We start from the raw sequence: 72,089 nt of genomic DNA, 5'->3' as shown, positions 1-72,089 counted from the left end.
AGCTGCAGCAGTGACCATGTTCTGGGTGAGGATCTGTGTGAAGTTGTGGACAGGACTGTCTTCTTGGGACATCTTTTTGTTACACTCGTTACTTCATTATGGTAGGACGGTACAGATGCTAATAGTTTATTAGTGAAAAAAAAAATTACCGTGAGAGAAAAAAATGTGTAAAGGGACAAGGAAAAAAAGATACATTCAGGTATTCACATTCTTGTTCAATGCTGGTTGCAACCATAAGTAGAAGACATAATGGCCTTTTACTTCTGCTAATTTAAACTTTGCGTATTTTGACACAGATCACATTTTCTAGCATTGTCAAGTGCACAATGTCCTCATCATAATTGCAAGTGGCGTGTATGATTCTTAAGAGATCTGCCTTGACCAAAGTCCTTCCTTAACTGCAGTATTTCTACTATTTTATCTTGTTGCAGCAGTGGGAAGCATATGATTTAAGGCATCTCCTAAGACAAATGTGGAATGCATTTGTTGTTTAATAAATTCCATTTTTTTTCAAAGATAAAATTAAGGGGTTTTTTTGTTCAGAGTTTAGTTGTGTACTGGCTTCAGGCTAATGGTAACTGTCCGTGTTTCAGACGCTGTTATGCATAAAGTATGTAATTTTATTGGATTCTGAGCTCAAGAAGAATGAGGCAGTGTGAAGTTTTCTCTGTAAGTGTAAGACACTGAGCAAAGTGTCTTACTACATTTCAGTATGCATTAGTCCATTAAGAGGTTGATGACTTCAAGCACAATAATTTTCATGCATACTTTAAAGTAATTTCTTGTTTTCTCTTAGAGATACTGAAATTCTGATATTTTTGTTTTATCCTTTGATAAAAGGAAATAATAATTTCATTCAAACCTAATCATCATTTAATTATCCATAATCACCAACGGATTATTCATTTAGTAAAGTTAATGTTGTGTCTTCAAGGGCAGTCATCATCTTTTGTACGTTTGATTTAAAGTGGATTTTTTTTTTATGGACAGAGAACCTTTTTTTTTACATTATTACGCAGTTTAAAAATTGCTTTTCCTCTTGTGCATCAAAGAACTTTTTGGGGATAGTTGCTGCTATTAATATATATAATACAGTGTTTCTTCAACCTTTCAGATCAACAATTCATTACTTGAAGGAGAAAAAAATTAGTGATCCCTTTGTATCACGGAATCATTGTGGTTGGAAGGGATCTCTGGAGATCGCCTAGGCCAACAAAGATCATATTCACTGAGGGCTGCTAAAAATATGAGTATTATAATAGTGATAATTTTCTGTTTTCTGTGTGTATGTTTATCAAGCCTGAACTAAAGACAATATTACGCAAAAACTGTTGTAGGTAAGGTTTTCTTTGTTATGCAGTAAATCTTTCAGCCTTTCATCGTGTTTGTGTTGTTCTAGGAAAGTGGTAAGATGATCTAGTTTACGATGTTAGTTGTTTGCTTTTGGTTTTGGAAGAGAAGGAACATGATGTATATATGAGTCCAGGGATTATTTTTCAATTTCCATGAAAATCTGATCATCTTTGGCTAAACTGTGAATTTCTGAGAACACCAGAGTGAGCAAACAGCTGTTGAGCCAAAAAGGAAGTGGTGGAGAACCGAACAGGTCTCAGGAGTGAAGCCAGGATGTTGAGCTAAGGGGAGAAGTAAGGATGGAAATGCCTGGAATGTAAGTGTTTGATGGGTGAATAATCTTTGTAATAAGTAAGAGTATAAAGATGATATTTCCTTAATAGTAGTAGGTTCAAGAATGCTATAGAATTTCCCAGCTTCTTCTGTCTGCTGCTCCATTCCCTCTTTGTGAGGTTTGACAGTCACAGCATTCAAAGTAAATGTTAAAAGGATTTAGAAATAAGCTATAAGAATGATTTGGAGCCTGAGAAGTATGAATTATGATGTGAGGTTCAGATGGATTTTGTCTACAGAAGAGAAGATGGAAGGAAACATGATAGCAGTTTGCAAAAAATTAAGAAGAAATGTGGAATAAACTCATATTCATGTCCTTGATGAGTGAAACAAGAAGTAACAGGCTCAGAGTGCAGTTCAGGAAATTCAGATGAAGCACAAGAAAAACCTTTTTTGGCAGTGAGAATAGTGAAGCACTAGAATACGTTGCATCTGAAGGTTCTGGAATCACCATCTGTTGTAATAGGAGACTAAACAAGTATTTCCAGGAATTTCATCAGTAGAGTTGATGCTGTTTTGGGCTAAAGTGTGAACTAGTCGGCTTTAGGACACCACTTCCAATGCCATTTTTTAAAATATAATTATAGAACTACAAGTAGAAAATGTTTTTCATAAACAAAGGCTTCTTTAATCCTCCAGGAAAAGCTGTAATAGGTTCTGTAGTTGCTATGAGAGCTACATAAATTCAAGATATGAAGAAGACATGCATTTTAAGACCAGCTAATCACTGAAAAAAATCCCCAAAGGACATGGTAGATTCTACATAGCTTGAAACCAAAAGTATTGTAGCCTATCTATAATTTATGGTCATGACTCAGATGTAACTGTTTGAAATTACTGTATTTAGTCTGTATTTTACGGGATGTGAAACTTGGTGATCTTAATCCTATTTAACTTTATTGTGTGAGAATTTTCCTGGAATATCATATTCTACGTGACTGCATAAGCAAGACATTCAAGTAATACAGTCCACTCTTTTAGACTCCTTCATGTCCAAAACCTGCTGTAAAAGCCACAAAAATACATTCACAGAACAATGTACACTGAGCACAGTCTTTGCTGTGATTCTCTGGAAATGGTGTGCCTGTAGCTGCCTTGTGCTGCTGGACTAAGCCCTGAAAAGTTGCAGAATATCATCCGGAATAAAGCTGTGATTCTAGACGGCAGTCAGGCGGATCCCCAGATGTTCTGGTTTGTTGTTTTTTTTTTCCCCACTGTTTACAATGAGGGAATATTTGTAGAAATCTAAGGAAAATACTGCAAATGAGTTTACAACCGCTCTGGTTTTGACTGCTGGATGAGGCGTTAGTTTCTCCACTGGCACAGAGGAGTGAGAGTGAGTTCCTTGAGTCACTAAGGCAGTTGGCATGTCCGAGTGTCTGTCACAACCGGGCCATGTATGAGCAAAGGGCTCTGCAGATACGGTAGCAAAACAGTGACTACACATACATTCTTAATGACTGCCATTTAGTGTAAGTAGGAGATATGGAACCAGTGTGATGGCAAAGAAGCAAAGAAAGAAGCTAAATTTTCAAGCCATTTTGATAAATCGGATACCCCAGCTAGCTAGAGAGGAGGGACAGGCAGAGCTGAAATCCAGGAGGCTTTGGAGAAAGGAGATGAATTATTATTTCATCATTAACTTTGTTTTAAATTTGCTTCCTTGCATTAATCTAACTATTAAATACTGTATTCTAGTTCACTGGCATGTATGGTTGGTTGGTTGGTTTGTTTTTAGTTTGTAAAGCTGTTTGGTATTACATAATTTTTACGAGTTGCATTCTTGACATGTTGAAGTTTAGACTTTAATCTTACAGGGAGCTACAGTAAGAAATAGGTTTGAAACCAAATGGCTCAGTCTTTGCTAGTGCTCTTGCGTTTGTCACTTCATGGTTGTGTTTGGAGCCATGCAATAAAAGGTGAGACTTCAAGAATAAATTGTTAGCATGATTGCATCAGCAATGCTGGAAACCTTTCAGAGGTTGTAGTAGCAATGTTTTGCATGCTCTTAGCATCTTACTTTTGAGAAATATAAAATGCTTCAAAGATACTGTTTTTCAGAATACTAAGAAGAAACAGATGGAATAACTTGAACTTCAGGCACTGAGCTAATTTTCAGACTTATTCATTAGGTCATTAGGCAGAAAGCTACTTTGTGTACCAATGCGTTTAATGTGTACTTCCCATAAAAGCTATTTCCTGTTATTCTGTAAAGCCAATTAGCTATTTACCAAATAGCAAATTTCACGTCTGTGTGACTTCTTATTTCATCGTGCAGCATGAAAAAAGGGAAATGGCAATCATATAAATTATTATCTCGATAAATACATCATGTACTTTACACTATTAGATTCTCTTCCAAGAGGGATTGGGCCACACCTTTAGCTTATCTCAGAGATACTTATTAGCCAGAACCCCTCATTTTTTCTGTGACAGGCTCCTGCCTTTAGCTATTTTGTATAATATAATAGTTTCTCTGTGTGTGTGTGTGTGTTGGTTTTGGTTTTATTGTGTATGTAATACTTAGTTATTCTGCATTCCAAGTAAAGCAAAGAAGATGTATTTCCCTACTACTTTTCTTTTTGCCTGCTGTCCCATATTACTCTTGTTCCGGGGATATAATATTTTGTAAGAGACATTCCTGGAATCTCATCTAGGTCTTGAAATGAAGGAGAGTCCCGAAGCTTCTGGCCAGCAGCTGAATTAATTCAGCCCGTGATGGATGCATTTGAGTTTGCATCGCAATAAATGTGTGTGCATTATTTAGAGAGAGCTCTTAATGTGATATGTCAGAGGTTACAGTATTTCTCAAATTGTGGGCATGACTTTCTCCCTGTCTGCCAGTTTAGGTTACAGGCAGGAGGGAGGATCGCAAATTCTCTGAAGTCGCAGCTGTAGTAAACAGAAATCTCTGCAAATAATTTTCATTGCAAGTGTATCCAATGAAATGCTTGAATTACCAAGGAGTATGAAATTTTATTGCTGACCAATGAACTGCCTCCATTACATAAACTTGTAAGAAATATCATTTATGAGCTGTAAGCATCAGGGTTAATAACTGTTACACTGCTCCAAATATGTGTTATAAAGAAATATTGTCCTATGAAAATCTGCTATAAATTCTCAAACTGTGTACGTATGTATATAGAGCTAGGTGGGGATTAGAAAACGAAGGGCTGATGTAATCAAACACTAATGATTTTGAGTATTTGAGAAGGCCAGAAGTGTTCACAAGTTGTTTTGGTACTTAATCGTCCATCCTGTTAAATACTTATGCCCCTTTTTTGGTCCACATTTGACTTTTGTTTGTTGGATTGAAGAGCCATCCACTATTAAAGCTCTGATTCATCTGTAAGTCCTTATGATGTGATCAAGTCAGGACTCCGCTTCTTGTTTGGATGACCGAGTACTGTGGGAACCATCGCTGAATTCGCTGACTGCTTTATCCTGTGCCACATTTTTCAAAGATATTTATCTGAAGGACATAACCAAGATGGTTTCAATTAGCTTGTTTTCCTTTTAAACACACAAGCTTGTTTCCCCAAAAGACTCTATAAAGATCTATACACAGAATGGGAAGTGTCTTAATTTTTTGCTCTATTTGGCATCAGTGCCTTGACAAATGCAGTCATCAGGGGGACCATATTTGTGCAGTTACATCTGTGTGTTCCGTGTTGCTGTTGTGTGGCTGTCCTGCAAAAGGTCAGCTGAAGAGCCATTGCACCAAAAGCTGAACGACTTTCCCAGGCACTGATCAGTGATAATTCTGCTGCGAGCAGAGGCAAGGAAACCATGTTGTTCGTGCTCTGAAAATTTGTGTATAGCACTGTTGGCAGATTTGAGGGCTTAAGAGAAAATCAGATTCTTAACGTAGAAAAACTAGGATTTTCTACTGAGAAATTCTGTCTGTCATGATATCACTCATGCAGGTTTACCAAATTTCAGAACATTGCATTTATGAGGAGGAACTGTTTATTTTTGACTCTAAAGTTACTTGGAAAACTTTTTTCATTGCATGTGGAAGGGAGGCAAAAATAACAGCTGATTTCTGTTAATATCAGCTTTTTGCTATGATTGTGATTTGTGTTTATTTTTATTATGTCCAAAAGAGACATCCTCTATTCCTGTGGTGTTGCTGTCTTTAAAGAATCTAAAAATATACCATGCCTGTGCTCCATCTGACATGATTTCTATTCCCTGCTCTCCAGAGATGGAGATTTTGCCTTCAGGAGAGTATTTTGATGTCTGTGTGTTCACACCTATTTGCTGTTACATGCACAGTTGAATTTTCTGTGTTTTGTGGGGGTTTCTGTGTGAAACAGTGGTTTGCGTTTGCTGATGCTAATGGAGGATCGTCGGCATCACTGTGTTTGTCTCAGAATCACTTGTGGTCAGTGTCAGCTAATGGGCGCCAGAAGGTGCAATAAGCTCCGTAATTAGCAGTCGTGATTTGTCTCTGTAAGAATCTTAACCTAAATTAAAACAATTAAAAGATACTTTATATCAAATTCAATAGCGTTCTTCATCAGTGGTTGCCACGATCTAGTTAATGTATTGTATGACTTTGTTTTGCAGGCTCCATTTCTTGAAAATATGGAACGTCTTTCTCAGGCTCGAGTAGTTTTCCTTCCAGCTATTATGGTTGAAGTTACTAGATTTTTTCAGCGTGTAAGTAAAGTAATGTTGACTTTTTCCATTGAGTTTTTGATAAATGTGTTTGTTTTCTCTCTGTAAAACACTTTTTTACTCTTTTTGTCTTAGACAAAAGACAAAGACAGAACTTTCTGTCCATGAGTGTCGTATGACTAATAGTGAGGCTGTTGAATAGGTCAGTGTACAAATTGCAGAGTTAGATTTACACATACATCAGCTGACGATAGTGACTTATTTGAAATTTAAGTTCCATTCCCTCTTGTATCTGTCTGGTATCTTGTGTCCATCTTGTAATTTTAGCCATTTATAGACATAGTATCTTAAAGATACAGACGTATCTTAAAGGGAGATGTATTAGAAGGATTAGGTTTTCAATGATCTGAATTTCAGACTTCTCACGTATAGTAGGGGGTCCTTGGTCAGTGAGCTATTGAGGGAAGGTCCCAATCAGATAGGAAAAGGAGGGGAATCGTGCTGAATTTGTTAGGAACTTAAATAGCAGTCTCCTTCCTATAAATGGGAAAAACGGGAAGAGAAACCTTTTACGAACCCTTTTGCCTCTAAGATGGAGGCACATATTGTGTGTCTATTATCCCACTGAATATAGGAGGCACAGATTTCTAGGATTATACCACAGAGTATTTCTCAGTAGATAGAAGCTAGCAGACGAGGCAGCTGGATAGAATTTGAGGATAAGAGGGTCATGCAGTGTGCGTGAACTGTCAAATGCTTTGATATCTTTAATGACCGTATTTGTCTGATCGGTAATTTAAAGCAGCATTTAGTGTTTAGAGTTATGGCACAGTCACAAGGTACATTTAATTATGCAAAAATCTGTTTTTTCAGCTCTTGACATCTGCACACTCTTAGTCATTAGACTAATGGTGGTGTACTAATGCTACCAAGAAAAAAATACTTTTCTTGTGCTCTGGCAATAAAAAGGAAAGAGAAGAGTGCTGTACTTTGCAGTTAATGGAAGAGACAGGTCCATGTCAAGAACATGGTAACTAAATTAAGTAGAGTTAGTCATTTCTATAATGAACATTATCTTTTTGTTGTTAAACTTCAGCTTTTTTTTTTCTTTTTTTTTGTTATACTGAGGAATAATGAATGAAACTGGGAAGAAAACAATGTTCTTACTATGAAGCTAGTTTTCTGCCTCTTCCCCCTCCCTTTAAGAAACTGCCTTCCTAATAGGAGAAAGTAAATTTCACATAGTAACACAAGCAAAGTTACTTGTCTGAAAATTTTGCTCTTAGCTGCAAGTCCTAAGGCTATCTTTTAACAGCTACAGATAAAAATCTTGTTGTTTTCCATGCCTTCCTCTTTTCTGATTGTCGATATTACAGCATGCAAAAAGGGCAGAAGGAGTGCAACTCTTTACGCTCCTTTGAGTTCCGTCTTTACTCCCTGTGCCCCATTTTTCACAGGGACAGATTGATGAAGAAGATACGGCAGAAAAAATACGTCCAGGTAAGGATCTTTTAGTGATACTAGCTGGTACAGCATTATAAACGTGGCCTCTTTCTGACTGTAACAGATATACTGCCACTATAGAATGATGCTTTACTGGTCTTTAAAATTCTGCTCGCTTAATTGAACTTGTCTTGAGAACATGCTATTGCTTTCTGGAAAAATAACTTACACTGGAACATAAAATGGCTTGTTCTTGTTTGCATCACAGAACACTTAGCGTCTTTATTTCTTCAAAACCATCTTTAGTTGTTTCCTTTGCTGATGATACCTATCAAGCAAAGTGTTTGTTTTTCTGTTTGCGTGCATTAGGGCTGTCTAGCTTTTAAGGACAGAGTAGTTCCTTCAGTAGAATTCTTCCTGCAAAACCCATAGTAACTCTTATCGTCAGGAAAGGTGAAAGGAAAGATTTAGAAACAATCCAAGAAAGAGTAAAAAAATTTTTGGACAGTAATGGGTTCTGTTGATGTAACTGTAAGAGAAATAACTGTACTTAGCAATAGGGCTTACCATTAATTTATACCTCTTACTGTCCAATATCTGTTGCTAGGAGGCTTTATACATAACTTTTATTTAAATAAATATAAGCGATTTCAGATTTGAGGATAAATGTTGTGGTTTTTATTTTGCTCAAACAAGGTTTGTATGTTTTAACAGAAGTTATGGCATAATGTGATACTGAATGTATTTTGGGCTCTGATCTTGTATGTATGAGATAGTATATTTCACTTTGAGATTTTGTCTTTATAAGGTACAATGAACATACATCATAGCCTGGGAATAATAAAAAATAGAGATTAAGGACTGAAAAAACAGTAATATGTAACTCGAATTTCTAACCAAAACCTTTTAATGAAGGGCAAAATTTGTGCCGATATTTAACGTATGCTGGAAAATTCATCTGGTTAAAACCTCAGAATGAAATGTGAAACAGGACAGCTTTTGCTTTCATAGATTTTTACATGTATATTTCTGATTGAACAAAAAAACCTCTTTGCTTTTAAAAAATATAACTATGATTTCAGCAGAAAGAAAATAATTGATTAATATTTAAGTGATTATTCTTCAAAAGTATCACCCTCATACTTTTTCCTTTTTTACAGTGTTTCCAGTGAGATCACAAGATTTCATTTATTGCTGTTAGAAGAGCAACCAAGCTCCTCCCTCCGTTCCTCCCCCAGGCATCCCAATACAAAAGAGAACTTTCTGCATGGGAGCTAGCTAGGTACATAGGATGTTCTTTTGAACGGAATGGTGAAGGTGAGAAAATGCAGACTTTCTGCCTCTTTGAAGATACAAGCTAGCCGAAATTAGCTTAAGAAATCAGTGTGAAGGTTTTTTATTTTGAAAGGGATGTTGTAAGTATTTTGGTTTTGCTAAATATTTGTATGCTGTGAGAAATTTCAATTGCTAATTTTCTTAATTTAGATCTATGTATGTTTGATCAAAATATTCAAGCATATATGTTTACATGTGTGTATATATATGTAAAAAATATGTGCACACATGCTTTTAAGTCTTAGGTGTGGTTTTATTTTAGGTACAGGTAGAACGTACATAAGAAAATGTGCCTTTAATGTAGAATTACTATATTGCTGTAAACATGCAGCTCTTCCGTTAGTTTACATGTGGCAGTGTAACATTTTACTAAACATTAAAATATTTTTCATATTAATTACTGACTACTTTTTGTCTTGTTGGTTTGTTATATTGGCTTATGCACGGTAGTCCTCAAACTGGCTTCAGTTCTATCTAATCTGAGCTGTTCTTATCGTGAGACAGTGGAATTTCTTTACCTACACAAATCTGGAATGTTTTTCTCACAAAAATGCTGGTGAGGGATTTTTTTCAGGATGTTTAAGTAACGCACAGTCTAGCCTGTTGCATACATTTCTGATTTTGGAGGCAATGAATGAAAAGTTTTTATTATATTATATTGATATTGTGAATAGCTTTTTATATTACATCTGGTTTAAGAAAAAAACACCGGCAGATATTTATCCAAACACAAAGCTTTTGTTGGCAGGGGCGGCAGGGAGTTGGGGGACAAAGTGCTAGGTGGAAGAAATGGCCATGTATTTTAGAGACAGGAGTAGTCCAATAAAATTTCCAAGTTTGATTTTAGAAAGGACTAAAATAAATCTGTTAAATCTGTTAATTAATATTGGTAGTTAAATAGAAGAAAATGGTGATCAGAGAGCAGAAGTGTTTTCTCTTTATTGAAACTGAGTAGGTGATAGCTTTTTACAAGGTGGTGTACAACACAGAAAAGAGAATTCCTAGCCTATTTCATAAAGTGAAGCTGTGAGCTGCTTTCTCATTTTTTCTTTTTCCAGATGAACAGCGGTTCACCTGTTTCGAAAATATTTGAGCTACATATAAAAAATAGTGGTTTTATTCCTTTTTTTAATCATCTTTTTTGTGGAATATAAGTTGTTTTTAATAATGGGGATTCATTACAGTATACATATCTAGTGCATCCATGGTGATGATGAACTTGGAGATGCCTATAATACTCAGAGTTTTCAGATCTGTGTTTCCTGTTGTATATGGTGAACTGATTGAATGTAAAGTTTGAAATCTGAAATAGCTAATGCAGACCATTGTTTTTGCTCACATCTGGTTCTGCTCTTGTGGGTCATATAGGAACGTGACTCTAGAGTGCTAGAGGTCTCTGCTTAGCATCAAGGGAAGTTTTGGCAGCTATGGAATGATTCAGTGCAAGATCGATACCTATATTTAGGTGTCTAAATGCAGCTCCCTGTCTGTGATCTAGATGTTTAAACTCCCATTACAGTCAGTGGAGATTTAGTTAATGTTGTCACTGGAGTTTTAGATGTTTTTAAAGTATCTGTCTCCCTTTGGTCATTTGAATATCTCTACAGCCTTGATTGACTACACGTATCACTAGATACCCACTGACTGTAATGGGAGTTAGGATGACTTGTTCACATGCAGGACCTCAACAAAGATGTCTTTATCTACAGACTGCATCCATCCATAACATCTTTGTGTTTCTGTATATCTGGCCTATGTGTTAATATGAATTTGTAGATTTTTAAGATACTGAAAAGGCTATTAATTTTACTGATACAGCTTGAAAAGGCCACCTGGTTCCATGAACCAAAATTGAATGTGATGTATGCACTTAAGTGTGGTTAAGTACTCCTTCATGAACTACTTGGAAGTATCTGGTTCTGGATGTTTTGTTATTATCATTGTCTGAACTGCGTATAAGATGTATTAAAATTTGATTTTGCAAATGTCCGCTTAAAATGAGTTTTCACAAATACACAGATTGGTCAGAACAAGCTTTCTGGAAATACTGTGGATAAGTACTGCAAAAGGAACAGGGCTCTGACTAGAGGGACATAGTTTAGTGGGCATGGTGGTGTTGGGTTGACGGTTGGACTCGATGATCTTAGAGGTCTCTTCCAACCTTAATGATTCTGTGATTCTAGAGCATAGATTTTAATAATTCCAGTCCTGTGGTGGTGAATCTCATGGTAAGTATTGCTACATGTGGGTTTGTTTTTTTTTTTACTTATTCATTTTAAGATACTTCTTGACCTATGTTAAGCATATAGTTATTTGATTTTGTGCTTTCAAACAAAATCCTACCGCGGGGACACATTTTTATTCTTTATTCCCATGTGAAAGAGTCTACTAAATACATACTAAAACCAAACTAAACGGATAGTTTACCCTTTATTTTTTCAGATCCAGGTGCACACAGGAAATATTCAGTGGGTGGCTATTGACAAGGGAGCAGATAGAAATAATTTGAGACTCAGAATTGATTATTATACATGCTAGAACTAGATTGAAACACAAATAAGGACATCTTTCTATTTATGTTCCTACTAGTTCTCCTATCTTATACCTGGGAAACTCCTCAAAAAACGCCCCTTCCTGACTTTGATAGTGTTTTGCTGAGCAGTTCTATTAGTTTAAATTCCTCTCTTACGGACTGCTGAATATCTTACGGTCAATAGTTTGATTGTTGTTACCTTGCTGCATATAAAAGGAACTCTACGTGCTTTTAGGGAGCTGAAAGGAGTTCTGAAACTCATATAAATGGAACCAAATTAAGGAGTTGTGATAGGCCTTAAATTTATATTTTGTTTTTCATTCTGAAAGTCTAAATCTGTTAGTTATCATCTCTAGTGATTAGTCATTACCCCAGTGAGCGTTTTGTAATTTGTGTCTGTGAAACGTTGTGTTAACGGACTCATTTTTTGGCAGTACTTTGCTATTCTGGAAAAAACTGTCTTAAAGGATAGCTTTTCTCTTAAGAAATTTTTATAGATAATTGTACTGTAGTAGTGCCCATGTGTCCATTTCATTTCATGACTTGTTGTTCATCTCTTTCTAATACTTTGCAGATCACTTGTTCAGTAAATTTCGTCAGTATATCTGGAATTCCTTCGGTTGTGGCATAAAAAGATTCAGTGTCATTTCCACAGTACCCAGAGTCAGCCTTAAGCCAGTTAGACTAACCGAAAACTGTGGCTAACTGTATACACTGAATTCAGTCCATCTCAAGATGAGAAAAATAAGTAATTTCCATTTTAATTTAAAAAAGAAAAGGTGAATTTGGAGACATACTTTTGTATCCCTGATCCTGTAGAGAGAGGTCCTTTAGTAACTGAAGGTCCCACCAGTGCATTTGTGTGTGTTACTGTCCTGGTTTCAGCAGGGATAGAGTTAATTTCCTTCCTAGTAGCTGGTACAGTGCTGTGTTTTGGATTTAGGGTGAGAACAATGTTGATAACGCACCGATGTTTTAGTTGTTGCTAGGTAGTGTTTACACTAGCCAAGGACTTTTCAGCTTCCCCTGCTCTACCGACTGAGAAGGCTGGAGGGGCACAAGAAGCTGGGAGGGGGCACAGCCGGGACAGCTGACCCCAACTGGCCAAAGGGACATTCCACACCATATGACGTCATGCTCAGCATATAAAGCTGGGGGAAGAAGAAGGAAGGGGGGGACGTTTGGAGTGATGGTGTTCGTCTTCCCAAGTCACCGTCACACGTGATGGAGCCCTGCTGTCCTGGGGATGGCTGAACACCTGCCTGCCCATGGGAAGGAGTGAATGAATGCCTTGTTTTGCTTTGCTTGTGTGTGCAGCTTTTGCTTTCCCTATTAAACTGTTTTTATCTCAACCCACGAGTTTTCTCACTTTTGCCCTTCCGATTCTCTCCCCCATCCCACCGGGGGGGAGTGAGCGAGCGGCTGCGTGGTGCTCAGTTGCCAACTGAGGTTAAACCACGACAGTTACTGATGGACTGCTCTCTACTATAGGGCCAGAGATATCAAAACCTGTTGTAAGATTTGCAATTCTTAATTTAGTTTAAATCTAAATTTCTTACATAGCCTGTATTGGAAATTAACAGATCTGGACTCTAGCCTTGTATTTGCCTTCAGCAGCATGCTTTAGGTAGTGTATTGTCAGAATTTTCCCAGACTAACTTGTATTTACACACCCAAGTTTGTTCTCCCAGGTTCTAGAAGAAATCCCATTCAGGGATTAAGTGCTTTAGCTTACTTCTGGGAACACTTGTTCTGTAGCTTCCCTCCCAGAATCATTTACTAGGGAGACTTTTCTATCCAATGCAAAGACTGAAATTATTTCTAAGGGTAACACTTTACTTTAGTGTCTTGACTTAAAAATTCCGCTAGTTCAGCAGCATATGATGAGGTGGTTGAGTTCAGCTGAGCTGAAAGAATTTCAAGTAGTTACTGTCTTTTCAAAATTTTTTAGTCATCTGTATCACAAGGATTTTTTCAGTCACATCTTCTTAGCTTCCTTCTTCCTAACCTAAGTCACAATCTATAAATGCTTGGCGGTTGATGAAAGGCCAAAAAGTCTGTTGTTCCGTGTGAGCCCAAGCACACTGCTGGTACAGGTCTTCCGAAGCAATCCTCTCACGTTGTCCATGAATATTTGTTCAATTATGACTTCTAGTCACTGCTGCTGAAGGGAATGCGTGGGGTTTTCTTTGCTCTTGACCACTGCTTTTGACAGATTCAGCCTTCATTTTTTTTTAAATTCCGAAATCCTTAATACTAAAACAATGTTTGTATTAACTAAAACCATTTTCTTTGCTTTGTTTATTACAGTCAATGTAGTTACCTAAAAGCTCAGTCTCTCTATCCTTAAAGCCGCTTTGAAGGTAAAATTGATCTTCTTAGAATTATCAAAAATAGAAAAAAAGAGCATGTTGATTTTCACTTTATCTTTTGACCTTTCCATTGGAAGTGGGTCTGTGTGGTTTTGCAAAGTAACAGTTCTTTGATTATATTCTTTCAGTTTGTTACCATGGTAAATTTGGATCTCTGAGTTGTGGTCCCTGATCAGATCGGAACTTGCTTGTAAAGTCCCAGAGGAGGAAAAAAAAAACCCAACCCAAATCCCCTAAACCAAAACAAAATCATTGCACAATCATTCTGGCTACAGGCAGTTGCATATTCTTTTTAAAGAAATATATCTATGCATTTAAAGAAGAGAGCTGTAATTAGAAGAGAGTATTGATTCTCTGTCATGGTCCACATGCGAGCTCACAAAACTGAAACAGCACAGCTGGACCTCAGGCAATCAAAAATGCAGAGTGTTCTAAAGACTAGTTGGTGACCAAAAGTGTTTATTAGATGGGAGCAATTGGTTTTGACATGAGTCACAACGGGCGAGTCATCCTGTAATGGGTCAAAATTTTCTTCATCTTTTGTGGATGAGAACTGCAGTCATGTAAATTGCTGTCATCTACAAGTAACGTGGTAAATTCGGGCCAGAAGTCATTAGTAACTGATTACTTACAGTGATTTGCCTTAAGTCACTTCAGTGCTGTTCACTACCTTGCCACCCTTCCCCTTTGTCAGTGATTTAAGCTCAAGCAGAATAATTGAAAATAAATTCTTGAAGGTACTCTGCTAATCCCCAGAAGAATTGCAATATTTGTGACTATGTCAGAAGGTGCATTTGCTTCCTCCTGTTTACCTTTCCCCAGGCTGGTATGGGAGGCAGAATTGACCCCTACCTGTCAGCATGAATAAACAAGGCAATGACTCGGATCAAAATCCGAGTAGTTAATAGTAATTAAATTTGTTTCCTCTGATGTGTGTGAAAGAGTAGTTATTAAACAAATAGACATAACCAAGATCTCCAGAAACAGCAGACACTCTAGTGCAGAGCTACACAGCATTAAGGCACCTGTAAAATTCTGGGAGAGTCTAATCTTCCTATTGACATGCAGTTGTGAGGAGGGTAATACCAGATTTACTTGATTATTTGGTTGGTAGTAGTCCTTGATGGTGTCTTTAGATTGTTTAAATCCTGCGTAGCAGTCAGTGGGTATGGAGCTTCATGAGCGTTGATCAGTGGTCAAATCACCTCCTAGTGAAGTTTGTTTTGAGGAAGTGCAGGTCCCTGGCTTTTCTAAGCACATAGAACAGGGCTGGTCACAAGCAGAATTAAGCATGGCAGCTCTCCCAGTTCTGCCACTGGTGTTACTGCAATTTTTTGAGAACTGCTTACTAAACGATTCTTAATTACCAAGTCTTGGTGTGAAAGTATGCAGGAGTCACTGTCAGCAAAGTTAGTGAAATAATATCAAGCAGCACACTATGCTTTGTAGTGTGATGCATCATACCTTTTGTACGCTTGTGGTAAGTCATGTCAAGGTAAATTAATTTCAACAAATATCTTATAAAAACTTCAGGAAATCTGGAGGTATATTGGAAACTCACATGTTTCCCAGATACTGCATCTTGGTTTTAGCCTAGGTTTATAAAAGTTTATAATACAGTTTGTTATTTAATGGCAATGCAAATATTCTTTCATCAAACCACATATGGTAAAGCCTTGGTTGTGGCCACATTCTTAGTTTGCTACTCAACAAAATTAGAAAAAAGCCTCATGAGCAGAGCTTCTCAGCCATAAATAAATGGCATGAGGTAAAGAGTTCGGAGTCTGAAGAACCGGACGAGCAAAGCACAAACGTGACTAACAAATCAGCAGAAGCAGAGGAGAGCAAAGCTCAAGACCAGTAAGGTAAAACCTGCCATTTCTTGTGTTGTGTTTACTATAAGCCATAAATATCCCCTTGGATGTACTCAGAGCTCAACTGGACAAAGCCTTGAGCCAAATTCAATGCTGGTCTTGCTTTGAGCAGGGGATGGATCTGATGAGCTTCAGGGTCCTTTCCAATTAGACCATTTTGTGATCCCATGTAAGCAGCAGGGGTGGTAGGGATGGAACTGACTTGTTTTGCAAGAAGTACAGAGGTACAGTAACTAAGGTGCAAGGCTGCTGATGCTATAAGCTGCTACAGAGATAAACAATTAGGTGATTGTCAGAGTTCTGACAGAGATGTGATTTTGTCACTTCCTAGCTGGAAAGACAAAGGAAAAAATTCTCTCTTCTGCAAACGGAATTATACAGGGTGGATCCAGAATCAATTGTTGATCTTTGTTGGTTTTGTTTTACATTACCCTTTCTTCTAAATGAATGTGCTTCTACTTGGTTTGCTTTATATCCTGGGGTGCATCAAACACCATATAACCAGCTGGTCAAAAGAGGTGATTATCCTGCTGTATTCAGCGTTGGTGTGGCCTCACCTGGAGTACTGCGTGCAGTTCTGGGCCCCACAGTTTAAGAAGGATGCGAAGGTCCTTGAATGCATCCAGAGGAGGGCAACAAAGCTGGTGAAAGGGCTGGAAGGCATGTCCTATGAGGAGAGGCTAAGGACTTTGGCCTTGTCTAGTTTGGAGAAGAGGAGGCTGAGGGGCGACCTCGTTGCTCTCCACAGCTTCCTGAGGAGGGGACATGGAGAGGGAGGTGCTGAGCTCTTCTCCTTGGTATCCAGCGACAGGATGCGTGGGAATGGTTCAGAGCTGTGCCAGAGGGGGTTTAGAGTGGACAGTAGGAAGCATTTCTTTACCAAGAGGGTGGTCAAACACTGGAACAGGCCTCCTAGAGAGGTGGTCGATGCCCCAAGCCTGTCAGTGTTCAAGAGGCATTTGGACAGTGCCTTAATAACGTGCTTTAACTTTTGGTCAGCCCCGAATTGGTCAGGCAGTTGGACTAGGTGATCGTTGCAGGTCCCTTCCAACTGAAATAGTCCTACTCTATTCTATGCTACGCTATTCTATTCTATTCTAGTTTCGTATGGGGTTTCACAGAAGGAAGAAATAATTTGTCTAATGGGTATTAGTTTTAAGCTGTGTATTATTTCTGTTATTTTCTAATTGTCAATAGCTTTCTCTTTTAAGTTACTTCTAGCACTGGAAACAAACATATAGAAGGAAAAATGGATCCCTTTTGGCCATCAGAAACTAACAGCTTTCGACGTTTCACCCCTGAGTCCTTGGCAGCAATTGAGGAAAGAATTGCTAAGAAAAAAAAGCAGCAAGCCAAAGTTAACCGGGAGAATAAGGACAAAGGAGTTGAAGAACATAAACTTACTCCTCAGCTTGATCTGAAAGTCTGCAAAAAACTGCCGTCTCTGTATGGGGATCTTCCTGTGGAGCTCATTGGGGAACCCCTAGAAGATATTGATCCGTACTACAGTGATCACAAGGTTAAAACTTTCAAAAGCATTTTTTTATTTAGTTTTGTCTGCTGAACTCTTAAGAGATAGTAAAAGCTCTATTCAGGAGGTGCTGGGTTTTGATTGTTCTGTAGACAGATCTTCGAACATTACTAGCATTTTTTGGGGCAGGAGTGCTAAGGTATGCTCCACATTATGTAATGAAAAGGTATTTTAAGTTCCAGTCAGCAATTAATTAATTATGAAAACATGATACACTTGATAGATAAACTTTGGTAGGAAATACATTCTGGGATAATTGATGCTTTGTTTTCCAGAGCAGTTTCTATGATGTCTGTGGGGCTGAACTCACTGTTGTATAAACAGTGCCTGTCAAATAGTAGATCATGCTGGAATTGTTGACTTACTGCAGATGTTTTTGCTGAATTACAAATACTATACAAATAAGGGGAGAGATATTTGAGAGATTTCCAGTGCTCTGTGTAGCAAACCCATATATTTTCGTCACAGTAAATTAATCTTCTGTTGTTTTATGTCTCATCAGCTTTGTTTATTGTAACATATTTAAATTGCATATGCTCCATGCTATTGCAAAGTGTTTTGTGTTGTTGCCGATAGGAGTGTGTAAAGTAGATGCTCTAGGAATCCCTTCCAAATGAAACGTTTATTGTGTGATTGCTTACTGTTGAGGGGGACTTGACCTGAAGAGCAGAAGGTTCCATCCAGTCCTATGCGGCTGTCTTTTATGTATACCAGCAAGTCACTGGAATATAATAATTTAATCAGAGAACATGCAGAAAGCTTTGTTCCTCTAGAGATTTTTCTTCTCAAAGTAATCAAAGTGATATTCTTGATGAAGAGAAACTAAGGCTGATTCAGTTGAAGAAATTTAGATAAAAGTTAATGAACTGTGGTTTTGATTTAAGAGATTTCATTTTTACTTCATGTGGCAAAAGTACTGAGCTGCACCGACCTTAAGGTAGCTTAGAGGGAATTTACAGTGTTACTTGATAATTTAGAGATATTCCAAAATTAAAATTTTTGCTTTGACTGGACTGGATTCTGGCAGTCCTACACAGTATGTGTTTTGTAAATAATCTTTTGTAGCCTATAAAACTATCCAAGAGTAAGGTACTTTTGAGTATGATTAACACCATTGTTGCAGTCCCAGAATAGTATCCTTTAATTACTCTGGCCAAGTGAATATGATCACTTGCTGTTCAAATTCACTCTCGTTACTATTTCTTCCTCACAGGCAATAATGAATTTTTATGTAGCTGGTGTCTTTCTTTCAAAGTGTAGTACCATCAGGTCACAGCTCCAAGTAAGAATACAGGAAAGCTTTACTCATAATTGCATTTAGATATAGTTCTAGATGCAAAATTGAAAACCTAAACATTTAATTTTTGGGGAAAATTTTGCTTCATTAAAACATTTCATATACTATGAATCTTTTTTTTGGTAGACTTTTATGGTGATAAATAATAGGAAGACTATTTTCCGGTTTGCTGCCACGCCTGCCTTGTTTATAGTTGGTCCTTTTAATCCAGTCAGAAAAGCAGCAATTAAAATTCTGATCCATTCATATCCTTTTATTGGTTTCCCTTATTTCAGTTTTAAAATATACGGTACCATTTTCTGTCGTTCTGTTCCTCTATTCATATTAATGTAAATGTAAGCTCATGTGGCTGCGATAGAGATTTTTTTTAAAAAGTTACACTGAATCTTGTTTTACAACAGCCAAGATATTTACATGGTGTTGGTACGAGTAAAAATGTCAGAAAGCGCGTATTTCAAGTCAGATTTGCAGATACTGTTATGAAACAACATTTAGAGGCTACTGTATGATATTTTAGCCCTTTTCCAGAACTACTTCTAAATCTCTATTGTGGTCACAAGCTTAAATTTAAAAAAGAAACCAAAACAGTGACTCTCTAGTTATTGAAACATGAAGGATGTGATTTACAGCAATGCTTTGCTGAAAGAGTCTGATGTTATCCTAAGAAATGTATTTCACACTCAAGTTTAGAAAGTTCTGAAGAGCGACCGTTTTTTATATTTTTGCAAAAATATAAACATAGTTTGAAGAATGTAAAAATGTGAAGGATCGCAGGTGCAAAACCATAGGTTGAGTAGTTTCTGCTCTTTCTGCCAAACATCTGTTTTCATTTGGAATTACTAATTTGTAAAAATAGGTCCTTTTATGGGAACTTATGGCTGACTTTGAATGCGTATTCATGCTATTAGAAATTACTAAATTTGCTGTTCGGTTTCAAATAAACCCTAAATTTAAGGCCAATGTTTGTTTTAAAAAAAACCCCACTTTTATTAGGTGACAAGTGAACTTTCATGAAAGGATGTTTTTTCTTATGTATGTTTTCATTGCCTGCCACATAAAATGAGAAAGTTTCCTGAACTCATGGCAGAGCATAGGTGTCTCTTATAAGAGTGTATATATGAACTCCCAGTTTCAAAGAACACTGGTTATTGATAATTAAGCTTTTTCATCTGTTTTTCCTAGGCTTAAAACCCCTAATTATTATGGGGTTGTGGCCCATTTCTCTTTATTCCATGCTCCTGCTGGGAAGAAATGTAGGTTTCTAAAGTTTTACGTAACAGTAGACAGCAGAGGACTCAGGTTTTTTTTCATTTATTTATGTTCCTCATCTCTCCTGTCAAACATATTATGTCCCACTAATGTCCTAACTTCCAAAACTATTTCCACGTGCAGATAATTCATTGTTATTTTTAAATCATGAAGTTTAACCAGCTGAGCGGAAGTTTGATCTGACATCAGTTTCTTTGGAAAACAGATGAAAAGTCTTAAGCATATTCAAAACCAAAGTAATTATTTGAATATCTGTATGGTTTTTTTGTGTGTAAATCAGCAACTTTTCTGAACGTCATTGTTTTATAATATAGCACTTTTTCCTTAATTTATTATTCACATTATTTGTTGGCTTTATTACATGTACTGTGGCACTCAATTGTGCTTCCATGGCTGTAACTAAGCTTTCAGAAGCACCCAGCTGGACTGAGTAAGTATCTCGGTTGCCATTTGTTCACTCTTTTTCGAAGGATACTAACATGCTAGACTGAAAAATTTAAATAATGTAGTGATGTAATTCTGGGGCTTGAAAATTCTCAGACAGACCTCTGAGGAAGATTTAGGATTATTATTATTATATCACACAGTCTTCTGTGGAGCTTCAGTGCCTTTTCTTAGGGGCTTACACCATATGCCCTTTTCTCTACATTGGTTAATTTTGCCATCTGGTGTAACATAGAAGGTTGCCCCATTCTTCCTTTTAAGGATTAAGCCTTTTAGAGAGACCGTGCAGCAGGATTCTAACTTAATAGCTGTCATTCTAAGGCAATAACCTGAATGTCTGTTATGGCCGTCTCATGCAAAAAGTATAAAGGGATGAATATTCATTCCATTCTTTCTTGCTGTTTCCTGGGGACAGCCCTAGTTCCATTGTTCACATTAGGAGGCCATCTATTTATAATGTCTTGTTACCTTTTGTAATTGTGGACTGTATCCAGTGTAACTTGAGTTAATGTTCTGGAATTAAGTCTTGAAAATGTGCCTGAGGCCTCAGAGGTTCTATAATTTTAATTCCTCTTATTTTGGGGTAAGCATGGTGATAATGATAGCTTAATTTTATGTAGGATTTCTTTCAATTATAGAGTATTTGTCAGAATAAATGTATAAAATGTGCAAACTTCACAGGCTAAAATAAGTCTTTGCTGTTATTGTTCTGCCAAAATGTTCAGGCTTTGAAATTTTCCAGCCTGCTTTAGAACATAAACACATTCTTAAAAAATTTTTGTAAGGAAATGTGAGCTATCCTTCATGCAGAAATAGTATGGTACGCTTATGTGAACATTTGTGATTATAGATCTACGTAGAAATCTTACTAAAATTCAGGAAGGCATCTTCTTATACCCATGATGTTTCTGAAAGTAACGTAACCTGTCTTATTTTACTTCACATTTTCTACCTTAATCTCCATCCAGTGACTAAATCATAGAAAAGGTAGAAATGTGCCTGAATGTATCTCAATCTCATTAATATTTTTACTTCTATAACTTTAATATACACTTTCCTTCTCAGATATCTTTTTACTGTCATATATACTGGTGAAATACTGATAAAAATATTAGCAAGAGGATTTGTTTGGGATGAATTTACCTTTCTTCGAGATCCATGGAACTGTTTGGATCTTGTTGTTATTATCATAATGTAAGTAAAACTCAGTTGTTCTTTTACACTCGAGGGACAAACACAGAGATAAAATGCTGTTTGATATGGCTAAAGTTCTTTAGAGTGATTGGCATCCTACCTGCTTAAGAGTTAACTGTGGTTGAATCACCCTTTGCATATCTGCAAAAAGAAAAATAGTTATAGACGTTAAAGCAAGACCTAAATGCAAAGCTCATCTTAGAAGTGTTTGATTGTTCTCAATTTAATACGTATTTAAATTTTGTTAAGAGGCGATTGCATACACAGCCAAAACCAAGCATGCCTCTTTATATTGTCTTAGTTGTACTCTGGATCAGATGAAACTCATTTGAGAAGGATCCAAAGTGGATCACAAGGTGTTGAATGACATGGTGATAAGTAGCAGATGAAATCCCAAGAATGTAAAGTGATGCTCAAGGAAAAACAGACCTAGCTTTACATACACAGTTATGGGCTCTGAAATAGCTTTCACTTGTTGGGAAGACGATGTTGGAGTTAAAATAGACAGTCTTGTGAAAACACCACTCCAGTGTGCAATCATGGTCAGAGAAGGAAATAGAAAATGAGGACATTACGGGTAAGAAATAAAGAAAGAAGCAGAACACATAGTTATTTCACTGTGCGGCCTGTATTTTTCTTCAGGACTATATGTAGTTTTGCTCCTGACATCTCAAAAGATGACAGAATTAAAAAAGATACAGAAAATATGTATATCTTGTATTCCACATAATAAGAAAATACATAGAGTAGAACTCATGAAAAAAAAAAAACAGAGCAGGAACATGGTTGAAGTCTGTGGCACAGAGCCAAAAAGAGAATACATAATTTATTTTTTTCTCCTACGACGAGAGCTAAAGGCACCAAATGAAGTTGTCAGATGGCAGAATAAAAAAAGAAGGGAGTAGTTTTTCACACTACTTGTAGGCATATTCCCATAGGAGGCTGTGGATGCAAAAAACTTAGTTGCATTCAGAAGACTTCTGGACAAAATCCTGGATGAAAACACATTAAGGGTTATTTTTAGCACAAAGATACTATGTCTTGTTCAGGAAGTCCCTGAGCTATAAATTTGCTGGAAGAATTAAATCTGGGAAGCATCACTGCCTTGATTCTAAACTTCCCTGTAAGCATCTGTTGTGGGTCATTCAAGGGTAATAGGCAAGATGGATCACTGCTGTGGTCAATTTTAAATTCATATCAAAACCAACTAGCTAGATGGACAAGAAATGAGGAAGAAACCAAGTCAGAATTTGCATCTCAAATACAGAATGTTTATCTCAAAAGCAAAATAGTCTTACTTGCAGCAGTGAACAGCTTCACTCGTGCCCAGTCTCAGAGCTTTCAAAGCAAATTTCTGTCATTTAGCATTTCTGAATAGCTTTCAGTTGTCTTGTTCTAATTTATTAGAGGTGTAGAGTAATTTAGATTGGAAGGGACTTCTGGACATAATGTAGTCCAGCTCCATGCTAAAAGCAGGACTAATTTAGATTAGGTTGCTTAGGACCTTGTCCAGTCAAGTTCTGAGTTTCTCTAGGCATGGAGATTCAGCAACCTCTCTGAGCAACCCCTTCCAACCACATTGCGGGCTTTTTTCTCCCAAAGTTCTAATTGAAATGTCTTGTGTAGCAACTTACATCTGCTGCCTCTCGTCCTTTCATGGTGAGTTTCCAAGACCAGCCTGACTCCATCTTCTCTAAGCCTCACACTGGGCAGCTGAAGACAGCAATGAGATTCCTGCTCCGTCACCCCATTAGCCTGTTCTTCAGACTCAACAAATCCAACCCAGCCTAACAATTTAACTGTCTAATTGTCTTACTGCCCCCCTTAGAGCCCTGGTTGGACCTGCTCCAGTATGTAAAATGTCTTTCTTGCTCTGGAGAGCCCAAAGCTGGACACAGTACTCCAGATTCAGTCTCAGAAATCATTTCCTTCAATGTATGAGCTAGACTCCTCAACACATGAGCTAGACTCATGCTAATCTAGCCCAATATGTGATAGGCGTTCCGTATCACAAGGGTGCTTTACTCATTCATGTTCAATCTGTCTGCCCTGACTCCAGGTCCTTTTCTGCAAAGCTGCTCATTATCCAGTCTGCCCTCAGCTCCTGCTTGTGGTCACACTGACTCAGGTGCAAGACTTTGCCTTTGCTTTTGCTGAACTTCATGAGGTTTATACAGCCCATAACTCCAGTCTGTCAAGTTCATTCTGCAGAGCAGCCTTGTCACCCAGTGCGTTGACTGTTCTCCCCCCAGTTTGGTATTTGTGAACTTGCTGAAGGCAAGCTCTATTCCATTCTTCAGGATGTTAATGAAATTGTTAAACAATATTGGCCCCAGGACTGACCCATGAGGGATGCCACTAGTAACCAGCTGCTGGCTGAACTTTGTCCCTTTGATCACAGCACATAGATATTTCATTTCCACAGATTTTGACATTAGACTCAGGGACCTGGGAGGCCTGAGAGCAGACCTCACTGGTAAAGACCAAATCAAGGCAGTATTGAGTAGTTTCAGCTTTTGCGTGTCCTTTGTCACTAGGTTCCCTGCCTCCTTGAACAACAGGCTCACAGTTTTCTTAGTCATCTTTTCACTGCTGATGTACTTAAAGCAGCCCTTCTTGTTGCCCTTCACATCCCTTGTTAACTTCAACTTCAGCTGAACTTTGTCTTTCCTTGCTTCATCCCTGCATGCTTGGCAGTGTCCTAGTGTCCCTCCCCAGAGATCTCTCTGCTTCAACCTTCTGTGCACTTCCTTGTTCAATATGAGATTAGTCAGGAGCTCCCTGTTCAGACAAGCTGGTTTTCTGCCACATCCACTTGGCTTTCTACAGAGTAGAGTGCGTCGTTCCTGTACTTTGAAGAAAATACCCTTGAAGATCAACCAGCTGTTCTGGGGGTCACTTTTCCCTTTGGGGCAGTTTCAGATCCCTGAACATGCTGAAATCTGCTGTCCTAAAGTCCAAGATTTTTATCCCGCTGTTCATCTTTCTTTCTTCTCTCAGGGTCTTAAAACTCCACCATCTCAGGGGCTCCATAGCAAAGGCTGCTATCAACTGTCATATCCCTGACTGGTTTTTCCTTATTTGTAAATAATAGGTTATATACTCAGATGTCATCACACACACATATATATACATACGTGAACAAAGTATTCTGATGGGTAATCTATAAACCACTAAGGAGCTTACACATTGTTAATCATCAGTAACTATCAGGTAGTCCAACAGCTGTATGAACAATTTCATTTTATGGTCCTACTTCCCTACCCATACTCCTAATTCATTTGTGTTCAAGCAGATATATAGTATCTCCTGGTTTTTTGGGTCCTATCATGCAACAAATAAAAGTATTTGGAAATTAACTCAACAGTTAACTCAAGTGCAGTTATTACTTAAGGTACTTGAGATTTATTGAATCTTACAGGCTAGGCAAAGCCATAGTGTTCTGATCTATTGCTGACAAAAGTCGTGCTTTGAGTGGGAGGTTGCCTAGATCATCTCCAGAGGTCCTTTCCAACCAATGTTTCTCAAATTCTGTTATTGAGACTTTTTATTTTAAGGAATTCTGTTACCAGTTATGACCTTGTCATAAGATGAGTCACAATTCATGTCCATTCTGACGTGAAATAAGTCTTATAAAATATGGGGTAACCTGATAAAGTGCTGTATAGAATGTGCAACTCTTAAAATCCTCGTTTTCTGAAATTTTCAAATTGTTGAAATGATTAAATTGAAACTAGTTTCAATACTTGGGTTTTTAGCTGACTTAAATAAAAGTTAGAAAGACAGCCATGCGGTACAGAATTAACATATTGTAAACCTAGTTTTGCTCAGCTCCCTTCTCCTAAAGTATATGTTGTGTAGTTTTGAGATAGCTGCAACATATACTTTCACATGAGCTAAATCAGATTAGCCTCAGTATCAGAGGGTTTTGTATTTATTTGACATTTTGATGAATAAACACTTCAAAAGTCAAGCATCCAAATCCACACTAAGTAAAAACTTGCCATGTTTCTTTTTAGAGGCACTATTCAAACGTCTCGTTATTTTATATCAATACCTAGAAATGGATTTAGATTTCTAATTTAGACATCTACCTTAGGACATATTTGACCTATTTATTTTCTATAACTTATTCATTACTGTGTGCTCAATATGCATATGCTCTGAAAAGCTAGGTCTTTGTAATTCAGTTACATGGTGGTTTAATTCTATAGGTATGTTAGTATACGGAAAAGTGTGGGCAAGGTTTCAGCTCTTCGAACTTTCAGAGTACTGAGGACTTTGAAAGCTATTTCAGTAATACCAGGTAAGGAACAACATATCTTACTAATTTTCTCTCCGCTTCAGCAGTATGCTATTTGTAATTCCTCTTCTCCTCTTGTCTTCAGTTTTCTGGTCACTTTTTGTGGCGGTTAACGGGATCCCAAGGTGTGACTGTTTTGCAGTCTGCAGTAACTCTCAGCAGCATCCTGACAGTATTTTTTTATCATCTTTCCTCAAAATGATTTTGACGTAGGCAAATTTTTGTATTTTCTGCTTTTTCTATCCCATCACTAATGTTCAATTTTACTTAGCTCAGTGCCTTTGTCTTTTTACTTTTGTCTTTCCTGAGCAGCACGCACCTATTCAATAGCCTATGATGGCTATACCACCATATTTCTGGTTTCATGTTATACTTGATTAGCTTAATCTTCTATGGTTTATTTCCCAGAATGCTGACTTCACAATATTTCAGAGTTTTTAATTTGTTTGTTTACTGAACACAGCCACTATCTGGATTGAGCATAATTGTTTCATTAACAGTATTTTGCATATGCTGTCCAGATATTTGATATTTTTGTAAGTCGTGCTACTCGTTAGGATACCAAAATATGGATTTTGGAATGTAACTGCGAAAACTCATTTGAAATTCTATAAATGACTATATATCCCTTTGTCATAATAATATATTAACTTTACCATTTCTATGTAATTACAAATATATTTTTGATTTTGCTATGGAATTTTAACAGGAATGAAACATAGGGTGTGTTTAATTTTTAATGTCAAAACCACCCATCAATACTTTTCCTTTCATATCCACCATGGAGAACAGAGATTAAATGTAATTTTACTTTTTTCTTATGAAAGACTTCTAGAAAAATCCTGGATATCACTCTCTGCCTATGTCATATTTCAAATTCAGTTATTCTGCCAGAATATTGGTCTTCATTTTATATATAACCCATTTTCACAGAATCACAAAATGGTTGAGGTTGGCTGGGACCTCTGGAGATCATCTGGTCCAGCCCCGCTGCTTGAGCAGAGCTCCTTAGAGCTGGTTGCCCAGGGCCATGTCCAGACAGCTTTTGAATATCTCCAAGGATGGAGACTTCACAACCTCCCTGGGCAACCTGTGCCCGTGCTCAGTCGCCCTCCCAGGAGGAAAGTGTTTCCTGATGCTCAGAGGGAACCTCCTGTGTTTCAGTTTGTGCCCATGGCCTCTGGTCCTGTCGCTGGGCACCACTGATAAGAACCTGGCTCCATCCTCTTTGCACCCTCCCTTCAGGTATTTATATACATTGATGAGATCCCCCCTGAGCCTTCTCTTCTCCAGGCTGAACGGTCCCAGCTCTCCCAGCCTTTCCTCATGGGAGAGGTTCTCCAGTCCCTTCGTCATCTTTGTGGCCCTTTGCTGGGCTCTCTCCAGTATGTCCACGTCTCTCTTGTACTGGGGAGCCCAGACCTGGACGCAGTACTCCAGATGTGGCCCCACCAGCGCTGAGTAGAGGGGTATGATCGCCTCCCTCGACCTGCTGATAATAGCTTGCCTAATGCAGCCCAGGGTACCATTCACCTTATTTGTGGCGAGGGCACACTGCTGGCTCATGTTCAACTTGGTGTCCACCAGAACCCCCAGGTCCTTTTCTGCTAAGCTGCTTTCCAGCTGGGTGGTCCCCAACATATATTTGTTCCCTTCCAAGTGTCATAAATGTTCTTTTGCTTTTAAACTGGTGACATCTGTAAGGCATTATCTTCTAAGACAGAATTCCCTGAGGTCAGCAGAAGCTATCCTTTATTGTAGTGTGTATTTGGCACAATGTGAGGTACTTGGTTAACGTTAATCAAGCACAGAAATCTGTCCATATTCATTAAAGCTCCTCAGAGTTTGCTTAGATGCTATCTTAATTTAGAATTTTAAAGTTAGCAAAATTAGTGTTAGAAGGAAGTAAAAGTCAAATAAATTATGATTAGGAAATTTAAGTAAAAATACTCATTCTATACCTTATTTTACCTTTTTTAATACTCTGAAGTTACAAAACCATTTATACTGATTGTTTTTAACATACTTGCAACTGTTGTATATTGTCATATGGGAACGCTACCGCATTCCTCTTCTCATTTTGCATATTATTAAATCTTATTTTTCTAGGTCTGAAAGTCATCGTAAATTCACTTATTGACTCTGTTAAGAAACTTACTGATGTGTTCATCTTGACTGTTTTTTGCTTGAGTATATTTGCTCTGATAGGCCTCCAGCTTTTTATGGGCAATTTAACATCCAAATGTGTCCTCAGTAATACTGCATATGATGACACATTATGTAAGGATGCCAAGATATATGTACCAAATGATGAAGGTAAATTTTATTCTTTTCTCCCTTTACATAATCTGTGTATCTTCCTGTGTATGTCTTGTTTATTCACAGAGATGTTAAAAAATAGTTGCATGTATTTCTCACAAGAAGGTATGTCCTTCCATTTGCACAGGTAGTAATATGAAGTCTCTGGGACAGCTGAATGTGAGATTAGTGAATGTGGGATTTGGAGAAAGATTAGCAGGCTGTGGGATAGAAGCGACTGAGTTTTCTACAAGCGTTTGCTTCTTTACCTGTGCACATTGCACAGGGATCCTAATTTTAAGGATACTGCACAGAGAATGATTTTTTCCATTACTAAAGCTATATCATTCAGGGGTTTTGCCTACTTCTTTCAGAGATTCTTATTTTTACCAGAGATCAAACAAAATCTTACATTGTAAGTTATGCAGTTAATAATTTTTTTTTTTTTTTTTTAATTGCCATAGGGACAGATCTGCTGAGAAACAGCCCTATCTGCCCTTTGTTGTGAAAGGAGTCTTTCACAGAGATGTGGTCCATCAGGCTGGTTTTTTTAAAGTGCAGCAATGTATGGTTTACTGTCAGAGTGCTGTAGGAACTGGCAACTTCTGATTTTATGATTCCTTGATATTTTTTTTATTAGATATCTGCTACAGAATGAATAAATCTTCTGAAATACTGCTCTGTGGGTTCAGTTCAGATCCTGAGTAAGTGAACAAAACAGTTTTAGTACTTGCTTATTTTTTCCTCCAGATGTACTGTGGTTTTATTTTTGGCCTAAAGGAATGGTGATGATTTTTCAGGAGGGTGGAATGCGTGTGTGGGGGTTATTAAATTAAAAACCAGATATTTCACATCAGAAAAAGAATGAAGTAAAGTACTAGGATGCAAGCAATTATGTATGTGCTTTGGTGCTAACCACTGGTAATATAATGGTAATGTAGAATGATATAAAGGAGGAGGGGAACAGATCGGTAAAGAGTTGTGAGATATTAATAAACTCTCCTCATCTTGATGAATTATTTAAAAATAAACATATTTTCATTTTTTTCCCCTCTCTATGTATTTGTTTGAATTCATCCTACATCAGTGGAGAGTTTCTGTCTAGTCAGAAACTAGACAGAACTAGAGTTTCTGTCTAGTTTCTTTGACTAGACAAAAGGCTTTCTAGGATTGTCTCATATAAATCAGCCCTTCTGGCAGAATTATACTGGGAAATAATGAAATGGACTTTCAGATATTGAAAAGTCCTGAACAAAATATTTGATGTTGTGTACTGGGTGCTTTCAGGTACAATCTAATACTGCAAGTAAGTATTGTTTAACATTTCTTTTGTGGCTAGCAAAGAGTGCCCAGAAAACTATAGCTGCAAGAACATTGGGAAGAATCCTGACTTTGGTTATACAAGTTTTGATCATTTTGGCTGGGCCTTCCTTTCTTTATTCCGTCTGATGACACAGGATTGCTGGGAGCGTCTCTACAGACAAGTAGGTACTTTTATTACCTGCTAGAATGACTTTAGACATGCAGTTTAGTGCTTTATGTCCACTAGAAAAATCTGCACCTGTTTTAACATTACGGATACCAAATTTGTTTTAAAATCAACAAATATTAAGGAAGTAGCTTCAAGTGACTAAGGTGTAACACCTTCTGCAAGTGACATTGGATGGGAGCAATCCTGCTGTGAATGCTCATAGTTTTGTTGGAGAACACAGCTATGGAGAGCTTGGGTCAGTGATTAATAGTTAAATGTTAATATAAAACTACCAAAGGATTGGGGATCCAGCTAGTGAGCTCACTGCTGCTGCAGGGGGTATGAGGACTTGCTACATACTCTCTTTCTCTTCCTTTTAAGTCCTGACTCCTCACCAAAACTTTTGGTTCGACATATAATATACACTTTCATTTCAGATAATTTTTGACAACTGGTACTAAAAAAATTGGAGTCTTTATGTTTTGATTCAGAGAGTTGAACGTAACTTTTAAATTCTGTTTTTTGACAAAAATGATACAAAAATTGCATGTAGAGAACTCACTGGATCCCTTACATCTATGCCGTGCCTTTGCTAGAAGGGAATTGTCCTCTGCCTTGTTCTATAACTTTCATATAATCCACTTTAACTTTTTTCCAGCAACCTTTATTAACTGAGATTTTTTTTTAAATGGATACATCTTTTTGCCATTTGGAGGTCACGTGGTTTTTAGGTTTTAATGTCTCAGAGCTTAATTTTGAGCCATCTCCTCTCCTGCCATTTAAAAAAATGTAAGAATAAGCAATCAGTCTAAATATTGCCCCTGATTCACTAATTATAGCATCTTTCATGACTGTTTAGATAATCCTAGCTTTCATCCTTATTACTGGGCTTTATTAATTTCTTTTGTAGTCACCTGTAAATCTCTTTACAGCTGAAGTTGTCTTCTCATAACTTAAACTCTGATCATCATTTGCCCAATTTGCTGGGAGATAATTAATTTAATTTTAAGAATGGATTTTGTTAATTCTTCTCTGCAGTACATGGCATCATTTTGAATGTTTGATGGTCTGTTACGTAAAGAGAAAACGTTGTATGATCACAGAGAAGTTTTTAAGAGCTGAAATTTATTTACTTGAAGGCCAGGGGAACTCCTGACTAGATATCTTTCTAGATCCTTCTGTTGTTTAAAGAAAACAGTGCAGTATGTTGACCTTTTGTATTGTATAGGAAAATAAATTTGTTTCAAATTAGTTTGAAATTCTATTGTAAATGTTAGTTTGTTAATAATTTATTACAACCTTTACCTTTTCCTCACAGACTATCCGTACATCTGGAAAGAACTATGTTTTCTTTTTTCTGGGGGTCATCTTTTTATGCTCATTTTATCTCTTCAATCTGATCTTGGCTGTGGTAACTATGGCATATGAAGAGCAAAACAGAGCTACTCTTGCTGAAACAGAGACAAAGGAAAAATTACTTCAGGAAGCCCAACAAATTCTAGAGAAAGAACGGGTTTGTAAATTATTGTATATAATATGTGGTTCCTTTTGTTTTCTTCTGTTTGTGAATTAGGAAAATAAGGTTTTTAAATAAACGTGCTTTTTACAGTACTTCCTCACAATTCATTTCTCTTTGTCTCTTTATAAATACATGTGTATGTATATATTTAAATATATATAAGCATTTCTGTGATACAAACAAACAGCATGAGTCCGAGTTAAATCATATTGAGTTTTAGGATTTGCAGACCTGACATTGTATAGGAGTGGCTTGCTGGCAAGTGTGTAGCTTTTATGGTATTGCATAGGTGCCTGCGCTCTCTGGTTTGCCCCATTCTTGTACACTACCACTACTGCTGTGTACAAAAAATTCCTTTCTCTGGATATTCCTTCTTGCTGTTACTGTGTAGTCTGATGAAGGGAAGTATGAGTGGATAAATTTGCATCCATAAGAAAAGTTGTAATTTCTACAGTTCCCTGAGATTGGAAGTTCTGATGCTGATAGATTTCAGGATTGATTAAAAATGCAAGCTTTCTGAGAGCCACTGTGCTCAGCTCTTTAAGGGGTGTCATGCCTCTTTTTGAGTGATTGCATGCAGAAGGTCTACCAGTTGACGAGCAGGAATAGTCTTTGGCCAGGCTAATGCCATTAGTTCCATATTAATGTAGAAGGACATACAGAGACTGCATTAGTTTCTTTGCCGTTGGTTTGAAGAGCTAATAGACACACGTCAGACTTCTACAGTGTTTCCTCTTGGCAAAGTACTGCCTAGATTCATTCATTCCTTGGCCTGTAGGGGACCAGGGATCACCTTGTTTTTATTTTATTCCTGAGAAGTGAAGCTCTGAGCTGAGGCAACAAGATAGATTGAAAATTATTGTAAGACATATTTTATTTTCTAACTTTTTATAAAAAATACCTCTGATTTACTGCTAACAATCAGAAAAGTCAGCCTTGTAAGAGGACATGCAAATATCCTCTAGCAGCTATCCAATTTCATCGTTAAATGAAAGGCATCACTGGTTTACCAAATTCCTCCTCTACAGCTGTCGACAGGCCTGTGATGTTCCTCTGTCCAAAATTCCAGCTTGCCAAGCTTTACTTAGGCTTTTTTTTTTTTCTATTTTTCTTTCAACAGGATTAGTAGTTAAGAAAGGTTTAACATTTTAGGATTTAGTTTGAGCCCTTAGTCGTCTGTTGTCTTTGGGCTCAAGGTCCTTTCCAAAGCAAGAAAAGGAGAGTAAAAGGATACACCTTAATATTCTATAATTCAGATACAAAATACAATATCTGAAGTGGCAAGGACAAACTTTAATTATAGTAGCTGATAAGTAACCGTGCTTTATCTTTCAGTATTGTGAATAGCATTTTGTACTCCTATCTTTTTATAGTAATTTAATATTTGAAAGGTAAGAATTATTAGTGCAAAGCATTCAGATAGCATAATTAAACTGTATATGATCATAGTCCATTTGCCTTGTATTAATAGACCGGCTTTTTGCTGTTTCTTTTACAGGTGTTGGCTGCTGGAGAGAGTAATAAGGCCTTACATGTCAGATCTGAAATGTCAGTTGCTGACTTGAAAAATTCAAAAGAAAAAGAGATGAAGAAAGAAAACCCTATTTTAAGACAAAGCTTAATTTTAGGTGATCATGGCAAAGAGGAGCATATATTTCATTCACAGCCTGGTCGCTGCCACAAGAAGCTTGTAAGTAGTTGAAATAGAAGGTATATTCTTTAGACTTGCATGTGATATGACAATTTGATGAGCAGAAAAGCTTTCTTTATTTGCAATTTGTTTTCCTCTTCCCCTCCCCCGCCCCCACTTCTTGCATGCATTGGATTAACTTGTTTTTTAAAGCAATCTGAAAGTTAGATTTTGGGACCAGAGGAAGACGGCACTATATGGACTTGAAAGGAAAGTTCGAAGTGGCCGTCAGTAGCATACTTACACGTTAAAACCCTCTGCACTTACAACTGTGGTGAAGATCTGTTGGCATCTCTATTGTGCTGCATAAACAAACATATAAAATCCTGTAAGTTTTAGAATTTCCCTAATGACCTAACCTTCCTTTTTTTGTACACAGAGCTAATTCTCTGGCCTAAATATTTAGGGTTGGATTTAGTTCAGTATGAAGACTTCTAACATTAGTGATTCACTTGTCTAACTATAAGCATCTAGTGCCATTTTAGATGTTCTTTAACAGGTTGGATATCCTGGATATCTTTGGCATCTGTGACACATCTTCCAGCACTGTGTGGATATCTCAAATACATTATGGCATCTCAAACGTTACTAAATTCCTAGATTTAGGCAACTGGATTGTGCTCCAGGTTTTTGTTTGCAGGTGTCTACGTGTGATTTAGGTTCTAAACTCCTGGAGTTGAATGGAAATTTAATTTTTTGAGTCACAAATTGATACCTAGTGACATTAGAGGATTTCAAGAGTGTTACTTGGCCTCCACCTACTCTACAGAAGGGTACAGACATGATGTGTCAAGTCTGCTTAGTCTGAGACTGTGGATGTCTCAGATACGAAACATTTCAATAGACCTTCTCAAATGGCTTCAGACACTTATGTTTAAGTGAATCAAACTTATCAAAAAAATATGCATCAATTATAATGGGATTTTAGATGCATTGTGCAGATGGACAAATTAAATGTCTGAATATTAGACTGAATCCCACATGTGCTATTTCACATCCTGATTACAGCAGTGACTTCTGGCTTTGGAAAAGATCCCCCTGCTCATCACTCCTTTCTAAATCCATTAAGAAACTGCTATTAAGACTTGTAATTCTTACTTTGCTTAATCTTGTTTTTCTTGCCAGTACCTTTGACACTGGCAAAATACCAGTCATGGACAGTCCTTACTATCATGTTACCTATGGTCCAGCATCCATGTAGAGTATAGATTTGTTGCCTTTTCAATGCTTAGTCCATGGGTGTATCTTCACTTGGCATGACCACTGCGTGTGTGACTGCACCTGGGGTGTTGTGTCGAGTTTTAAGCGCTCCAGTAGAAGGATTACGATGAACTATCACGCAAAGCCAGAGGAGGCTGCCAAGATGATTAAGGGGCTGTAGCACATGATCTGTGGGGAGGGGTGGAGAGGTTGGGTTTGTTCAGCCTGAAGGAGAAAAGGGAAAGGGAAGAATCTGATTATTGCTGTCTACTAATATCTAATGGGAGTGTATAAAGAGGAAGGACCCAAGATCTTCTTACAGGTGCACAATGGAAAGTCAAGGGGAACAAGTTGCAACAAGGGGAATTCCAGTTAGTTATTAAGGGGAAAAAAAAAATCACTGTGACAGAGGATAAACATTATAACAGGTCATCCAGAGAAATTTTTGGGTCTTCATTTTTGGACATATTCAGAATGTAGCTGGAAAAGGCCCTACAGTTGAAGTTTGCCCTGCTTTGAGCGATGGAGTGGGAGGACTCCAGAGGACCTTCCCAACTTTGGTTTTTCTCTAGGTCTATGTAGACATCTACATTTAGATGTCTGTATTTAGGTATTTTAATCTTGAGCTGAATCTTCTGAAATAATTCTCGGGCAATTATCCATATTACTGAGTTATTTTCAACAATATCAAAAAAGAAAGCTTTTAATGCCCGTATACTGGTTCAGCAACAGCCATTCTCCAGTACAGGGTTGTGACTAAGACCAAACAGGGTCCACTGGAAAAACAGATGATGCAAAAGTAGATGTTTGTGTCCAAATAACACCTTGACTGAAACCCTGGTTCCCAGCCACACCTTTGATAATGCCGGCTGGAATTTCAAACCAGTCTTCATTCACCTTCTCAGATGTGTTTCTTCCTTCCATTTCTTTGCTGACCATTTACCATGACTGAGCAGGGTCTCTAGATGTGGAGAGCTGGAAATCATCACCAAAACGTAAACTGTTCATTTTGATACTATCCCTCACCCCTCTGCCTCCCAACATATTTTCTGTGATCTGCCCCCCGCTCTGCCCCCATGATAGTCTGTTCCATCTCTTGGCAGATTCTCTCTTGCTTCTGGGAGAACATCAGAATTGTTCCCACCCATCTCACAGAAAATGGAAACTTTCCAGTAGCAGAGCTAAAGGAGTAACGGCCCAACTTCTTTCCTTCCGAAAAGTGTCCTTGTAGGGGAGTTTTTATTAGACATGTCATCCTAGCTAAAATGGATTAGGTTTTCATTCTGGCAGTCAGCATGGTCAGAATTTCTTCTAAATTCTGTCATCCTAGCTATATTAAATTCTGTGTCTGAGCTGAAGGACTCAAAATCATCCACTTGGTAGCAGCTGCCATCTGTCATCTCCTTTAGTATAGTATTTGCTTCTTATAGAGTGTCATTAACATTTCCCGGGCTGTGTTAAGAATATTATGCCATTTTGTGACCTAATTTGGTTCGGCTGTACTTAAAGGGAACACTTTGTCACAGTCCATGCTAGTGTATTATTATACCTACTGAGGAAAAAATAAAGTCTTTCCATAGCAGGTGTCATATCTTCGGTAAGTATAGAAAACACCTCTTATGGCTGATTATCCCTATTTAATTTTTTTCTTCTAAGTCTGTGACTGTGTTGCAGGAGATGACTGAGCCAGGACATAAATTTGGTTTAGTTCCTAGACTTTACTTCTCCAAGACTGCAAAATCTGCACAGGTTGGATGCCAAAAGCAATCTGTATTTTTACATTTCAGAAATAACTTTTTCAGACCCTTCCCAAGGTCCCTTCCCCTCTCTATGTGCAAAGAATGGCAAAGTTATGAATATCTCTGTATAGGAACTTTTGGAAAGAGATAGTAGATTGCATTAGAACCTGGTACGAGAAATGTTAAGTGGAACCCACTTTTCGGGAGTATATTCTGCAGAGTTTAAACTACATCGCTGTGCTTGCTAACGGATGCCTCTACACTATCTGCGTGAAGAATTCCAAGACCCAGCTCCAGGTAATTGTGACTGTGTGAGAACCTGGTTGTAGTCTTATGCTGTCTTACACATACTTACAGATGATCATTTGACAGCAGGAGAAGCTATTTGTCAATCATGAGGGTTCTTCAAGATGCATAGTCCACCTGTACATTCACTTCCTCTCACTCCCCTACATCACAGTTCTCGCTTTGTCCAATAAATGTTGGTATTTCATAGTTTAAAAAAAAAAAAAAAAGGAAGGCCTAGAGCATGATCCAAGCAGTGTGAACTGCTCCAGTGTAGAGTTCTACCTCAGTCAAATAAATATCATCTGCAACAAACATGGCAGTTTGTTTCATGTTATGGCAACTACTGGTAGTACCAGCTCTGCTGCAACTGAGGACTCTTCAAACAATGTACTCTCTACTTTAATCACAAAAAGAGGCTAAAGATGCTAAGTCAAAGAGAAAAAGGCGTGTGAGATAGAAACTTTTTGGTAGGACATAATCAGTTCTATAAAACCTTGAATGGACTATTTCTCTAGTGCGTATCCCTATTTTAAATCCCAGTTTTTCAGAGGACTTCTCATCACCAGTTATTTACTTCAGCTAAAGATAGATGAGCAGCAGTAACCGATTCAGTGTTGATGAATACTCTTAACCTTTCTAAAAACACTAACTCTGAATGATTCTGAACAGACGTGAATTTCAACAAGAAGACTGAGGACTTTAGTCAGGCTGGCACACAAATTTTTCTAGGTTTCTTTCCTCTGAGACACCAAACATTACAGAAAGGAATGAAAGGACAAGTTGCACTGGTAACTGGGATGTGATTAGAATAGTCTAATTGAGTCTTTTATATTCTGAAAAAATACAGATAGAAAAACGAACACTTCAGCACTGTATTATAAATTCATTTTATATGTCTATTCTGTGAAATGTCCTTTGCCTTCAAAGGTAAACACATGATACTGTTGTATTGTTTTGTTTTACATTCTTTCAGCAAGGTAAGGCTTCATTACAATGTGTATTTAAAAAGGCATATTTATCTTAAGCTGGACATAGTTTTTATATTGCCATTTCTTCATATTCCCTTGTTATATTATCTTCTGTTGTCTTTCTAACCAAAGAGGCAGGTACTGCTGTCCTATGAATTGTCAGTGGACTCTATTAATGATCCTTTTCGAAGACAGAGGTTAATGAGTGCAGCCACTGTCATTACAGATAACTTGCGTAAGTCATTCTTTAGTGTTTTTCCTATGGTGATTGTGTAACTTGACCTAAGAGATCAAAATGTCACAAACAGTCAGCATTATTTTAAAAGTCACTAGGGGAAACTATGCAGCAATCATATGTAAATTTCAGTAAAATAAATGTTCTCATATCTCACGTAACTGCAACTGTAACTTGCAATAACCAAGGGTAAATCATACCTGACCAACTTGATTGCCCTGTAGAATAAAATGACTGGGGTTTGTGGATGAGGGGATAGCAATGTTTTAATTTACCTTAACTTTAGCAAGGCTTTCAACACTGTCTCCCACAGTATTTTTTCATCCAAGTTAGGGTGTTAGGGTCTGCATGGGTGGACAACCAGCTGGACAAAAAAAAATGGTTGGATGTTTGGGCTTCAAGTGTCTGGTGAACAGGTCGTAATCTACCTGGAGGCAGGAAACAAGTGGAGTACCACAGGGTGTATCCTAGGACACGTCTTGTCCTAAGTGACCTGGAGGATGCAACAGAGGGCTTGCTCTTAAATTTTGTAGATGACACCAAATTGGGGGGGGGGCACTTAATACACTGGAGGTAAGAGCTGCTAGCTAGAGGGACTTAGGCTGGAGGAATGGGCCAACAGGAACCTTATGAAAATTCAACCAGAACAAATGTAAACTTCTGCATATCTGCAAGAACCTCTTGCAGCAATACAGGCTGGGAACTGGCTGGCTGGCTGGGAAGCAGCTCTGCAGGAAAGGCCCTGTGGGTCCTTGTGGGCAATGAGCTGAGCGTGAGCTGGCAACGGGCCCCTGCAGCAGCGATGGCTAACAGTATCCTGGACTGTATTAAAGGAGCATAGCCAGGAGAAAAGTGGTTAACCCCCTTTATTAAGCACTTGATAGACCACATACTATGCCCAGTTTGCCCCCCAAGCTCCCCAGTACAGGAAACACATTGAGTTCAGTAGAGGGCCACAAAGTCAGGGGCAGGAGCACTTGCCCACTGCTGGGCTGGTTCAGCCTGGAGAGAAGGTTTTGAGGGGAAGTTAATATCAGCCTTCCAGTGTGTAGGAAGACCTTATCAAGACAATGGAGCCAGCTTCACAGTGGTGCACTGTGGGAAGATGAGACAACAGACATAAATTGAAAGAACAGAGCTTCAAACTGTGTGTAAGGAAAGTTTTTACCATGAGGACAGTCAGACAGAGGAACAGGTTATGCAGTCTCTGACTTCATGGCTGACCCTGCTTTGAGAAGGGGGTTGCACTAGAGATCTCCTGAGGTCCCTTCCAAGTTGACTTATCTCATAACCCTATCCTCAACTATGGACACCGAGATATGGGACACGCCCTTCATTTTATCCTGGACTTCTTTCAATCCATGCTGCATCTGTGTCTGTGCAGATGCAACTCAGAGAAAACAAGTTGTCAGTTTTTCCAGAGACAGTGAAGTTATTTCTCCTTGTTTAAGAAACTTTAGGCTGGTTCAGTAGATCCTTTATCATCCTTCAGTAGTATAATAAACATATGAAGAGGTGGGTAATATCACCTATTTCTATAATTATGAGATTTGTTGATGGTGACCTTTAAATAGCTTGTGATTAGTTTTTGTAGAATGAGTGAAACAATATTTTTCAGTGCTGCCATTCTGCTCATGAGATTGATTTTTCTTTTCAATCCTTTCTATGACTGATAGTCTTTTTCTTCATACTGTGAAATTCCACATAAGATTATTTGTATGTCTCTTTCTCTTTTTGTCATTTAGAACTGCAAAAGTCAAAACTGAAATGCCCTTTATTATTGAAACATTTTGCTCAAAAGTATCTAATTTGGAATTGTTGTCCATTCTGGAGAGTAGTCAAAGAGAAGGTGAAATTGGTAATTTTGGATCCATTTGTTGATCTCTTAATCATGGTTTGCATTATTGTGAATACCTTATTCATGGCTCTGGAGCACCCTGACATGCCATGGAATTACCAACAAATGATTTTTGTAAGTGACAAGGTAAGTTAGGTCTATGTTAAAGTGAATATGGAGTTATAACCCCATATTTATACTGGGGCAGTCCCATAAGGAGACATACTTTTTCAGTGACTTTTTGCTGAATTTCTTTTTCCTCTTTCCAGGTCTTCACCCTGATTTTTACAGCAGAAATGATCTTAAAAATCATTGCTCTAGATCCTTACAACTATTTTCAGCAAAAATGGAATATTTTTGATAGCATAGTTGTTATGATTGGCCTAATAAGCTTTAAAGAAAATCTGTCATCATTCAGGCTGGTAATTATTTCTTTATTGTTTTTTAAAGGTACATGTGTTGTATAGATTTGTAAAAGATTACAGTGAAATACCCTCAAATTATATTACTGATGAATCTGTTAAATCATTTCTCTTTGTTAGTACATCATAGGCCAACATGAATGTTTAATTAGAGCAAATATTAAAAGAATGTTAAAGAATACATTCAATTTGTTTATTATACTGTGTATATTGGATACTACAAATCCTCTGGCACAGTGTGCCCCCTTGGAGATTTGACCTAGCAGAGAGTTCACTGGTTCCGTGTTAGGTCTGTACAGTGGCACTGCTTAACTACGTTTCAGATCTTCAATTAGGAAAAGATATTATCTGAGTGTTTTCATGAGCTTAAGGATAGCAAAGGTTCCTTCACAGCTTTTCCTTTTGAGTTGAGATTTGTAAAATAACGTAGCTTTCCTCAAGGTTTAGACTTGGCCTTGAGGTCTCCTCGAGGCTTTCCTCCATCTTAGGGAAAAGGAGGAGTAGCTCTGAGATGTCTATGTATAATGTTACTTTTTTTGCTTATGTCCTTACTGTGTATTTAGAATGCTAAATTTACTAATTACTTCTAAAATTCTTCGTAGCTTTTCAGAGTCATTGCACCTAGAAATTCAGTTGAATTCTGTTTCATCTTGTGTATCATGACTGAGATTTTAACAGCACTGAACGCTAATTTGACTAAAAATGTCCTTTTTACTCACGAGGGTGTATAGAATAGATCCCATCTGGCTTTTCAGATCTTCTTTTAAGTCTGTTGCGCGAGAGGTAGAAAAAATTCTTTTCAGTTTTTGTCTGATAACATTTGATTTAGTCCAAAATGCAGACATTTCATAAGCCTCGTCCAGGTACCTGTAAGCCACTTGATTATTATTACTGTTATTGTTATTGCTATTAACACTAATAGACTTACACATGCTCGTATCTAACAGCACAAACAATTTGCAGCTTCCTTTGGCAGTTCTCTGTTCTCAGTAACATTAACCATCTGAGCTTAAGCACAGCGCTTTTGGGTTGGAACCATTAAAACCTTTCTTTGGGGGGAAAATTATGATGGTGTTACTGAAGTAAAGACAGCATGATAAATGCAGGGTCTGGTTTTTGTGTGTGCTGTGCTATCTCTGCAGTGTTCGCCACTCACATTGTTCTCTTGTGTTTTACTTACAGCTCAGGATCTTCAAATTGGCAAAGTCCTGGCCAGCCTTAAATACTCTTATGAAAATAATTCTGAACTCAGTTGGTGCTCTGGGTAACCTCACTCTGGTTTTGATTATCACTGTATTTATTTTTGCTGTAGTAGGAAAGCAGGTTTTGGGCAATTATTATGAGAAAAATTACTCTAAAATAAACATCGATGAGAATTTGCGCTGGCATATGAAGGATTTTTGTCATTCATTCCTGATTATATTCCGAATATTATGTGGAGAATGGATTGAAACCATGTGGGAATGTATGGAAGTGGCTGGAAAAGGGCTATGTCTTCCCATTTTCTTGCTAGTCCTGGTGATAGGAAACCTGGTGGTGAGTTTCAAGCTATTTTTCAGTCCCTGCTGAATGCATCCAGTTACACTGGCATCTTCTTTTCTGAGACAAACTTTATCATTTAAAGAGTATTCACATTATTCTCTTTTCTGGATGTTACTTAATATATATATTTTCTTCTGCCTTTTTTTCCTTTTCCCCGTCTTTCTCTTTCTCACACAAGAGGTAGCTGCTAAGCAAAATGCACAAAATTATTCCTTCTACCCAGAGTATAGAAGTGCAGTGCTTTTGATAATTTGGTGTCTAATTTCTTCATCTTTTGTGTTGCTAGGATCAAATAACCAAACTGTTTAGTGCTTTTAATGCTTACCAACTTATCCTTGTATTATCAAAAGTTTACAGTGCCCAGATTTTTTTGGTTTGTGTGACATATACTAGATGTAATGTATATTTACTGGAAGACAAAATCTTTTTCATCGGCTTAGTTTACTGGTCTATACGAGATCCTTTTTGATGGTGGTGGTATTAAAATTTATCTTTGCCAGCTGTTTTTCAACATCTCTACCTCTTCATACGTTATGAACATCAAAGCATGTGAAAATATATTTGATATACCCAAACCCTCACTTCCTTTCGTTTTTCTCCTGCCTTTCTTTCCGGAAGGAGCCATATCATACTATATTAATATTCCATTATAGTAAATAATTTCATTGCAGTGGTTGATGAAAGCGAGATTGAGATTTTTTAATCTAAGGAGGGTTTTCTGAAATGTCTTTTCTGTTAGCAGTAGTGTCTCCAACTTACTTTAACTATTTTAAGGTGCTCAACCTATTCATTGCCTTGCTGCTGAGTTCATTCAATACTGACTCCTCAGTGGGACAAGAGGAAACTGGACAAATGACTAAATGTCACATTGCCATTGCACGGATTCACAAGGGCCTGCAGTCTGTGAAAAACCGAATTTTGGATCATTGTGTCAAAATAATGAACCGAAGCCTCAAAACAACAGCCAAAAAGAAGACGGTGAAAATTTCTGCCAAAGACATAGAGGAAAATAACTATGCCATGACAGATGTCAGAAAGGATATACACAGCAGTTGCTTTGACATTGGGTATTACAATACCGAAGAGAGTTCCTCAATAACAAGGAAATATGAAGAATTTTTAACCAGTCATAGTACCTGTGTTCCCATTGCAGTAGCAGAGACTTATAGCGATGAAGGTGATGATGACCACAGTGTATGCACAGGAATAGAATACAGAAAACAGGTAAGGAATACGAATATTGGAAAAATTATTGTAACTCACATCTGTAAATATAATCTTGAAGACTCAACAGTAAATGTTATCCCTTCTGTCATTTCTGCCATTTTACTTTCTTTGTTCTTGTAGTAGCTTCAAAATGCAAGAGCTGCCAAATAGTCTTAGTTATTCAATATGATGTTGAATATCCACTTTTTCATCATTCTCCTCATTGATGAGTAATTCTGCTTCTGTTTGTTTTGTTTCAGTTTGTTGCTGTCAATTACTTAAATGAAGTTTGATCAAGACAGGCGTTCTTTCTTTTTGTCTTCTTTGCCTTACAGATGGCACCTGGAATTTTTGGAAGGCAGACCTCTTGTGTTGCTTATATGTTGCTTCTCAGTGCATGGATTCCAAAGGGAATGCAAATAAAAGCTTCACCTAAAAAAAAAAAAAAATTCTTAATGTTTTTTTAATCCCCTATTCACCTCTGTGATACTTTGGACTCCCCTTTATATCTCTTGATTTTGTTGTGTTGGGCAGGATTAAGCTCAAGTCTTAGGCACTTAAATACAGATACCTAAATATGGATTTCTGCATGTGAGTGAGGCATTTATACTGCCATGATGGTCAATAACGGTGCAATTCATTTGCCTGTACATAGGTATTCAGGGATATTTGAGATACTTCAGGTGTCTGTCACGTCCACATGGGACTGACAAATAAGACGGAGGAGCTATAGGAACTCTTTTTGGCACCTGGAGGCCAGGGGTATGTAGAAACACCTCAGATGACACTAGGTATCAGCCACAATTAGATTACTCCATTTAGATATCTGAATCTCAAGATTCCACATACTACTTACCTCATAGATGTCAAGTGCCATTTGAGGTGCTGGATTATCTCATACGGCTTCTAAATGCACCTCCAAAAAGGTGTCTGTCAGTTCTTGTGAATGCTGTGCTGTATGCAACTATTCCATGTGTATGTCTTCGGTACCCCTGGGTATTTTAAAAGACACTAACCAGTTTAGGGCAAGCAATGGAATTAAACCCTTTGTGTCCTCACTGCATTAAGTAGCGTCCCTTGCTGCATGTCTATATCGCTTGTATGTTGCCCACTTTTGCACTTCATGTTTTCTCCCATTTTGCTTTCTTGATTTTTTTTTAACTCGTTTTTGCTTTCTTCTCTCAAACGATGTGTTATACTTTTAATAAAATGGAATTTTACCCGATTACTTTCCTTTGAGGAGGGTGATGTGTCTTAATGAAATTCTGTTTGTGACAGCATCGTTACTTTTATTATACGTGATGTGATTGCTTAGAAGGATATGAATGCTGGTTTGAGTATGATGATCTATCTGCATGAATGCATTTTAGTTCAGAATCATTGGGTCATCCTCTGAAATTCTTATTCCCGTATAATTATTTTTGCCTATAGAAGGTAAGGGTGATACCTTTTAGCCCATTGACAGTACCGCAGCTGTGTACGAAACATCCAGTAGTAGTTTCAGCTCAGCTCAGCACACAAGGACCTCAAGCTAATTTCTTTTAGAAGCCTGCCCTATTCACAGGCAGTAGTAATAAGAAGCAGCAGACTCCAATATACCTTCCCTGCAATCTTTTGTCAGAAGGTGAACAAAAAAAATATTAACCCTTCTCAGACCCATCTAAAGGAAGTACCAATAGAAGCTGGCTTATACAACAGCAGAATGAGCTGTTTTGCAGGTTCTTCACATAAAGCAAGATAGAAAGCCTCTTACAGAAAGTAGCTTAGGATTTTCATTTAAGTCTTTTTATTAATTTCTGCTTATTTCTCCAGCTATCACATTCAAGTAGGAATGAGCTTTTCTAAGATGTTGCAACTGTGCTTTTTTTCTTCATAGGTAAAAGTGATGGTGTAAACGTGTTGTAATATGGGGTTTAGCTCATCTAAAAAACACATCCAAATGTGTGAACAGCAAGCTCGGGTGGATCACCAGGCTTTGATGACTATACTGTACCTAGATTAGCTTGGTAAAGATTGTATTTTATGAGTGTCAGTTGTGTTATATTGTGATATCACCATATTTGAAATCTATCAGAACAGGTATTTGGGCTCAAAGTGCAGTTACTTAGTATTATGCCACGGCAGGAATGTCAAAACCAGGTGCTATTTTTGGATGGATTATCACATGGTCAGTGTCTAGGTGGACTGGTAGGATCCATTTTCTATGTTTTTGGTCATAAGAGGAGGCATCGTCAGTGGAATATCTTTGGACAAGTTCTCAAAGAAGCAGAAATTGCTGATCACCTTAGAATCATCTGTGGCTATTTGAAATGCGTTGTCCATAAGCATTTGATGGCAGAAATTCTTTTCCCTCTGCAGTGGAATCTGGTATTGCTTGAAATTTGTAGTGGCAAAAGGACTGAGAGCTGGTTGGGATCACTTAGCTCTTCTGCCTGGAACTAGAAACATGAGACTGTTGGGGTCCAGCTGCAAAGGTTGCTACTGAGCCAGTACATCAGAACTTAGTGAATTGGATGCAGGAATCCATCAGTGGGCTAAATGTAGATCTTGAGGAATGATACGTTTCCACAGTATAGCCACTGGACCACAGTATTTGAAATTGAAGAAGAAACCATTCTTTTACATGCCTTTTAGGGATATCATTTAATTATCTGTAAAAAGAGAAACATGCTAAATTTTGTGGATGCTTTAGATTCTGTTAAAGAATTTTTACTTTTAAGAATGACTGTCAGGAAGAAAAATGTGGAAAATCAACTGTTTTGCATTATTTCATGCAGGGAGACAGATTAAGACATAGAGAGCAGTGCCAGAGTTCAAGCAGCTTCAGTCAGATTTCTGGGACGTCTGAAACTATAAGTGGTTTTTCAGAAACACACCAAAAAAAAGAGCAAAAAGAGGTAATTATAACTTCTATCATCTTGTGGAATATGCTAGACATCAAAATTTTCACAGCGGTTCTCTCATTCAGCAATGACAGGACAAGCTGCGGTTTTCCAAAGAGTAGCAAGTATAATCCCTGTGAAGATGGTATATCTCTCTAGAGGTAATAATAGTTTAAAGCATGGAGGTTTGTCTCTCATAAACAGCCATGGCCAACAGTGTAACTTAATATATTAGAATCATAGAATCATTAAGGTTGGAAGAGACCTCTAAGATCATCGAGTCCAACCGTCAACCCAACACCCCCATGCCCACTAAACCATGTCCCTAAGCGCCTCATCCACACATCTCTTAAATACCTCCAGGGATGGTGACTCAACCACTTCCCTGGGCAGCCTGGTCCAATGTTTAACCACTCTTTCAGTAAAGACATTTTTCCTTACATCCAACCTAAACCTCCCCTGGAACAACTTGAGGCCATTTCCTCTCGTCCTATCGCCAGTTACTTGGGAGAAGAGACCAACACCCACCTCGCTACAACCTCCTTTCAGGTAGTTGTAGAGAGCGATGAGGTCTCCCCTCAGCCTCCTTTTCTCCAGGCTATTGTACAAAATAAGTAAACAGAAATTAATCAAGAAACACACTTACTTTAAACATATCTGATACATACTATTCATTTTTACAGATAATTCTGTTTGCTGTCATCCTTGGATGCAAAAATGTATTCTCTAGAAATGGTTCCCAAAACAACCGTACTTTTTCTGGTCTAGAAACTTAGCTTATTCTAATACAGTACAGTTCCACATCAAAAAAAGGTAAAGAATCATGGCTTGCCTCCAATGACCCAGAAAATTAAATGGAAGTTCAGCAACTTTCTGGATTACTCCCTCCAAAAGTCAAACCACTTTAGCATTTTCTGGTTTTAGATAAAGTTGCTAGAAGTTTTGTCTGTTATACATTATTTAATTATATTTATATACAAAATAATATTAAAACTATTAAATTTCCCATGACTTTAAATAATTGCATTTTTGTCTGTGTTGAAGATTCCCTAGGACCTTCAGTTAGTGTAGAGCAGCATGGCTGTCAACGGAGACAGTTCTTCCTTCTGGCTTCTCATTCTTATCCCTATCCTCGTGCCCTCCCTTTCCATGTCATACAAGACACTTACACTTTGTGGCTGATAGATTGCTTTATTCCTTTTTCTTTATACTTGTTTTCCTTATTGTCTTTAGTTTTGTAGGTGTGTAGGTTACCTACTGGTAACTACAATTCTTTGAGATGCGTAGACCATATGTACATTTCTTTCCTGCTAGGCCTTCCCATTTTCAAGCCTTTTGAGACATGGTTTGTATGTCTGAAAATGAGAAAAGAATTGGATAGGCATGAAGAAATCAGAGTTTTCTCTAAAGTTGTAGCATAATATAATCTCTTCTAAATGTTTTCTGTCCTGCAAGTCCAATGTAGATGATTAGAAGAAACCAAGAAACTTATTAAATTAAAGCCATGGAAGCAAAGAGTAGGGATTAGTCTTTTCTGTCCTATTATCTGTAATTTTATTTTGGTAGCCTAGCAACATTAAGATAATTTATACGCTGCAGATTTTTTTTGGGGGGGGGCGATAAGTTTTAATTTATTTTAAGTCTGGTAACCTTATTAATGAAAAGCAAATAAATTCTCTTCCTTGCCCTTCTCCCGTGCAGAAATGTGATGCTGGTAGCTATTCTGAAGCCAGCACTGTGGACCCAGTTATTCTTCTGGAGATGTTTTCCCAGCCTAAAACGTTGCACCTACCTAAGGACTGTTTTGCGGAAAGTAAGAATCTTTTATGTATTGCAGTGATACCAAATGAACCGGTATTCAAAGATATCAGTTTGGAACATTTCCAAATTGGCAGAAACTGTTTGCCTGAGACACTTGTTTATAAACATAACTCAAATAAATACACCTGAAGGCAGCACAGAACTGGAGTAGGGTTGGGATGCCTGAACACAGGCATTTAGTACCATATGAGATGCCTGAGAGTGTGCAAGACAACTGCATGAAGCTGACGGAACTGTCACAGAAGCTGTAGAATATCCAGAGAGGCCTGAAATGGTTCTAAACACCTGTGTTTAGGTAGCAAAATGCCATCTTTGGAGTGTGATTCATTCTTATATTGAGGCACCAGACTGTAGGTATTGTATATGAGCAAAGGCACTCAAAGCAGTTCTGAAGGGGCAGCTGGAGGTCGGTTAGGATAGGTATGTCGGTACCTGGCGTCTTAAATGGCACTTCAGCTGAATTTGTCTGAGCTCCCAATACAGTGGATGAATATCTGGTCAATACAGCTAATGGAATTCAGAGGACTGTACCGCTCATCCCAATGTGGACACCTGTCTGATGGCCTGAACGGCTCCTTGCCTCTCATGGTTCAATTCTACTGCCTTTACAGATTAATGAAGTGTGTTTCTGGTGCAAAACAGTGAACAGAGAATCTAGTTGTAATGTCTCTGCAGTGCAATCAAGTGAAAAAATCAGTAGAAATAATAATTTACTAAACCACTGGTAAGGTAATACCTCTTTTCAAAACAAAAAGAATAAATGCAGAAAATAAAATAAGCAAGTTTTTTAGATGGAAGTAGTGGCTTTTTTCTGCAGAAGGGCTTGTGAGCACAAAGCTTCTTTGCTTTTTCCATGTATGAGTTGCTCTATTAAAAGAGATTATTTGGCTTTTCTTTAGCTTTAGATCATTTCAGCCACAGCATCGCCCCATAGGTAAAACAGCACATTCTTTGTATAGTCTGTAGAAGCTCGTTTTAAGATGTCTTGCACTTTTTAGATTCCATGTCTCCACACTTTCCATGGAACCAATATGCTGTTCTTTCTCTTTTCAGGTTGTGTTGAATGTTTCCCGTGTTGTGTAGTGGATATCACTAAGTTTCCAGGCAGAACTTGGTGGAAATTTAGAAAAACCTGCTACAGAATAGTTAAACATAGCTGGTTTGAAAATTTTATAATTTTTATGATAATATTGAGCAGCGCAGCACTGGTAAATTTAATTTAATTTCTCAAATTTTGAATTGATGGTTGTCAGTAAAGGAAAAGAATCATATTATTATATTTAACTTATTTCTTCCACTCTCACAGTCCTTTCCTCAGGGAGAGACAGGAGTATAATAAATGTATCCTTTAGAAGTTTTATAAGGCCCTCCCCAGCTTGGACAAGATATTTAAATATATGGAATCATAGTCTTCTTCATAGTTCTTCATGGAACATAGTTCTTCACACGCTTGTGTGCTTAATAAGAAGGCTAAACCAGGGTCTGAAATGACTTAGGAAAGCTTAAAAAAAAAAAAAGTACTTCTAAATTTGCAAAGCAGACTAATTGCTCAGTAAAAACTTAGATTTAAAATCATCCAAACATTAAGATGATCAGAATCTAAAAGTGATTGTAAACTGGTAGGTGACTTAATGTTTCATTGCTACTCTGATTATATCCATTTCTACTGAAAAATAAGGGAAGCTTTATTTGATTTGAAAACATATTCACTAAGTCTACTGAAAGTAATTTGTTAAATAAAACATTATATAGTGCAGAAGGAACATAACCAACTAGTGTGAAAGTGAGCTATATGGTACATGTCAGAATTTTCCAAATAAAATCTGTTCTGTGTGCATTAAGTTTAGGTTGTCCACTGAACCATAGATTTGAACTGTCTGCTTTAAAATTTGCATGGCAAAATCTCCAAGGGAATTCCCTGGGATTCCCATGAGGGCTTCTCTGTACTCATGGGGAACCAAACTGAAGTAAGGAAGGAAACTGAGTTATTATTTAATGTACTGTAGGATCTGGCTAAGTTGAACACAAAACTAGTTGGTATCCAGATGCAAAATAACAAAACAATAACGATTTCTTTTCATCAAAGATGTATTGTGGTGTTGAGAACTTTCACATTTCTGAGATACTGTTGTCCTCTTGCAAAAAGGGACTTGTCTGTTTTCTGTTTGCTTATAAAGATGTTTGCTGATACGGAATTTCCTGAACCAGCTAGAATGAAGGGATACCGTACCGTCAGGCATGTCCATGGCTTGAAAGTAAATTAGATGAGATGGTGATCATAGAAAGAATGCATAGAAAAGCACGTGGTGAGTGCTCAGAGCAAAGGAAGAGTTAGTAGTTAGAAGTTTGAATGCTAGTGAACGGCTGGTTTGACTAGTGGATGGAAATCAAGGTAGCCAAGGTTAAACAGTGAAAAAGATAATGCTAATTATCAAACTTGCTCAGAAAAAAGGTAGGAAATGGTAAATAGATTTATGTACGTGAATGCTGGGAGTTCTCAATTACCCACAGTCAAATTACTAGTCCTGTGGACACAGGGACAGCTCTGCTCTGTAGACATTTCTCCTACTTGTAGCACAACTGAATGACCATTGCTTCAAAGACCACTTAGCTCCAGAAGCAGTATTACTGTTTTCTTACACTGCAGAGCAGGAGCGCATTCGTTTTACCAGATTGTTGGTAACTATACATAGGAGCATCTCTGCCCCATGTTTTTTCAGTGGGAATATAAAACGGAAACACAGCAATGATTTTACATGAGTTTCAGGTCTCACTTGATCTAAACACCTGGTTATGCTCCTGCTTCCTCTTATCAGTGGCCCTTTAGAGCGGGTTTAGCATGTCATAAGTAGAGGGGAGCAAATCAGGTCTGCTATAATACCTAAATAATCATCATCTCCCAGAGTACTGGAGACACATAGCAGAGGCACGCAGGTGTTTCTGCAAGAAACATTTAATGGTTTAATGTGACTGGTGATAACTTATAACTGTTAAGGCCCCCTGTAGCTGAGCTAATTCTTGCAAAACCCACTGAGGTGTCTTTGCTACCGTGCTCCCCTGAACCAAAGGCCTGTGGACCATCTGGGTCAGTCTCCCATGTAATACTGCTATTTCCTTAGAGGGTGTTGACTGTTAATGAACTTACTAAAAAATAATAACAGAATAAGAGATTTCACGGTCAGGTAAGGAGCTGTTAAGTGAAGAGCTGATGTAGATTGAAACGGGATATGGATTAAAGTTTTGACACCCTCTGTTTGGTTCCTGACCTTTGTCACAGACTACAGCCATGTGACTTTGGGCAAATGAATTGATCTCTCTATGCTTCATTTGCGCTTTCATAGAATGAAGATATTGTGTTCCGACATCCCAAGGATGTGAGATGGTGTATTCCTCTTGAGAGGAGAGACTCTCAAACTTCTCATTTCAACTTTTTTACTCATGTCATGGCAAGAAGGAAAACAGAAAGTTAGCAACTGCAGAGGCAACGTCAGAGAAGGGGACACAGATTTGAATGAGGATAAGAGAAAGGGAAGTTGTTAAATGCCTGATGTGCTCCAGAGACATGTTGAGCTCTTAAGACAGAGTGAGAAAGAGAAAGAGACAAGAAGAGATTGAGTAATTTATATCTAGGAATTGTAGGGTAGGGGAAAGGGTATGGTACAGGGTGGCTTGTGATATATCTACATAAGTAAGAAAAATTTTAAGTAAAAGTAATGACAGACATGGATTTGTAAGGGGGAAATAGTGGTGGTGAAAATGGATGGATAGATCATTAGAAATGTTGGCAGCAAGAGAGAAATGAAGTGGAGATGGAGCTATAAGGTCGGGGAGAAATGGATGAAAGGAAAATAAGGACATTGCCAGAGGCTTGGTGAGGAAATAATGCAAGGTGTTAGAAAGAATTGGGAATAGATTGGCAATATCAAAAACTTAAATTAGCAAGGCAGCAAATATATTAAACACAAGCGAACAATGACGTAAACTACAGCAATCAAGAAAACATTTTCCTAAACCCTTACTGACATCAAAGTAATGTCAAGGTTTAGGTGAAAAAATGTGAATCTCCAGGAATGAACAGTTCCAGATAAGGCGTTTGTCATATTTTTTCATATCTGTATTACAACTCTGCAGGCTGACTAAAGATGACTCCTTTGGAAGGTCTACGTCTGAAAGACAGTGGTTAATGTGTTTAATTCAAGCTTTATTATGAAGAATTTTAGACCAACACCGTCAAAATTATCCACTAACTTGGGAAGCCAAGATTTTTGTAGCCACAGTTGACCCTCATCAGATATTTTTTGAAGAAGTGTTGAGCGTAAACAACTGAAAGTATGTCATTTTTCAACCAACCTGAAAATGAGATTATGCTTATTTTACAATCTAGGCTTTTACTTCTGAGTATAAAACCAAGTGGTCATTGCCCATAATTTAATATGAAAAGGTTATAATAAGCCAAACTGTGTATTATTGTGCAGTTTTAAAATAATTTTCCATAAAACTACTGAACTGTTTTAAAACTGAATTCTGAAATTCCAGGCATTTGAAGATATTCACCTGCAGGAGAGAAAAACAGTGAAAATCCTCCTAGAGTATGCTGATAAAATATTTACCTACATCTTTTTTATGGAGATGCTTCTGAAATGGGTAGCTTATGGTTTGCACAGTTATTTCACAAATGCCTGGTGTTGTCTTGACTTCATCATTGTATGTGTAAGTATTATATTCAGCTTGTCTTACATTTTGAATTTTGATATTTTCTATATAGAGAACTACATGTAAAATGAGATTATGAATAAACAGAAGTGTAAAAGACAGGTTCCAAAGGTGAAAAAAATTGCAATCAAAAGAGACTTGAGGACAAATTTAAATGGAAATTGTAAGTAATAATCAGAAGTTGCTTAAGAACATTTTATTAGGCATCACTGTCATTGAGGACCATGTTGGTTATAAAAACCATTTTGAGCATAGAGGCAGAGTGCAATTAGCGAACAGAAATAAAACTAAAGTAAATTAATTAAGACAATAGAAAAATGTGAAGCTGCTGGCAGCTCCGGCATTTAGAAACAGAAAAAAGTAGAGTTGCTTCCTTAAAGGAGAAGAAATTTAGATGGTAAAGGGAGTGGAAGAGTATTGTTGGAAAAATTATTTACCAGAGAGTTAAAGATGTAGGAAAGTATGTTTTGCTTTGCAACCAAAGAAATCCTAGCAACCCTTTATAAAGCTGTAAAGACAAATGCTGAAATCATAAATAGTGAGATGGAGGAAGTGTAGTGTTCAATGTATAAATATTTATTCTGAATTCAGACAAAGTTAAATAATACAATCTTGCCATATAAAAATGAAACATTTTTGCTTGTCAGCAATACACTGGGAAGATACTGAAGTTAAATATTTTTAAAATAAGAACATCTAAACAGCTGACTTCCAGTAACATCAAAGTAGCTGTTTGGTAGCCTCTGAATAGTTAGCATTGAAAGTTATGAAGTACTGGGAAATTTCAACAGAAAAACCTGATGTTATGACTATTTACAAAGAATATATAGTATGACTTTAGCAATTACAGTTCTGTAATATTAGTAGCAGTGCTACCCAAAACAGAGGAAAAGCATGAAAATATCCAAAGGCTAGACAACGAGACAACAAATTCAAATAGGAAGGAAGAGGCAAATCATGAACAGTGGAAAAAAACCCTAATTATTGAAACAATTTTCTAATGTTTTCAGTTCATTTTCTCTCTTACAAAAATTTAAAATTAAGGCTGGAAATCTTTTTAAAAATAATTTTTGTTTGCACATCACCATCTTAAGTTATGGTAAGGAATTACTGTATACACTTCTGAGAATAACTGTGCAGAAAATGGGAATATTTTATTTGATTTATCCTTTCTGGTCTTGTAGTGTATGAAACTACCATAGTTACCAATTTGGTTGTTATACTAGTATTTAAAAAAAATTATATGAACTGTTTTGGGGAAAAAAAAAAAAAGAAAAAAAAAGGAAAAATACGTGTTTCAAACTAGAATGAAAGAATTGCATTATTTTAAAAATATTAGGAAAGAATGAAGTAAAATTATATTACGATAACTTTGAATGTGTATTTTCTTCATTTGACTTACTGGTCAAAGATACTATAACATTCAGCCTATGATTGTCTACTGACACAAATAAAATAAATGTTTGTATACCATTTAATAATCTCAGCTTCAATTCAATGAACACAGCTGTCATTTGTTTCCTGGGGACTAAATACTGTTTCCAAAGACACATCACCTTGTTCCTCTGGGAGTGCCCTGAAATCTCTCAGGACTCTTAGAGCATTGAGGCCTCTACGAGCTTTGTCAAGATTTGAAGGGATAAAGGTAAGGATATTGGGGGGGTGTGTGTGTGTGCATATTTTGTAATAGCTGCATTTGAAGTTTTTTGTGAAAATTACAGCTTGAATCTCTGTTTTGGGACTTGATGGCATTAAGATGGTTCAGATTGCCTACTTACATCTTACGGTTGTTATTTTGAAACAATACCTAACACTTGCACAAAAATCTATAAATACAAATTAAATAGGGAGATTGAATTATAATGTGCTACCACAAGGAATTATTACGTATACTAATTTAAACACTGGAATATTTTTCCATGTTTCCAATTTCAGTGCAATTTGCAGAACAAATTAAACAGGAATTTTTTTAGACGTGCACTTTTCTGAAACCCATTCTTTGGTTTATCTTAGACATGGAAAAATTTCATCCAGTGTATTTGGCAAATTCTTCTGAAAAAAAGGAATATGCTTGAAAAACTAGGAACCATTTTTAATTACTTGTTAATAGAAAAGAATCTCTGTATATAGTTAGTACAGAAAACACACTGTAATGTGAGGAAGAAACCTGTACTGTGAAAACTGTAGTTTATCAATCTTCATAGCATAAGAAATGTAGAGACCACAGTCCTTTCTTAATTTTTTCTCATTGCCTGAGGCAAGAAATTTGGACCTGGAAAAATGGATTCATTAATTCATTGCTTCAGTGGAAACTATCCACTTTTTGTAACTCCTTTTCATACTTCCCCTTCTTTAGACTGCTGCGTTTATATCAGCTCATCTTGACAGTTATCTAGACAGGCTCACGTGCCACATTTTCAGATCCACCCTGGAGAATCTGAAGATAACAATCCTTTCAAACTTAAATAGGGTGGGATTTTCTTAATAGGAGAGGGGATTCTTCTAACTCAATTTTAAAAGCTGCTTTGAGCGAACTATCTGGAATCTTTAAAGCCAATGGGGAGAAGTAAAAACTTGTATAATGCAAATCATCTGACCTGTGTTAGATCACAGAATGTGATGAGACACTAACTTCAGGCCCTGGGATGGATGTGGAGCAAATCCTCCTGGAAGCTGTGGAGGACAAGAAGTTAGAAACAGCCAGCGTGAATTTAGGAAGGGCAATTTTTGCCTCTCAAACCTGATTGTCTTCTATGATGAGATGGCTGAGGGAGGAAAGAGCCATCCCTGGTCTCAGATATTGGTCATACCTGGTCTGGATAGGTGAACTGTAAGCTAGACAGAAAATTGGTTGAACTGCCAGGTTCAATGTGCAGAGATCATCAGGATGAAGTTCAACTGGCAGCTGGTACTAGTGGCTCAGAGGTCAGTCCTGGGACCAATACTGCTTAATGACTTAATTAATCACCAAATTGGGGGTGAGCAGTTAATACCCTGGGGGCAAGGCTGCTCTGCAATGAGAGCTTGACAGACTGGAGATAAGGGCTGCAGAAACCTCAGGAAGTTCAGCAAAATCAAATGCAAAGTCTTGCACCTGAGGCAGAATAACCACACGTAACTGTGGCACACTGAGAAATGAGCAGCTTTGCAGAAAAGGACCTGGGATGGACATCATGTTAAACAGCAGAGCACAAAGATGATCTGCCACATATTGGGCTGTTTTAGCACGAGTCTGGCCAGCACATTGAGGCAATTCACTCTTCTGTTTTTGGTACCTGTGAGACTGAATCAGGAGTATTGTGTCTAGTTTGGGGCTCCCCGGTATCAGAAAGATATTAACATACTGGAGAGGGTCCAGCAAAGTGCCACCAAGATGGTCAGGGGACTGGAGAGGAGAGGCTGAGAGAATAGAGCTTGTTCTGTCTGGAGAAGAGAAGGTTAAAGGGAGGGTCTGATTGGGATCTAATTAGATCAGAGATCTAATTGTTGTCTTTAACTACTTAGTGGGAGGTTATGTGAGAAATGGAACTAATGTTTTCTGGTAGGCCCACAGTGAGAAAATGAGAGAGAACGAGTTGGCTGTGAGGGATATTCCAATTAGCTACCTTGGAAAAAAGATGACAGTGTGGGTGTATAGCATTGCAATAGATTGTCTAGAAAGGTTGTTGAATTGCCACCATTGGAAAAATTCAGAACTTGACTGGACAAGACGCCAAGCAACTTGGTCTATGTTGGAACAGCTGATCTTCAAGAGGTCCCTTCCAACGTACTTCGTTCTGTGTGTTTCTAGTATACAGGTGCTATCCAAGGCCAGGATAAAAGGCTCAGGATTTTCTCATAATGATAGCAATGAAACATTTCCAGAGAGATCTTCACTATGCCCCACGACAGAGTGGTGAAAAATGGTGAAAAGAAATAGATAATAGTCCTCAAATTCCCACTGGCAACAAGCGTGGTCCTGCCTGTCAGCATCAATGTGCTGGATTCACAAATACAAGTTCTTACCACTGCTTGTGTCAGGTCCCCAGGACCAAAAGCTGGAATCCCATTTTCACTAGTACCATATCTGGAAGAGGCTTACTGCTCATCATGGGTTTGCATTCACCTTGTCCTCAAGCAAGCCTAAATGAAGGAAGAGTGCTGACCAAAACAACCCAGTCTCCTGGAAGCCAAATTTCTCTGCTTTACGTACTGTGTGCAGTCAGTTGCCAGTGGTTATTAGGTGAGGTTCATTGTGTTACGGAGAGCAAGCTGTTGTTCTTACAAAACCCCTCCAAGATAAAAGAGAGAGTTATTTATGATATTGTAGTAAATGCAGATCATACAACCCATTCCCCTATACCTGATTTTTCGATCCCATAGCTACTACAGACTCATAATCTTATTTTATGTATTTCTTTTACCCAAGGATAATTCTGGTTGCCATCTGTTTTAATTCCTTCCTCAAAAAGGCAAGATAGATACCACAGAATTACATGTTAAGACAAGCTTGAAGTTGGGCTGAAGGCCTGCTTTAAATTTGTCACCTACGAGTTTTTGTATGGGTGACAATCTGCAATAGATACAGAAGAATAAAAAATCAGTGGTTTTCTGGGAAGGTGTTCTATTGAATGTGAATAATGCATTCTTTTCATTCATTTTATTTATTCAAGGTTGTTGTGAATGCACTCTTGGGAGCTATCCCCTCGATCTTGAACGTTTTGCTCGTCTGTATTGTCTTCTGGCTCCTATTTAACTTTGTAGGAGTAAAATTACTTGGAAAAAGATTTTCGAAATGCACACTCAAGAAAGGAAATATCAGTCTAATTGATAACAAATATAATTGTACGTTCTATAATGGAACATGGACAAATAATGATGTAAACTTTGATAATGTTGGGATGGGATACTTGGCTCTTCTCCAAGTGGTAAGTTCTATGAAAACGTGCTCAGTTTTGTTTTCTTCAAGGAAATGTGTTGAGCGGCCCAACCATGGGACACCACTACGTTTCTGTTTATCTCACTGAAATGGGGGATTTTTTTAGCTTCCATATTTTTCTTATCTCTAAGATGCTCAGTTCCTACTAAAGAATACTTTAGCATATGCAACCCTGTGTTAAAATCAAGCACTGTGCGTCATGGCTTTTCAACATACTAAGCCTGAAATAGTCTGCATGTTACCGGATTTAAAGTTATTCTCATTTTCTTTAGCAAAAGTTAGTTCAGAATGGATGAGAAAGAAAAAGCACGATGCAGTTTATTTATATTTCTATATTTTTTTTAATTGTATAAGTCATAAAGTATTGGAATGCTAATTTATTGATCTCCCTAATACCAGAACAAAGGAGAGAAAGGCATTTTTAAAAGTGGCTGTTATCCCTGTATCTTTTCTAGATGAAGTTCTCTGCCCTGTATCCTCCAAAGTGTTCTACGATTCTGCAGAGTTGCTAAAAATTGCAGGAAGGAATCATCTGCTGTTTTCTTAGGAACTGTTTTTATCCTTTTAGGATATATTTGCTAGTTAAGCTGAAACTTTTACTGCTTTTTCAAAAAGAAGAAAATTTACAAAAATTTTAATTTAACAAGAGTTAACATTAAGACACATTTCACAGGATTCATGGCAATTTTTTTTCTTTTCAGGAAATAATATTTCTTTTTCTCTTTACTAAACTCCAGTGAATCATACTTCCAGGCAGTTCTTTGGAAGTGATGCACATTTTTTATAGCACACTGCTTAGTTTTCCACAACTCTTAACACATTAGGTAGAGCTAATACAAATTTTAATTTGTTTTTACTTTAGTGATAATAACCTTAATAATGTGGTTTTTTCAGGCAACTTTTAAAGGTTGGATGGATATTATGTATGCAGCAGTGGATTCACGTGAGGTACGTCACTAAAATGAAATATCAGTTCTTTTCCCTTTCCTTCTTTCCTTTTCTATCCATACAATTAATTTTTCAGCTTTGTTTGCAATATCAAGTCAGAAGTACAAGCGGATGAATGCTTCAAACTACGCCGTGAAACAATAATCCTCGGAGTACCAAATATCTGGAACTTAAACAAAACTGGTCAAAATAGCGTGACACCACACAAAAACCTACTGTATCAAGAATGCAGAGGGCAAGATGTTGCAAGTTTTGGACAAGTCTGTTTTGGGAACAGAGATCAGAAGGTCTTGGAGGGACTGTGCCTCTGAAACAAATTTCCTACTTTTTTAAATGTGTACAGTAGCATTAAAACGACATGCATGTTTAGCAGTTATTTCTGGAGGTTTTCTTCCCCGTATTTGACATCCTTACTATTTCTTCTCCATTTCCCTGTGTTGTTTCTCCCTCTCTCACTAATACAATGTGTTTTAACTTTTCTATGTTTAATTTAATTTGCATTTTGCTTATTCATTCAAGCACTGTACTCTTGAATGTAGTGAAATAGCTGCTAATTAAAAGGATAATTCCTTGTAGGGCTGATCATAGTGAGCTGTTTTTTTAAAACTGCTTCGTGTCTGGGATAGCATTCAAGGGGATGGCGGTTCACCATTATGTTTAGTCTGAGCTGTTTTTCTAACCTAGGCATTCACAGTATCACTTCTGATTGGAACTGTTTATCTATTACTTAAGAATTTGCTAGAGCTGGATTTGGCTATGTGTCTTTGTAATTATCTTTACAAACAGTAACAAGACAGAACAAGACAGTTGTTTGACTTGTACATCTAAATAAAGGTTTAAATGTGTAGAAATAATTTATTCCTCCTGACAATAAAAAGATTTGTTATTATAAATTGGAAACGATAAAGCTGTGATTATCTGGTTTTTAACAATATTATTTTTCTATTTTGATTTTTTTAACAGATAGATGAACAGCCAAAGTTTGAAGCATGCTTAGCCATGTATATGTATTTTGTGATTTTCATTATTTTTGGATCTTTCTTCATGCTGAACCTTTTCATTGGAGTGGTTATCAGCAATTTTAACCAACAAAGGAAAAAGATAAGTACTACATGAGCTAATCCGGGGTCTCTTGTAATCCCAATTTGATTAAGTGAATGCTAGTTTGACATCTAGATGTCTAACATTTTTAGATAACTATTTGACTGGGGAAATTTAAAATCATGTTTAGAGACCAAGTTTTGAAAATAGGAGTCCCCTTTTCCTCAAAGCTTTTAGAATCATAATTAGTAATTTACCTGTAATTAGTAATTTACCTGTAAATTCTGTTTTCATGCCTTAATTTGTTCTAAGCAGGACAAGGAGGAAGGAGTAGGTAGTTTTAGAAAAGAGAAGCCAAAAACGTTATATAGACTTTGCTACAGGAGAGTGGAATTCATATCTTCTGCTTTGAAGATTTACTTTGGAGAGCAGAATAACCCTTTTTGCTGAGAGTAAACACCTAACAAATGTGATAAGGATAATCAAGAAACACTACGGCTCATGGGAGAAGTAACCACTGCTTTCCTGGTAAAGAAACTTGAAAAGATCTTGTTAATCAGAACTTCTAAAACTAGCTACATTTACAAAATCCTGTCATCAATAAAGTAACCCTACAGATTAATTTACTGGGTTTTTAAAAAATTCTGCATTGAGATCCAAGCCATGGCCCCAGGAGGCGGCCGTCTAGAAATTTAAAGGCTTCTTAAAGCTCATGAAGCACTGACTGCTTCCACTTTTCTCCTCGTATTTGTTAGATTCCCTGCTCTTTCGATTCATTAAGAAGTGGAAGGCAAAATCTTAGAATGGAAAACGCAACAACCAAAGAAAAGCAATAGTCAGCCTTCCCTGGTATACTTCAGCTTCTTTGTGCCAAGCTTATTTGTCAATTGAGTTCCCTCCCTGATTCATAGAGGGCCTTAAAGTATCCAGAATATCAGGGGAAATTGAGTCAATTAATCCACTTGGAAGTCTTAAAACAAATAAGCACGTTGTTCATTAGAAAAATACCACAAAAGCAGACCCCAACAGGAGGTTTACAATTTCAAGGTTCACATTTGGAAGACAGAATCTCTACAGGAGCCGTTTATTATTTCCATAAGCTGACTTATACACCAAGTGTCAAAGAATTACTGCCCTTGGTAAAGATAGATAGCAATAAGGCCCACAAGAAATTCTGCTCTCTGCATTTGAACAGAGGAAGGATATGTAAGGGTTGAGGAACAACAGTCCAACTTCACTATAATAGTTTCCTTTTACTACAAAGTCCCGATTATAACAGTCCCCACAGACAGAAACAACACTGGTTAAGTAGCTTATGAGCCTGAACACTTACTAGAAGTTGATCTGGACGTAACACTTTTTTTCTTTTCTCAGTACGTGCTGTAAGTGGGCATTTTTTTCTTTTTCATTTCTTTGCTGCTTCTTGGGGATTTTCATTGAGATTCCATATAATGAAGTTGAACTGAATTTTCAGAGGTCTTGCCAGAGTGATTCCAAGTGCAGATGCCCTACTGAACATTGTTATGTTTGTTTTACAAAATGCTAATCATTCAATGCTTTTATGACAAGTGGCTTCTCCTGAATACTCAGTTCAAAGTGATTGCTAAGTGATACAGGGGGCATAGATGGTAGTAAGATCAGCACCAGAAATTCATTATCAGGAACCCCCCATAGAACTTGGTCCCAAAGTGCTTATTCATAATCCTCCATTTACTTGGTAGCCCAGCAGTATACTTCCATTCCTACCTTTCCCAAAAATGTAAGTGGAAAGTATTTTACTTGTTGATGAGACTTATGTCACTTTAAAAATGTGAAATAGATTTGTAAAAGTTCAGAAAGGCTCTCATAGTTGAGGAAACTGGCTCGGGAACACTGCCTAGACTAGACTTTCACGATCAAACCCTGATGAGCTTTTTGCAGTACATCTTTTCAAAGAACAAGGGGAAAAGAAGAAATGGTGAAGACATATTTTGTCTCTGTGCTCTCTTAGATCCCACTCGCGACAGCTGTAACTTACTTTTTTTTACATAAACTTGCTGGTGTTTATTTAGTTGACTGCTTAAACCTCAGCTGAACAACAGTATTCTTTCCCTTTACTTAGGTGAAAAAGATCTATTTTTGACTGAGGAACAGAAAAAGTACTATAATGCCCTAAAAAAACTTGGATCAAAGAAACCTCAAAAACCCATCCCAAGACCATCGGTGAGACCATCTTAAGTAGAATATGATAGAAGATACAAAGAGCGTGACCATATTTAAACTCAGTAGCTGGGCATCTGGAAATAAACTTCATGTTTGAGCCCATCATCTTCCTTATCCAATACAGTATTTACATTTTACTGTCTTTTTCTTAATTCCATCTAATGCAGTCTTTCTTTGTGGGTATTAATTAAGGAAATTTACAGCCTATTTGTCACCTATTCAACTGTACAACCTATTTATAAAGGTTCATATTAAGTATTTGATATTCATAACATGATTTTGGTTACTTAAGTTGCATGATATTCCTTCTGCAACTAGATTGGATTATTGCAGGTGAGAATGAATAGTGAGTAGTACGTGCCCCATGGCTGTTATTTACTTTTAAATAATCTTATGCTTTATTTCTTATCGTTTCTTTAATTTAATTCAATGCCTGGCTTCACATAGTAACTATTCAGAGATTTTCTTGCTTATGACATTTTAATTAGAATTGCTTATCCTAAAATGTCTGCTTCAATAAATATTTCTACTAAAAGAGCAATCACAAGGTACTCTGAATATTTTCCTGCTGTATAATTTTTTTCTAAGGAGATGTGGTTGCATGATACCTGAAAATACTTAGCCAAGTCCTGAGTGTTTTCTTTGAAGGTCTAAAGAAATCACCTAAAACTGCTTCTAGTAGCTTATTGTTAAATTTATATTCTCTTAAATTCTCTTTCTAAGCACAAATTACTGATTAATATTTGAATGTAACCTGGGTCTTAGAAGTAACGTTAAGCAGTTCTTCTCGTTCTCTCCACAGAATGTGTTCCAAGGATTACTCTTTGATATAGTATCGCACAAAGCTTTTGACATTACCGTTGTGACTTTCATCTGTCTAAATATGGTCATTATGATGGCAGAAAATAGCCAGCATGACATCAAGGATGTTCTTAATAAAATCAACTACTTTTTTGTGGCTGTATTTACTGGGGAATGTGTCATAAAAATACTAGCCTTAAGACATTACTTCTTCACCAGTGGCTGGAACATATTTGATTTAGCTGTTGTGGTCCTTTCACTAGTTAGTAAGTATCAATTGTTATTAGATCAGGTAATGTGTCTTACCAATACTAAGCCAAATTTCAGTATGAAGTAACCACTTACATCTCTCTGATAAACAAATTCCAGATCCATTGTACTTTTTCAAACCATATGCGAAGTGGTTCCTTCTAAAAGGATATATTTTTGTTTTCCCTTATATTTTTGCAGAGTACTAAAAGGTAAATAGATATTTTTCAAATTTTCAAAAAATTTTTTTAAAGTATGAGTTTCTTTGAGTAATTAACAGAATAGGAATTTAATGTAATATCTTTTGGATATTAATGTAACATCTTTTCTAAGTTATTGTACTTAAACTGTTGCCTTAATGTTTTTATGCTTTCGATTTACATATAATCACATTAACTGTTGTTTTCACAGTAAAAGTAAATTCAGGTTAAAAATTCATTTGTATGAAAAATGGGAAAGATTTATTTTCCAGGACTTTCTTTTAAGAAGGCGGATCCTGAGGGCTGATTTAGAAAGCCCAGGAAAATTTAACTGCTCAGCACCATTCTAAATCTGGGCCGCTATTTGTGACTGTGAAAAGTCTTATTAAAATTGGCTTGGGTTTGTTTTGCTTTTCAAATAAGACTAGGTGCTTATCATTTTCTCTACAAAGGCTCACATATAGTTTTAGATTCTTGTACAGTTTATTTGGTCTGTGCTTCCTACTCAGGCTCAGGTTATATCATAGAATAAAGGATGGGAAAGCAAAACTGATCTGGGTTCGCTGCTTCATCCCTAGGCACAGTTACCCCTTTGCTATCCCATGCAACCCAGAAAAATGCTAACTTCTTAAGTCTTCCGTTTGTAATCATTTCCTTTACCACTGTATTGCTGAAGGTACTCATTACTCTGGTCGTAGGATCATAGAATGAGGTGTGAGGGAGGACGAATACTGAAAGACGGTTTTCCTTTATTTTCTTCTTGCTCTTCTCTGATCTCATTCACGTACCAAGCATTAATGAAAGTCTCACGTTTAGCATGTGGCTTAGGCCTGGAGAAGAAGCAGCAATCAGACAGCAGCTAGGAGACAAGCCCCATAGCTTCCAGCACAGGAGCTGAATGGATTTAAAAGGATTTTTTAAGAACTTGAGCAATGCGTAATTTCATCCCTTGAATTAATTAGAGAAATCTGGGAGAATGCAGTTTCCAAACTATCCATTATCTTGATAACTTTTTAATATTTAAAGGTATTACAATTTCTCTTTTCCTAAGCTCTTTTGTAAGTAATTACAGTATTGATGATAATGTGTTTGTTGAAAGTGATGTGATATGATCACTGTCACTTTCAACATCTGAAGCATAGAATATAACAAAATGGACATAAATAGGGAATTTCACTGATACGGCTTGACAACATTTTGTTTTCTTTTTCATTTCAAAGGTATTGGACTTTCTGAAGGCTTTCAAACTTTGTCTCCTACACTTTTGAGAATTTTTCGTTTGGCACGAATTGGCCGAATCCTGAGGTTAATTCGAAAAGCTAGAGGAATTCGAACTCTTCTTTTTGCATTACTGATGTCTCTTCCTGCACTGTTCAACATTGGCCTTCTGCTTTTTCTGGTTATGTTCATTTATGCCATTGTGGGCATGACAAACTTTGCCTGTCTTGGTTGGGAAGGTGGGATTGATAACCTTTTCAACTTTCAAACCTTTGAGGGCAGCATTCTCTGTCTCTTCCAAATTACAACGTCAGCTGGCTGGGATGGTCTTTTGGTCCCTCTGTTGAAAGGACCTGATTCATGCGCTCCCAACTTAAATTTAACAGATGAGCAGAAAAAAAATTGTGCAAATAAGGATGTTGGTATTTTATTTTTTGTAAGCTATGTTATTATATCATTTCTCATTGTTGTAAATATGTACATAGCTGTCATTTTAGAGAACTTCAGTGTTGCCACTGAAGAGAGCACAGATCCTCTTTGTGAGGATGACTTTGATATGTTTTATGAGACGTGGGGAAAGTTTGATCCTCAGGCAACACAGTTTATTAGATATTCTGCTCTTTCAGACTTTGCAGATGCTCTGGCAGAACCCTTACGCATTCCAAAGCCTAATAAAATTCAGCTCATATCCATGGACCTCCCTATAGTTAGTGGAGATAAGATCCACTGCTTGGATATCTTGCTTGCTTTCACTAAAAAGGTCTTGGGAGAATCTAGGGGTTTGGATGGTCTTGAATTACACATGGAAGAAAAATTTATGGCTGCCAATCCATCTAAAGTTTCTTACAAGCCAATTACGACTACCCTTAAAAGAAAACAAGAGGAGGTATCGGCTCTTATTATTCAAAGGGCCTTCAGGAGGTATTTGCAGCGTTCTTTTAAAAATAAATCTTTCTCATACCGTCATAAACGTTGTAACAGTGCTGTCTTTGAAGAAGAAACACGTGAGAAGGAAAGACTTATTGCATCAAGGCTTAATGAAGATAATGGTAGGAAGCTAGATAAATCACGGACTACATCTTCCATATCTCTCCCTTTATTTTATGATGGGATTGCTGAAACAGATAGCGATAACGTGAACACATAAAGCTGCCCCAGGCTGCAGCATTTTTTGATTAAACCGATATCAGTTATTTTCAGATGGAGAAAATATTTTGATCCCAGAGCATAATACTGTAAATTTAGAATAATGATGGCAGCCTTTAAGTATTGTGATTGTTCAATTTTGCAAATGCTCCTTAAAACAATTAAGATTTGAACAACTGTGTCACAAATATTAGAGGAAAATCAAACCATGGAATTTTTTTCCTCGGCTACTGGAGTAGGTGGGCTCATTTTTTACACCTGTCATTTTTTGTATTACTTCATATTTCTGTGTTCACAGAAGAAATCTGTAAAAGATCAGTTGTAACTGTAATATGATTTATAAGCACACAAGGCTGTAGAACAATGTATATCTCTTTAGAGGTAAAGCCTGGTTTGAAAAATTGGTTATTGTAGCAAAATTAAATAATTACTGCATTTTCTGTAAAAGAGCTCACTCAAGACGCGAGTATAATCAGCTGCTGATTTCTGTGTTGTTTGGGACCGTCTTCCTCCTAGTGCCTTTGGATGGATTTGTTTATGCTTAAGAATTTTTGAGGTGTCTTTACACGTGCACCTAAATGGATTTAACATATCATCCTCAGGTGTCTGTGCTTGAAAGTTGTATATAATTTGTTCTTTATATCATTCAGTGTATGAAAATTGTGATTTTGTTACCAAAATCAAAGGATGTTATGCAAGAGTTATTGTTCCCAGAAAATCTTAATTATTGTACATAAAAATTCATCATTATACTTCATCCAAATGTCATAGAAAGCATTACTTAGTAATCTGAAAAGGAGTTCGTGGTATATCTTAGGAGACGACATTTATTAAAGTTAGAGCAAGTATTTATTTCATTGGTTCTGAAAAAAAGAATGTATGAATAATGTGTATTAATAGTACTTTTACTGGTGTTTTGCAGTTTAGGTTGGTCAGGTGAAGTGTCATGGTGGCCTCAGAACTACTGATGAAATAAGACTATTTTAGATTCTTCAATAAAGAGTTCAGATGCTTAACGCATTTTTGTCTGTTTTGTAAGAGGTATCTTCAGTTTCAGTTTATTACAAGACATAATTTGTTATTAGAGGGGTAGAACCACAATAATATAATTTTCCAAAAATAGCTACCTATTAGCACAAGAAACCTGAAAATGTTTTACTTTTTACAGGGAATCAGAAAAGATTTAGCATTTTTCAGGCCAAGAATAGCAGGAACAATAAGGTAGTTCCTCAATTTTTACTGTCACTTGCCTTGTTAAATACTGTTAAAATATGGGAGATATAGTCAAATCTAAGCCATTTGTAGGACAAATAAAGGCACGTGAAAGCTGAGAGTTAAAGAGTTCAGATACAGTACGGCTTGAACTGGCTTCATTGCTTCCAGAACCAGCTTCTCTTCAGAAAAAGGCTGACAAAGGAGGTCTGCAGACCTCTTGGGATAGCTCAGAAATGGGCACTTGGTGTCAGCAGCGCTGGGCAGCAGGACGCAGAGAGACTCGATGGGTCTGCTTGGGTCCTGCTCCTCTCCAGCTCGGATTGCTGTTGTGCCTGCGGTGCACAGTGATGCTTTTGAGGTGAAACTATTCACTCTGTTTGGTGTGGGCAGCTGGCATGGGCCGACAGCTTTTGTTCAACGATCAGATACCATTAGATGGCAGCATTTACTACGTTTTAGAATATAGCCAGTCTTAAGTGAAACAGATGTCGAGCTCCTACACTTCAACATGGAGGTATTAAATTAATTGTAAACAAATATAGAAAATAATGTCATAACTCTTTTTTTCTGTCCCGGGCTCTCAAGCTAGCCACAGCTCTCAGTGGGTGCTTGTTCGCTGGCTGTTCTGGTTTTTACGTCTGACAGACTGGCAGACCTTAATGATTGTGAGGTACTGCCTCCTGGAAAAAAACAACCACCCAACATTCTCCTCGGTGCTTGGATCTTCCAGGAGGGTAGTTTCAAGCATAACTCTGTAACACTCTAGCAAGAAATGTTTGTTAGGAAAGAGATAAGAGTGCTTTGTTCTTGCGTATTGGAAAAGAAGGAAAAACTGCAAAAGCCATATGAGAGAATTTTAAATAGTAATAATATGTAACAAAACGCCAATTTTTTTTTTAATTAATCTGATCTTTACAATTTAAAATTATGTTGTTTGAGTGCAACAGCAGGTGCTGTGCCCTGGTCCAGAATTAGAAATACTTCAAAGGCGAACGCTTTTATTTCCATTGTAGGGGCAGCAGTTTTGGACAGAACCACACCTGGCATAAACACATCCATAGTGATTATTTTACCTCAGAAACATGCAAAAGCACCTGAATTCACCACAGCGCAAATTTAAAAGTCTGACCAATATTTTAGTATTGCTTAAGCATTAAAGTAGCCTTAGCACACTATTGCAGGGTTGAAAAGAGAACGGTGATATCCAGCTGTTGCAGCTTCTTCGTGCTGGAATTGCCCAAAAGCCAGTTCAGCCGCTGAAGCAAAGTAGAGGTTTGCTAAAATTGCCTGGACATACGTGAACTTCATGAGAGGTGGTCAGGCATGCTTGGAACACAGCGAAAGAATATTCCTTTCTGTTTATGAAGTCTGATGCTTAAATCAGAGCACAGCAAAACCAAAGGAATATTGGATCCCTCCGGTCAGGAAACACTGTGCGTGTAAAGCTACCAGTGAATTCCTGAGGACCAGCTATACAATACATAGCAACGTTGCCTCCTTAGTGGTGGTGCAGAACTCCGTTATTCCATTTCCATTTATCACTTTCCTGTGTAGAAAGAGTTCGCAACTGACCACCGGTAATTAAGAGTTTTCTCCTACTTGTGTGATAGCCCTGTATCCCTGAGAACAGGCTCCGTAAAGGTTTTGTGGAAACCGTATGTAGTTAAGTTCTTTGAAATGTACCAGAAAGAGCATCTCATCCTGGCATCTTTTCTCTGAACGTACCAGAGGTTATTGTGCTTGACAAGTGTCCCCTCTGCAATGTCACTTTCCACAGCCATCAGTGAGGTAAACGTTCTCTCCCAACTTAAGAGATCCCTGCAACTTATGTTATGCGAGAAGACATGCCAAAATACGCTTTTCTAACGCAGAGTGAATGTTCCCGTAAGAATAGCACGCTCGATGATTGTAGCAGCTTTAGGCAGAGGTCAGGTTTATTACTAGAAATGATGAAGAAGAGGTCTATCACACTATGCTGAAACCGAGTAGAACAAATTTTTCAACATTTAGGAAAAAAGTTAGAAAGATGGAGGAATTGTTTTTAAATACTATTGATAATTACCGCCAGCTAATAGCAAGTCTGACTTAGACTTGCTTCAGCAGGCTCCACAGATGTATTTTCTGAAGTCTGTCTGTCTCACCTGCCGGGGAAAGGTTCTGCCAATTGCTTCAGAGAGATGAACAATAAAATGGGCCTGGCACATGCAGAGCTGCCCATTTTGCTCCTCAGAACATGGACCGCCCTATGTATGAACACCCTCCACCCTACCGCAGAGTATCTGCTGATGGGTAACATCCGTTCCAGCTGCCGGTCCCCTTCTGCCTTGGAGATACCTTGGAGAACTGAACAGAGATACTGTAGTTACTGAGACCTAAATCAGCAAGCATGTTGCTGCCCTGGCAGGTAGGATCGCCCTGTTTTGGGCAGGTCTCACTCCAGTGAGCCTTCTCCGGTTTCCCAGCCTTCTTCCTTTTTACTGTTTAACATTAGCTTAATGTACTCTCTGCGAAGCCTGTGTGGTGGAAGCCCGTGCAAAGACTGCCTGTGCCAGCCAAAACTTACGTGCATGTTAACTGACTTGGCTTTTACATGCAGATAATGGCGTGGAAGGAAGAACTGTTTGACTTTCTGCCATCTCTCCCTTCTCCTTTCTTCTCATATCTGAACGAATTGGATGGTTTCTTCAGTTATTCCTACGTCTGGATAACTCTTCAGTTTCGGTAGCTTAACAGTTGCTGAATTCACAAATTCATGGTTATTGATATTTTTTAGTAGCGTTATAAAAAGTCATTGCCTGGCTTGCATTTCATCAACACCAAGAATGATAGAGAAACATAATAGGAAATTAAGAATGGAGTATCAGTAATCCCATTAGCCCATTCACTTATCACAGTATCTCATCACAGATGCAAGATAAAGGTAAGAAAACGTCAGGGATTGTGATGACTGACCGAATAACAGCATAACAATCCTTCCCCTTTGGTATCCCTAAGTGTCATCAATTTCTAGCAAGAGGAGGATAGCCTGAAATGAGAGATTAGAAGAACAAGAAAGGGAACAACAAAAAGGTCAGATGGATTGTTTGGAAGCAGCCGGTACAAAAGAAACCTTGAACAGGGAAGAGTAGTTCAGGAAAAGAGAATGGAAATGGATGGGGAGCAGAGATGAACTTTGGATGAGAAAGGACTATCTGTTGTGTTGGATACACACTTCAGGAATCACTGGCAATCACATATTGCCCGCTAAATCTAGGGAGGTTGAAAAGAGCATCCATTATGCTTTCCCTGCCCACATAACAAACAAAAGATTTTAGTTCCAGAAGTGAAAACTATATCATAAAAAAAGACTCCACCAGTATCGCAGACGTCTATATTCCTCAGAAATCCATAAGCAGTTCCCAGCAAATTGTTTTATTAGACCTACACTGGAAGGCAAAATGTCCGATATTTCTGATACTTTGAACAGAAGGAAAATTCCTACTTCATCTTCCATCTGGCAACAAAATAGTCTAAGTTTTGCTTTAAATGGGCATATACTGTCCCAGTTTATCTCAGGTTTTACTAATTCAACCACAGCTTTCCAGTGCTCTACTACCAAGTTGTAGTCATAAATGATTAAGAATCTGTTGCAAATTAGTGCAACTGGAGTACTGTCCAGTTTGGGACTCCTCAAAACAAGAGACATTGTCATGGTTTAACCTCAGTCGGCAACTGAGCCCCACGCAGCCGCTCGCTCACTCCTCCCTGCCCCCAGTGGGATGGGGGAGAGAATTGGAAGAGCCCAAGTGAGAAAAACTCGTGGGTTGACATAAAAACAGTTTAATAATTGAAATAAAATAATAATAATAATATAATAATAATAATACACGAAGCAAGTGATGCACAGTGCAGTTGCTCACCACCCGCCGACCAATGCCCAGCCAGTCCCCGAGCAGTGGCCCCCCTGGTCAGCTTCCCCCAGTTTCTGTACTGAGCATGACGTCCCATGGTATGGAATGTCCCTTTGGCCAGTTGGGGTCAGCTGTCCTGGCTGTGTCCCCTCCCAGCTTCTTGTGCCCCTCCAGCCTTCTCAGTCGGTAGAGCATGGGAAACTGAAAAGTCCTTGACTAGTGTAAGCACTGCTCAGCAACAACTAAAACATCAGTGCATTATCAATTTTGTTCTCACCCTAAATCCAAAACACAGCACTGTACCAGCTACTAGGAAGGAAATTAACTCTATCTCTGCCGAAACCAGGACAGACATACTGGAGCAAGTCCAGTGGAGGGCCATCAAGATGTTGGAGCACGTGACATACAAGGAAAAAGTGAAAGATTGGTTTGTTCAGTCTTAAGAAGAAAAGGTGAAAGTGTGGATCTTTTCACTTCAAGTACCCAATGGGTGGTTGTAGAGAAGTGAGAGCCAAACTTAGATGTACACAATGATACAGATAGGAGCCAACAGGCACAAGTTCCAACAAGGGAAATTCTGATTAGACATTAGGGAAAAAATCCACAGTGAGGGTGGATTGGAACAAATTGCCAAGAGATGTTGTGGCATCTCTGTCTTTGTAGAAATTCAGAATTTGACTGGACAAGACACTGATCAGCCTGATCTAGCTCCAAACTTGACTCTTGAGTTGGGTTAGTTAACTTCAGAGGTCCGTTCCAATCTAAATTGCTCTATGATTCCTTGACAGTAGCCACACACTTTTCAGCCTTAAATATTATGGCTAAACAGGACTTAGCCACATCAATCAGCAGCCATTTGTATTATCTGGGAGTCTGAGTCTATACCAATCAGTATTATTTTGGGTATGCACTTCTAGTCTCTCTGTACGATAGGGTGATAAATTAGTGCAAACTAAAAAGAGATTTCTTACCTGTCCACCCCTGGGAACCAAATGATGAGTCCTCCGTAACTTCTACAACATCATGTCAGATTTCTTTCTGAGAGTTTCTTCAGTACCCCCATCCATTATAAATATTTGGATAAAGATATTGAGTGGTTTCAGAGCTGAATGTGGTGACACAAGTTTAGGCTCTTTGCTCTGCCAATTCCAGAGAAAATATGTGAAGGCATCATCTTAGTAAGTGGTTTTATTGATCTACAGAGACTTTTGAAAGAGCAATAGAGATGTTTTGGCAACCCCTCAGGAAAATATAGCTGTTTGGGCAAACCCGTTGCAGTTATCTGCTTCATGGTTCCATGGAGCTAAGGCAAGACAGGCCAAGCTGATTTTGGTAATAGTCATTACCTTAATGCAGAGCTGCTAGAGTTCTGGGCAGATTGAGGGCAATGCAGTTTCCTCTTCTCTCCAGGTTCCAGGGAAGATGGGCTTACACAGGAGCATTCAAAGGTTAGAGATTCATAGGTTAGACTTAAGACAACAGCCACCCTACCTTGCTGCCCAAACACTGGGTAGAATTTGTCCCCAAAGATAAATTAAAGCAGTCACTGGAAAGATCAGTTCTTATGTAAATTTTCTTTTGTATATTCGTACCCTTCTTGAAATGAAGAGAGTAGAACTGGAGATAGTATTTTAATAGTAGTCCTACTATGCTACTGGTCTTAGCATTCTCTGCAGAATTTATCAGCAAAGGTTTCATGCCACTACTTCAATTATCTCTTTTTCTGTGTGGCTATGGCTGGAGTAATAACACCGACATAAGGAGGCGAATAGAAAGTCATCCTTTTGTTCTTCACTTGGTATGGTGTTTGCTGCTGCGACTAATGAAGCTTGTAACTGCTGCAGCCAGAAATCCATGTTTGTGTAAGAAGACAGATTCTTCAATATCTATACAAAGAAATTCACCAAAATACTTCCAGCTGCTGCTTCCCCCCCCCCCTGCCATTCTGAACAGCATCTGTAGAAAATTTCTCTCCCTTTTCAATAAAACAACAGTAAGTTTTAATCCAAATAGCAGCAACAAGACCCCACCACAGCACCTTTGGAGAATGGCATTCAGTTCCTCCCTACACACATGTAGTGCCCATCACTCATTTCTCAGGCCCTCCGACATCCTATTCAGTATAAAACTTGTGCTTATGTCCATTACATTCATCCTACTTATCCTCAGCTTCCTCCTATAAATTGTTTTATCTGCCAGCTGTGTAAAAGGCAGAATATCCGACGGCTGCGAGAACATCAAATATAATGGGTAACAGCTAAGGTCTCCTACTTTCCCCTGAGCAGGGGGCTCATCCCTTAACAAACAGCCAATAATCCAGATGGCAAACACCCAAAAAATCCAGATAGGAAAGAGAATGTATTAATGTACAAGCATGGATAAAGTCAGTGCAAGCCACACTTTCTCATACACCTGGGAATCCACTGACAAAATACAAAGTCATAGGAAAAACTAGGGTTTTGTTAATTCTGCTGCTCATGTGACTAGTTGGTATTTATTTGAGAATGCTATATCTAAAAGTAT

At 37.7% G+C, this 72,089-nt stretch overlaps 1 protein-coding gene across 1 annotated transcript; it reads left to right on the top strand.

Annotated features, from left to right (window-relative positions):
- The first annotated feature begins 17,118 nt into the window (after nt 1-17,118).
- Nucleotides 17,119-64,462, top strand: LOC103915646 (sodium channel protein type 5 subunit alpha-like). Its single transcript, XM_009322515.1, has 25 exons — nt 17,119-17,388; nt 18,824-19,026; nt 21,476-21,604; nt 25,819-25,910; nt 28,017-28,223; nt 28,846-28,909; nt 29,545-29,689; nt 32,694-32,885; nt 36,044-36,121; nt 37,213-37,315; nt 38,326-38,328; nt 39,061-39,299; nt 39,422-39,574; nt 40,757-41,110; nt 41,891-42,340; nt 46,906-47,017; nt 48,079-48,233; nt 51,562-51,769; nt 53,295-53,383; nt 56,391-56,645; nt 57,551-57,604; nt 58,568-58,709; nt 60,747-60,847; nt 61,650-61,914; nt 63,318-64,462. Exons 1-25 carry the CDS (start codon nt 17,119-17,121, stop codon nt 64,460-64,462), a joined length of 5,208 nt encoding a protein of 1,735 aa, XP_009320790.1.
- Nucleotides 64,463-72,089: the final 7,627 nt, after the last annotated feature.

Source organism: Pygoscelis adeliae, unplaced genomic scaffold, assembly GCF_000699105.1.
Source record: "Pygoscelis adeliae isolate BGI_AS28 unplaced genomic scaffold, ASM69910v1 Scaffold123, whole genome shotgun sequence".
In the NCBI taxonomy this organism is placed as follows: domain Eukaryota; kingdom Metazoa; phylum Chordata; class Aves; order Sphenisciformes; family Spheniscidae; genus Pygoscelis; species Pygoscelis adeliae.
The sequence above is the reverse complement of the archived record's forward strand: the minus strand, read 5'-3'. Positions and strand labels throughout refer to the sequence as shown.

Excerpts from the sequence above, each read along its gene's own strand:
- LOC103915646 (XM_009322515.1), top strand. The coding sequence starts at position 17,119 with ATGGATCCCTTTTGGCCATCAGAAACTAACAGCTTTCGACGTTTCACC. Across the intron at positions 47,018-48,078 it reads TAAGGACTGTTTTGCGGAAA|GTTGTGTTGAATGTTTCCCG; the intron begins GTAAGAATCTTT and ends TTCTCTTTTCAG. Across the intron at positions 60,848-61,649 it reads AACCCATCCCAAGACCATCG|AATGTGTTCCAAGGATTACT; the intron begins GTGAGACCATCT and ends TTCTCTCCACAG.